Source organism: Nicotiana attenuata, unplaced genomic scaffold, assembly GCF_001879085.1.
Source record: "Nicotiana attenuata strain UT unplaced genomic scaffold, NIATTr2, whole genome shotgun sequence".
NCBI lineage: Eukaryota > Viridiplantae > Streptophyta > Magnoliopsida > Solanales > Solanaceae > Nicotiana > Nicotiana attenuata.
Window position 1 is genome coordinate 13,647 of NW_017674532.1, and position 68,396 is coordinate 82,042.

The 68,396-nt window shown below is 37.9% G+C and overlaps 2 protein-coding genes across 4 annotated transcripts; one reads left to right on the plus strand and one right to left on the minus strand.

Moving 5' to 3' along the window:
- Positions 1-10,869: 10,869 nt before the first annotated feature.
- LOC109218836 (solute carrier family 35 member F2-like) lies at positions 10,870-19,045 on the plus strand. The gene is made up of 11 exons (XM_019383232.1): positions 10,870-11,154; positions 12,156-12,250; positions 13,558-13,615; positions 14,188-14,382; positions 14,663-14,739; positions 15,409-15,491; positions 15,599-15,650; positions 16,603-16,671; positions 16,950-17,036; positions 17,156-17,217; positions 18,664-19,045. The coding sequence occupies exons 1-11, from the start codon at positions 11,037-11,039 to the stop codon at positions 18,869-18,871; spliced, it is 1,104 nt and encodes a 367-aa protein (XP_019238777.1). The 5' UTR covers positions 10,870-11,036; the 3' UTR covers positions 18,872-19,045.
- Positions 19,046-20,490: 1,445 nt separating this feature from the next.
- Positions 20,491-40,726, minus strand: LOC109218835 (uncharacterized protein At3g49140). 3 transcript variants are annotated; one of them, XM_019383231.1, is made up of 12 exons: positions 40,507-40,726; positions 39,393-39,516; positions 38,465-38,690; positions 38,230-38,332; positions 38,072-38,136; positions 35,968-36,087; positions 35,773-35,871; positions 24,421-24,577; positions 23,597-23,706; positions 21,464-21,613; positions 20,883-20,978; positions 20,491-20,788 (listed from the first exon to the last, which is right to left on the minus strand). In XM_019383231.1, the coding sequence occupies exons 1-12, from the start codon at positions 40,541-40,543 to the stop codon at positions 20,678-20,680; spliced, it is 1,398 nt and encodes a 465-aa protein (XP_019238776.1). In that variant the 5' UTR covers positions 40,544-40,726; the 3' UTR covers positions 20,491-20,677. The 3 variants fall into 3 exon arrangements, with proteins under 3 accessions (XP_019238776.1, XP_019238774.1, XP_019238775.1); XM_019383229.1 differs by having other exon boundaries at positions 38,465-38,696; positions 40,507-40,725; XM_019383230.1 differs by lacking the exon at positions 40,507-40,726 and adding an exon at positions 40,173-40,355 and having other exon boundaries at positions 38,465-38,696.
- Positions 40,727-68,396: the final 27,670 nt, after the last annotated feature.

Genomic DNA, 68,396 nt, shown 5'->3' on the forward strand with positions numbered 1-68,396 from the left:
TATATATATATATATATATATATATATATATATATATATATATATATATATATATATATATATATATATATATATATAGGACATATCTCTTATACGGGTAATTTGAAGTTCCTATTACTAATTTAATTTGAAATCTTATTATAATGTCCCGTTACTAATATAATTTGATAATGTATTATATTGTTTAAATTTATTTAGAAAAAAAAAGGAGTTTATATCTATCTATATCTTCTATATATTCTTATAAAGGCACGAATATAATATTGATAGACCAAAATAGTCATAAAATATTAAATAGAAAAACTCATAAGGAAAGGACATAATAACCCATTTTTTGGACTACAATACCTTATATGTTAATTTTATAATATTTAAGATTTTAAAATTAGTAAAATTTTGTCTATTACATTCTTATTAAAAATATGTAGGAAGGTTTAATAAACTTAATTTCATAAGGATCCTCCGTATTGGCAACACATTCCACTTCATAATATCTAATACCAAGAAAAGATAAAAGTAATGTTAAATTGATTGCATAAAACGTTGAAATTGAGAAGAAGAAAAATCCCCACATTATATACTTTTTATTATATTTGAACTATTTTCCTAATCAAATGATATTTTTTCTTATCAATGTTCGTGTAATATTGGAAAATATACCAATTATTAAATAACAACTGAGAAAATATTTAAGAAAGAGAAAGAAAAATGATTCGTAAGAGTCAATAGCAATAATGATTCTGCAAATATAAAGATCTAAAAGTGGAATGTTAAATCGATCTTTTTACTTTTTGAAAATAAAATTTATGGTGGATAAAATTATAATTAAGATTAAATATTCAAAAGAAGAGATGAACTAATTAAGAATCTAATTAACATAAAATAAATTATTCCTTATGTTAAGACCAAATAATTAAATCTTTCAATTAATTATTTAACAAGAGAATCCAGTTCAATTATTTTTAAATTCATCATATGAGTAAAATTATTTTTCAAGTTAAATAAAATCTTAGGGTACATAAATTTATTCCATAAAAAGAGCGTTAGAGATTAAAAAACTAGATCACAAAGTAAAAAAGGTTAGTATAGTATTAAGAATCAAATGGTCATACAAGTGTATGGGGAAGCACGATCAAAGCTAAATCTTGAACAAGAACAAGCTTTTTCAAGACTATATTATAAAGAATCGACTCTGGTATAGGGGGATTATGTTGTAGATGCCTCCGGCAAAATCGAAATTATTTTTCTATGTCGTGCATTACTTGCAAATATTATATCAACAGGCATGATATTGTTAGCAATAATAACAAGTGGTGTACCAACAAGGATTTTATTATGAGGTCACTCACTTTAGACTTGATATACCTCTTCTCACAACTGAAATAACGATCACAAATATAACAAAGCAGAGCAATGGTGCTAAATTTAAAGGAAAGCATAATTAATAATATGGGATGAAGCGCTGATGGCTAAGTATCAAATGATCGAAACAATGCCGGAGTTCTAGAGATATATTAAATATCAATGAACCGTTTGGTGAAAACTAATGGTTTGGATGGTGATTTTTGTCAAGTACTACCAGTAGTCCCAAGACGAAAGGAGAGACTGTACTACCTTGCCAAAATTATACTTATGGTATCAAATGAAAAAGATTCAACTGCCAAGAAATATAAATTAGAAACGAATCCAAAATTCAGTGACTTCTTGCTTCGTGGCGGAAACAAAGAAGAGCATCCAATTAAAGATGAATTAGTTCTTCTAGAACACTTAGTTATCAACCCTAATGGTAATAGTAGTATATATAATAAAGGAAATATTTCCATCATTAGATTGAAATGCAATTTGTGCAAATTGCATGATAGAAATTAAAAAGCTATTTTAGCTAGAAAAAAATGAATATGTTGGTCAACTAAATAAAAAGGTTGATTGCGAAGTTTTATGGTAAAAAATAAATTTTTTTCAATTTTTGACTCAGCAGAAAATGATACCAACAATTACTACCAAGAAGAATACTTAAATACTTTAATACCAAATGGCCTTCTACCATACAAATTTGTTGTCAAGTTTATTTTTCCTTATTATGTTAGTGTCACCATATGTATAATAGACCAAGTTTAAATTGATTTTGCATTGCATATAGATTGATTTTGAAGAAAAATATGCACGTCATACTACTGGAAAACTTAGATCCGCCGAATAGCTTATGTAATAGCACACAGATGGTATATAAAAGTTTTGACAATAACGCCATACATGCAAAAATTATGATACTGGTCAATATGCTCTAAGTATATTTTTATCCCCGAATTCAACTTTCGTGTTCCTAAACTAAAGAATATACTTTAAATTTGTGTGTAAATAATTATAATAAATAAAGCACAAAGGCAAACATCCTAAATATTGGACTATATTTACCGCAATATATTTTCTTGCACGAACAACTATATGTTGCACTTTCAAGAGGGATATCAATATCGACAACAAGAGTTCTGGCTATGGTAGAGCAACCAAAGCATTAGAAGGAAACATACACTAAATAACATCGTCTACAAAGAAATGTTCAGTAATTACCATCACATTAAATACTTTTAAACTATAATACATACTTATCTAACTAACATGACTAAATTGATCATTTATGTAAGTTCTGATGATGTCCTTTCATTTTGAATTCAGATATTATGCTAATGTAATAATATTTTTTGACATTTTAATAATTTATGTTTAAACCATCACGTGTCATTATTAACGTGCAACGCACGTTCATAGATACTAGTTATATTAAAAGTGGGAAACCTTAAACTAGAAAGTTGAATTACATAAATACCCTTCTAAATAACTTAAATATCCTACTTTTTTTTTTAAATCCAGCCCCAACGCCTCATACTCCAACAGTTACAACCTTTCCATAACTTTTCATTCTTCTGTAAATATGAAAAGCCACCACATTGAGTCACAATGGTTGGCAAAATTTGTAGACTCACCAAACATATGCGAAGGATTAGTTTTCCGCATAATAACACAATAATGTAAAATTTGCAGATTCTCAATTTCAATCAATAAGGCTATTTATGCAACTGTGCCTGAGAAAGAAAACAAAAGGAGCATTACATATAAGGAGAGCAACACGTTATTCATGATCATTGTCACGACCCCAGTTCACCCTCCATGAACATGTCGTGATGGCACCTAGTTCCTACGACTAGGTAAGCCTAACAGTGCGGAAATAACAATTTAACTTGCGGAATCATTAATTAAACTGAACATATGGAAAAATATCAACTGAAAATAAGGCCACCCGGCCTATACAACTCTAAAGATATGCGGAAGTCTACAACTCAATCCCAAAACCCGGAAACTCACGGGAAACACAGGCTTATAGAATAACCATAAGTACTCTAGTCTCCAGAATGTCTACATCAAAGTATGATAGGAATAAAAGCACTACGACTAGAATAAGGAAGAAGACTCTTCGGTCTGCGAACGCTGCAGATATACCTCGAAGTCTTGGTGTATCTCCTCGCCTCAAGGATAGTGCACCTGAGTAGAGGTACCTGGATGATCTGCACATGAAAAAAACATGCGCAGGAAGGGCATGAGTACACCACAGCGGTACTCAGTAAGTGCCAAGCCTAACCTCGGTTGGATAGTGACGAGGAAGGTCAGGGCTCTACTGAGATAAACATAATATATGATAAAATAAGGAAAACAATATAGATAAAGTCTACAGCGAGAATCTAAACAGGATAAATAAGGAAACAACAATAGGAAGCAGAAACGAAACGATATAAGGAATACTGCTCACAACAGGAAGTAATAGCCGGGGATCTCTTGGTATCCCGAGGATCTCTTAGTATCCTCATCATATGCACTAGGGATCTCCTGGTATCCCGAGGATCTCTTGGTATCCTCATCATTTACACGAGGGATCTCTTGGTATCCTCGAATCTTACATTTACATGTGCCGGGGATCTCATGGTATTCCGCACGTCAATCCAGAACATAACAAGTACAGGGGGGATCTCCCGGGATGCCGTCCCGTAGTCCTAATTTAAAACACACAATAACAGCCCAAACATCAGGATAAATGCTAAACTCAGAACAAGTAATAGAAATCCTAGTCTAACATATTCCACGTAGCACAAACAAGACAGTTTAAGCACTTAAGCAAGTAGGTCAACTAAACATGCTCAACTAAACTAGCATAGGATAAACTTACAATTCAAATAAGCAGGTAAGCAAGAAGACTCAATTTAAATACTTCAAGTAAAAACGGATTTTCAACAATTAGCTCAAGTACGCGCTCGTCACCTCATGTACGAGGCTTTCAGATATCAAATATCGTGTCCTAAGGGGAAGAGGTCCCCCACACAAGGTTAGACAAGCCACTTACCTCGAACCGGCTCAATATCAACTAGAAACCGCGCTCTTGCCACGAGTATCCGACTCCAAATGGCCCAAATCTATTCAATTCAATTACACATTGTAAATAACATCGCAAACAACTGGTTTTGCTATTTAATTCAAAGTTACAACGTAAAATTAGGTGAAATGACCGAAATGCCCTTCAGGCCAACGCCTCGGAATCGAATAATTTTCACATTTTCAGAATCCTCGTACTCTCACGAGTCTAACCATATAAAAATCTCCCAAATCAGAGTTCAAATGCTCACTCAAAACCCAATAGTTTGTTCTAAGAAGTTTTCCCCCATTTTGATTCCAAATTCGAAATTAGATGATGGATTAAGCTATATATTGATGGAATACAACAAAAAGCGATTAAGGAAACGTTACCCAATGATCTTCTCTTCAATACCCACTCAAAATCGCCCTCTCCCGAGCTCTCAATTGATTTTTTCCAACTTTAGAAACTCAACCCTCGAAATTCCCTTTTCTCAACAGGTGTTTCCGCTTTTGCGGACAAGGGATCGCATCTGCGGTCCCGTTTCTGCGGACCAATATACCGCTTCTGCGGTTTTCATTAAAGGGGACAGGGCCGCATCTGCGATGGCTCGGCCGCTTCTGCGGCTCCGCTTCTGCGATGCCTAAGCCGCTTCTGCGGCTCCGCTTTTGCGAAAATGGCACCGCTTCTGCGGCTTCTGAGGGAAAAGGGGACAAGCCACTTCTGCGGCCACATAGCCGCTTCTGCGGCACCGCATCTGCGGTTCCCAAGCCGCAGATGCGAAAATACCAGAAGAGGGACATTCAGCTGCAGCATTACTTCAAAATTCCTCCGTTAACCACCCGAAATCATCCCGAGGCCCCCGGGACCCCAACCAAAAGTACCAATAGCACCTAATACCTCATTCAAACTTGTACCAATCCTTAGAATACCTCAAACAACGTCGGAAACTCGAATTAATCAATGATTTGAGCCTAAGAACTTCAAATCCCATAAAAATACATTTTCGATCAAAAACCTAACCAAAACACGTCCGAATGACCTGAAATGTTTACACACACATCCCAAATGACACAACGGAACTACTGCAACTTCCGAAATTCCAATCCGACCCCCGGGTCAAAAACTCATTATCGAACCGGAAACTTCAAAAATTCAACCTTCGGCATTTCAAGCCTAAATGAGCTACGGACTTCCAAAATACATTCCGAACACGCTCCCAACCCTGAAATCACCTAACGGAGCTAACGAAACCATCGGATTTTCGTTCCGACGTCGTCTTCACACTGTTCCGACTACGGACCACTTTTCAACACTTAAGCTCTCATTTAGGGACTAAGTGTCCCAAAACTCTCCGAAACTTAACACCGAACGTCCCGGCAAACCAAAATAACCGAAATGAACTTAGGGAAAGTAGTTAATAGGGGATCGGGGCGTAAATTCTTAAGACGACCGGCCGGGTTGTCACAATCATCCACCTCTGTCATTGTTATCTTCTATGGTTGGTAAGTAAACTTGCAAAGAGCATTATGATGCTAACACTCACATAGTAAATTCTATTTGAGTAAATGCAAGTAATATTTTGCTTCAAAATAGGTACCGGAGTTTCACTCATCGTATTTTTATTTGCTAATAAGTTTCTTTTCATGGCAGTAATTAATCTCAAAGAAATTGACATCGGAACGAATTTTTGGCTGTGACAAATTGCCTCCAAAGATGTTAATTGCACGGTCTTGGGTTGAGCAATAAATCAAAGAAAAAGCGACGACAAAATCCGACCGGATTTAATTTTCTACTTCGCTTATTCTTAATTATTTATCTATATTTTACCCTATGTAACTTTTCTATGAAGAGCTCTGTTCTCCAAATCACCAAAGTACCATACTTGTGGAAATTACTTCTCCAGGTAATACAATAAGAAACCTTACAGGAAATCAAGAAGTACTGTATGGGCCAAATAAAAATAAAATATTTTGAAATCAGGATCATAATAATAGGTTTTTATATTCATGAAAAATTAGGAAAAATCAACCATGACATTCATGAGATATAAAAGTTTGATTTCTTCTTCTACAACTCATGAATAGCAAATATTTGATGCTATACAATTTTGAAAGAAGACAAAGTTAATCTCTAAAGTAATGAACCAAGAGAGACATCAATACATGATTAATTTTATTTTCTTTCTCTGGGCGCTGTATTAATATTTTTCCGATGTCGAGATTCTAGCCCCGCTATATGCATTTCTACCAACGATTAAAGGTTGTATTACTATATGATTTTCAGTACATGATGTTAGACATTATACGTATGTTTAAAAGCTATACTTATAATTGTTTCTTACCAAAATGAAGATGAGTTAGATTACACTTTTGATTGCATGCATGAATTCATAAAGACAATAATTTTCAAGTTTGCAGGATGTGAATTAGAGACTTACCTTAATACTTGAAATATATTTTAAGATCTTGAAATAAAATAAATCTAATTTATTTAAGCATTACTCTAGGTTATATATATATATATATATATATATATATATATATATATATATATATATATATATATATATATATATATATATGAAATGAGGTTAAGCTATATTGGATGCAAATAATTTAAAACCACATTGAAGTAGCTTCTAATATTGAAGTAAAAAATGTTGTATTACATGTCTCAGCATTTAAAAGGGTCTTGAGTACAAAACAACCGAAACAGACGTAAAGAACGAACGCCAAGAATATCGTCTATAAATAAATATTAGGTGAGATAGATTTAATACATGATTGTACCTCATAAAATAAATTTAAAAAATTCACATGTATCTAATTAAACTTTTATTGTTCATGTTCGTAGATTCAGGGGTTTACTATAAATTCACTCAAAATTTTGTTGTTCTAATGTTAATGTTATTTTACAGAAACGTGTATTATATGACTCGGTATACACGTGCAACGCACGTGACGATATATATATATATATATATATATATATATATATATATATATATATATTGTCACGACCCAAATCGATGGGCCGCAACGGGTACCCCGAGTCCTACCCGTCGAACACTCTTAAGCATGCGTCTAAGATATAAACATGAATAACATACGTGGGGGAAAAACATGTCCAAAAGACATATATACATATACATGCGGAATACAATGGGGCGAGCCAGCAAGGCTGCTATAGACAACTATATACCCAAAACTGGAAGCCGACAAGGCCACATACTATCCAACTATACATAACTGTCTACAGATCTCTACTAGAATATACAACTGTACAAGGATGGGACTGGGCCCCGTCATACCCATATGTGTACACAAGCATGCCGTACCAAGATCAAAAGCAGCTCCGGAGCAAATGGAGCACGCCAACTCTCGCTAATCAAGGATCCTAAGAAGGGGGACCGTCAGCCTGTCTACCTGCACCTGCGAGCATGAAACGCAGGCCCCGGGAAATAGAGCGTCAGTACGAATATTGTACTTAGTATGGAAGGCATGAAAATCAGTACATAAAAGACATAGATGAAACATGGAATAAGAATTCCGCCCGTAAGTCTAAATAACTTTGTAAAGCCCGAAACATTTATAATGTCATGCACGTGCGTATAAATGTCGTGACATGCATAGGTATAGGCGTACATAACATCATCAAGCCTCTAAGGGCATCCCATCATATCATCTCGGCCACTGTGGGCAACATCATCAACATATACCAGCTGATCAGGTGGTGGTGCGTATATAATGCCTTAACCTTTTTTTTCATATCCCATATACATATAATATACGCGTATATAACGCCATCTGGTCATGGGTCAATGTACATGTATAAATGAATGAAATGCATAAGAAATACGTTAATAAGATTTCTCAGAACGTTATAAGATCAATATACCTTTTGGATAAACTTTATCAACTACATTTTTTTTCTGACCCATGAATAGAAGATATAATTATATGTCACATGGGAAATCAAGAACATAGACACCCCTAGTACCTCTATGAATAGAGTCATTTATGAAAGTTGTGTGTTTGCTCGTTTCGTTTATATCATTTGGATCATGCCAGAAAGAAAGAAGGGATAACCTTAATATACCTGAGTCGATTCTCTTGATAGTCCCTCTAACACACGTTAATTGCGACAAAACACGTGACGGCGAGATCAAATAGAGAACAATTCGTATAATATTCTTGAAAAAGATTACACAGTACTCCCTTAGAATCGCAAACCCCACGTTGCTATAATATTAAGTAGTCTTCGTATGAAATGCTCGAACCAATAACGTTGCTTATTGCAAAATCATCTTTGATGAAACTCTTTCTTAAGAGATGTAACGTTGCTATGCAAAGAAATCTCTTTCCTTAGCAATTGATTTTGAACTAGAAATGTTACCTTTATCCTTTAGGTGGGCCCTACTTAGGATGACTAACCTTTCCTAAAGGCTTCTAATTTGGCCACCTAATTGTGATGAATCTTATTCATTACTTGGGGCTGCCACGTTGGGTTCCTTGGTCTTATCCAAGGTTGTTAATTAATTATCCATTAATTTTAATTAATTTGTTAATTTCTCCATTAACCAATAATCAATATAATTAAGAATTATCTTAAATTACTTAAAATACTACTCACTTTTAACATACCTTATACACCTTGCTATCATGGTCATGTAGTACCTTGTATGACACTAGTCCATAAATATCGGATATTATGGCTCGGACCGTATTTTATCCCAAATCAACAACTTTCAACGAAACTCGTTTTCTTTGATTCGTTTATCCTTTAACCTTCACAGCACTTACTTATCGCTTGTTATAAATAGCATAAATGCTTATAATCTTCAAGATAACTTCATCCCCGAGTCTACGTCGATTAACTGAAGACGAAACTTTAACATACGAAAACGCGAAATGTAACAATATATGAGAGACAGATATCATGTTAATTATTACTTTTACTACGTAATAAATAATAGCCAAGCAAATCACAAAATAGTTTCTACATTCATGATTTATGTATTTATAAAATTCTTCATTGAAGTCATTGTATGCAGTATGCACTGCATGGCAAAGTAAAATCACTCTAAAAAGAACTCATTCATCCTAATCTCGTTCTGGATAATCTTATTGATACATATCTGTCAGATGAATAACTATACATATATACAAATATAATAAAAAGGGACGTTTTATGTACCTATGCGATAAACAAGAATTTTCTTTTCACACATCAGCCTTGACATGTTGTCTAACTTAAAGTTGCATGTCTCTCTTTGAGGTTTTTTTCATTTTTAGCAAGCACGAAAAAATCTTTGGTGAATTTTTGTTTAAGGGTGATAGTGTGAAAGCACCAGATCTGTTAGGGTTTTTGGAAGCATATTTGGGTTTCTGCGGGCTTTTTATTTTTTCCTATTCATATAGACTAACTTTGAACGTACTTTCTTTGATTTTTTCAGAATATAAAAGGTGATTTGGTGCAGTTAATACAAGGAGATACATAGTTTGTTTATATAAGGAAGGATTCAATAATAAATTTTAGTTGATTTAAAAGTCCTATAAATTAGAATAACTTAAATGACTAATTTTTTCAATATAAACTCTATTTTTAAAGGGATAAAAAATGCGAACGACATTTAGCGAAGGTCCTTCCTACTTTTAATATAAATATAAATAGGTGCAGTAATAGTATGAGATGTTGTGCGTGATTTAGCAGGTTAATTTGTAGCTGCAACTTCTTTCGTTTTTTGAGGTTATGTCAACGCTAACATTGCTGAAATTATGAGTTTATGTTTTTGCACTCGCCTGGTTGGTTCAACATTTTGATGGCTCAGGTTTAGTTGAATGTGATGCCTAGGAAATGGAGATTTTAAAGAGTTTGAAGTGCTTTTAGAGGATTGTCGTTTATTATTAAAAAGAAATCTTAATATTTTTCTGGTTTTTGTTAAGAGGCAAACAAATCTAATTGCTTATTGCTTAATAAAATAGCTAAAGAATTATGCTAACCCTTCAATCTTCATATTGGGGGTATGCTACTAAACGCTAGTTTTATTGTAAGTTTGTTGATGCTTCGCCGTCTAATAAATTTTTTTGTTTGAGTTAAACATGTAACTTAGGGTGCATTTGCTATTTTCTCAATCCATTGTTTATTCATTAAAAACCTTTAAAGTCGTCGCATTCCATCCGTTTACGTCTGACTTTGCCCCTGGACCCACCTGATGATTACAAAGGTCGAGTAATCTCTTATCTCTCCAGCTAGAAAATAATAAAATATTTAAAAGGAACTATAAAAAATAAATAATAATAATAATAATAATTTGTTAGTCAAATTCTCACGGCGAGTAGTGACAACAAAAGGGCGACAGTGACAAGGAATTTTATAACTCTTTAGCGGCCGTTGATTTTTCTGAAGATTCGGCTTAAAGCTATATTCTAATACTTTCTATCATCATAATAATTATCACATCTATATATATAAGTTATATATCAAAGAAAAAACATAGTACGCAGTTTTTCTGCATTCTCTGAGATGCCTCTGTGAAAAATTTTCAAACTCATTTATTGGGCTTGGATTTTCACACTATAAACTGTAGTGGGCGATTGCCAATATTTATTTATAGATAAAGGTATAGAATATGGTGAACGTGAAGGGAATTTGGACGAAGAAAACATTACTGAGTCTTTTGCTTGGCCAATTTCTGTCCCTTCTCATTACCGCCACTGGGTTTTCATCCTCCGAACTCGCTAGAAAAGGTATTTTTGTTTGATTTTTGTAATTTTAGATTCGATTGTGATCGTAGCTGAAGCTCTGAGTAGCTTGACTGTTTGTTTGATTACTATAACTACCAATGGGTCTCTTTTGGTTTCTACATTATGCAACTAAAATTGTAAATATAATATTTATATAGATAGATAAATAGATATATAAAGTAGCAATTGGAATGAGTGTACCAATCTTTCTAACTGCAAGCAAAATAATGAGTCTATTTTTTCGTTTTTGATCAATCGTCGTCATATCTGAAGCTTTGAGTGGCTTGGCTGTTTGTTTTACTGAATAATATGTATAAATATTCCATTGACTGGCTTCTCTCTACAATTTGTATGACTACTGTTTTATACTAGAGCTTTTAGTTTTTAGCTCTGATTAGCTTCTATATTGTTCTGTGTATTAATTTCTAATTGTCCTAACTAAAGGCTAGTCTCTTCGTGCTAATTTGTTTTATTTTTCCTTAAAACACCTTTATTCTAGTCTAAATGACGAGTATGTAGATGCTACTGTTCACTGTTGCTTGATTTTTCTTTATTCTTTTCCTCCTTTTTTTTGGGAAAAGAAAGGGTAAAGTAGTGAATAAAGCATGCCAGATTAACCTATTATTTTTATAGTACTAATATTTGCCCTACTGAATGAACAGGTTTGACTTGACATAATTTATAGTAATTATCATGTCTTCAAATTGAGATTATGTGCTGTGTAAAGTTTGGAGAAACGTGTTGGTTCCTCTAAATGAATAGAAGAGGAGCCGGTACTAGCATTTTGTGTTCTTGAGATGGCTAACTTACTCTGTGAATCTAGTGCTCTTTGAGTTAGTATTAATGGATGGTAAAATTTAAGGGGAGGCAGCAAGAATTTTTCCTGGGGCACCCATGTATTCCATCCATGGCCTCTCCATCCAAAACACAAAATGTAATCTAAGTTAGTGTCCTTTATCCCTGTCTATTTCTTTGACAAGTAAATTTTTTTTTCCTTGCTATAGGAATCAATGCACCAACGTCGCAGTCATTTCTAAATTACGTGCTGTTGGCATTAGTTTATGGAGGCTTTATGATTTACAGGCGAAAGCCGCTCAAGGTTTACTTTCACTCTTTGAGTGCTTCTAGAAGCTTTGATTTTTTTTCATGTTCACCATAAGATATTCTATTGTGTTTGTTGCAATTTAATTGATTGACAAACATTTGAAGAATGAGCATACTTTTGACAAGTGTATGAAAACGAGCATTTTGCGGCAAAAAGTTAGTTATTGGTGTTTTGAGGCATGTTGAAGATCCTAGTCTCTGGAAAAAATATAGTATATCAAAATGTCTCAAGATCTAAGCAATTCCTGCAAGATTTATTAGGCCTAATTTTATTGTTCTCCATTCAACATTTTCTTTGCTATTATCCTCCCATCTTCTCCCACTTAGTACAATTACTATTTTCACGTCTCAAATAAGCAGTTATAGAATTGTATTTAGGACATATAGAGTAAACACGCTTTTGGGTGTAAAGCTTAAGAGCCTTGGCAAATCTTTAATTTGAGTACCCAAGCTAGCTTGAACTCGTTTTGTAGCACATTACTTGAACCCATCTACTTGTCTTTCATCAAGTTCTGACGTGTTGCTATTTTTTGTAGAATCCGAAGGTCCCACTTAAACCCTTAAGGTGACAGGTGGAGTAGCTCAAGACTTTTTATAAACCTTTTCAAAAAACTCTTTAAGTCCAAAAGTTTCGATGGACAAAAGAAATGGATCTATTGATGGACAAATGAGCTCAATCTGGAGAATCAAATCTGAGTGTATTTTTTCCCTTTTTTTTTATTTCTTCTGGTATAAAATGGATTTAGTAGAGGATGCTGAAATCCTGTTACAATTCATAGAATCTTTCGTATAGATAGTCAGGCTTTTCTTTGTTTGATCTTTTTTTGGGCTGTAACCACATCACTTTCTTAGTGCTGTCTTTGACATCAATAGTTCTTACCATTTCAAAAAAAATCTTTTTTCGAGAATGGTAACATATACTAATCAGCAGAAAAAGCTGTGCTGGTAGCCAAATTTACAAAACATTACCAGTGAGTTTAATCTGTCCTTTTCTACTTACAAGGATACCATTTCAAAAAATTCTTAAGACCAGAAGTTGGCTCTCATATCATATGATAGGGTAGCATTTAACTTGAAGCCTTGATATGATGTGTAGAATAGCCAAAGACGTGTAAAACTCCTTTTCATGCCCTTATCCGATATTGGATATTTATAGCTCAACAGCTTTTCTAAGAATTGTGTTCTTGTTTCTGTGTTTTTAAATGATCTTATTTGTTGATGCTTGTTTAATTAAGCAAGCTGTTGCAATTAAGATTGAATGCTTGGCTTACCTTCTTTTGTTTCTGTTTTCTTTTTGACCAGGCAAAATGGTATTATTACGTCCTCCTTGGAATAGTTGATGTGGAGGCCAATTTTCTTGGTAATTGCCTCATTAAACTTCTCTTGTGGAAGGAAGCCAAATAAACTGTTTGCCCTCATCTTTTTCATGTCTCTTTCACATACCCCACCTTGTATCTTTGAAACATGAATATGTTTTACTTGATGTTAACAGCCCCTTTCCTATATCACTGATCAAACCTTGATGACTTGCTCTTTTTAAACAAATATTGCATGCAATGTTGCTTTTATTTGGAAAGTTGTATTCCGTGCATGTCAGTTGAACCATGTGGTTAAACATCATGATTCATGATATTGCTAGCACAATGGAACACAGAGAACTAGTACTACAGGTTCTTTCTCAACGTTCTAGTTTTTGTATCTGGATAGTTTCTTGCCAGATTGGCCACAATGTCATATATGTTATGAAGATTTTATAAGCAATGCATCAATCTTTCAAAATATGCAGTTTCCTCTGCTACTTCTACAGACCATAATTGCCGCTTCTGGATAGAGATTCTGAGGATTGGCAATGCATGTTTACCTGGAACGCAAACTCCACATTTCGTCATTAAACAAACTCTCAGTTCATTTTCTGTTGCCTTTGCTTTGCAGTTGTGAAGGCTTACCAGTACACATCCCTGACAAGCGTGATGTTGCTGGATTGCTGGACAATTCCATGTGTTCTGCTTTTTACATGGTTTTTCTTGAAGACAAAATACATACCCAGAAAATTAGTCGCTGTTGCCATCTGTATTGCTGGTCTTGTCCTGGTCATCTTTTCAGATGTACATGCCGCAGATCGATCAAGTAATATTGTTACAACCAGTTGTCATCCTGCTTGTTCTGTTTGATGTTAATTATTAGTATGGTTTCACTGCATGCTCTTTCCTATTGCTTATGTTGCTCCCTATATATGATTGTGTATCATCTGGTAATTTTTGGAAAAGGGGGTGAACGTATAAGTCCTTGTGTCCAGCTGCTTCTCATATTAGTGATTTTGCAGTTTGTCGTTTGCTGACTCTATTTAACTTAAAATTCAGCGTATCTATTATCTGAAGAATAATACTTGAATTTCTCATTTTTGTAGGTGGTAGCAATCCTCTCAAAGGGGATATACTAGTGGTTGCTGGAGCCACGCTGTATGCTGTGACTAATGTCAGTGAGGTAAGCAATTGATAGCTGTGAAAATTCACTAGCTTTTCGATCCAGAAATGATATCTATGTGTAGTTAGAAAAGCTCTTTCTTCCCTGCGAGACATAGCAAGGTTGTTCCAATTGAACAGTATTTGCTTGTATTCCCTTTGGCCGATCCAATCAGCAGTTCAGCACTGTGCAAAAGACTACTTTAAAATTATTTGACTTGATGTCTGCAATTATCAATTTAATTATTTGACATCGGTCCATACGCATGTTTCTTTTATCCTCAGGCAGAAACTATAAAGTTCAGTAGTCCATTAAACCTTTCTTCCCAGGTTGTCTGAGGATATTGGGTTGTTCTGCATTGAGTACATTAATGTAATTCCATAAATTAGCTCTAAGTGACAATTTGCTGGTAAATACTTGTAAGAAAAGATCTTTTAGTGTTTGCTCCATAAACAAATTTGACTAGTCGGCAACCTATACACTGTATTGAACTTTCCTTATGCAATTTACGTTGTGGTAAAGGATAAAAGTCATTCCAGTTAACTGTAAAGGCAAGACTGGGAGTTTTATTTTTGATTCCTTGTACAGTGCAGTGCCCTTTTGACTATGAACTGTTTCTCTCTTGGTCTTGTTTCTCAAGCCGCTTTCCTGTTTTGCATTGTTAATGCTTTTATTTCATGTTCTATGCAGGAGTTTTTTGTTAAAAGTGCTGATAGGGTTGAACTCATGGCATTTCTGGGCCTGTTTGGTGCCGTTGTTAGTGCTTGCCAAATGTATCCTAATGTTCAGTCTTTTTAAGATTTTACTGGGGGTTAACCTTCTTTCTTGATAAATGCGTACTCGTTAACTGCTGTACATGACTTCTTTAACCATGCTACAGAAGCATACTTGAGCGCAATGAGTTGAAGTCCATTCATTGGTCAGCTGGAGCAGTAAGTCTCTTATGCTTTGATCTATTTCCTCACCAATGAACATGGATATAGATAGTGAAGAAAGAATTTAATGCTGCCTTTGGAATAGCAAATTTGGGTAGTATCCTTTCTTTAATTTCTAAGCAAGTTCACTTATGTTGGATATGGCTCATGTGAACACTTTGATTTGTTCTTTCCAAATGTATCAATGGAACCCAAACATGAAGCTGTAATTATAAAAGGTGAAATTAGCAACACACAGTCTGCATATTTCGAAGAAGATTAAGGTCCACGTTTTCCTGATGTCCTATACACTCATCTACCGCCCCAATAATGAAAAGGAAAACAAGCTGAAAAAGGCATGAATCTTATGCGATGGAGGCGGCATTATATAAAACATCATCCAGTTTTCAGATTGTCTCCTTCCAAAAACATTGTTGACACCTTTCTATGTTCAGCCACTTTACCTTGCAAACTGTACATGCTTACGAAAAGGTCAGTTTTGCGCATCTTAATTCAAATTCTAAAACTGGAAAAGAAAGTATAGAGGGCTCTTGTTTTGGGAAAGGGGGATAAAGGTGGTGGGCAATGGTGGGAGGGGTCAGGTTAGGGGCACGCTAAGTCGCTGGATGGGTTAGCAAGAGGTGCAATATATAAAATGTTGAAGGTTAAAATTTGGTCAAGATACTGCTTTAGTAAAAAAGAAACAAACACAATGCTGTTAACTGAAACATTGTAGATATATGAGAAATCTGAGTTTTTTTTCTTTTATCTCAAAGAGCCTAATTTGCCTTTCCAAAAGTAAGTCTTATAATGTGAGTATTGATGAGGTCCTTTAAGAGCGGAACTGGCTCGCCATTCCTTCTCATTTTTTGAGTTTACATACTCTGTTTCATTATCCGTCTTATGGTAGTCTTTTTTGTTTATTCTCACATCAAGCTGCCTAAACATTTATTACCATGGGCAATTTCAGACACTTCCCTTTGTTGGATTTGCATTGGCGATGTTTCTATTCTACTCGTTTGTTCCCGTTTTGCTGAAGGTATTGCCCCTCTCCCTATATCTCTATCTTTTTATCTGTTCACACACACATGTATGTATGTCTATGCATATATGTACAAAAAGATGATCAATCAGGCAATCATGTTTGGATCCAAAGCTAGTAGTGGTGCAATCTACAATATGCTGACCTGTTAAAGAAAAGTGATGTCTTCCTAATTCTAGCTATGATCAGTCTGGTTCTTGAAAATTAATTTCTGTTGCGGATCATCAGGTTTGAAGTTAGTTCTATCATTCTGATATGCCACCTTTTGCGTGCAGATGAGTGGTGCCACAATGCTAAATCTAGCGTTGCTTACCTCTGATATGTGGGCTGTTGTAATTCGTATCTTTGCATATCATGAGAAGGTTTGCAGAACAATCAGATTACTTAACATTTTAAGGATTAAAATCTATTTAAACGTATAACTGCTACTTTTACTGCGATACACTAGTGCTATTCTGAAATCAGTATCATTTTTCTTCAGGTTGACTGGATGTATTATGTAGCTTTTGCTGCTGTTGCTGTGGGACTCCTTGTTTATTCTGGGTAAGTAACAAATTTGGTTCCTGAATGGAGTTTCTTATATTTATTGTTGTCCATGTTTTCATAGAACTAAGACGGTCATCTAATTGCTGGTTTATTGCTTCACTGCTTCAATTGTTATAGTTTTGGTATCTTAAATGATATCATAGCGGCTTCTTAAACATGTGTTGTCACTGAGGGGTTGGCGTTCAGGATCTTGCTCAAAAGAGCAACAGGTTATAAATGTGCGCAATTGACTTGATTGTTTTTTATGAAGTTAAATTTTGTTAATTATGATCGGGAAAACCCCGTATGCAAGTTGATACTAAAAAGTTTAGAGAATCTTGCAGCTAAACATATTTTTTACAAGTACCAACTAGTCATCAATGCTGACCTGGACTGCATTATTCTTATCTTCAGCCCAAAGGAGGATAATCTGTTCTGGTAGCTCAATCATCACACTGAGATATGATATCACTCCAAAAGTGTAAAAGGAACGGAGCATTCTACTATCTGTACAAAAGGATTCTCTACCCCTTCAAACGTTTTCATATTTCTCTGTTCCCAAACAACTCACGTAAGAGTCAGTGGGGCTATGTCCCAAGTTCTTCTTTGTTTCCTCCTCTTGAATTTCCATCTTAGCAGCATGTTTGACACTTCCTGTCATAACCTGATTAGCACCATAATCTCTGTGTCATAAGGCAACAAAGTAGTAGGTGAAACTCTCTGCTTTCTATTCTTAATATCTTGTTGCAGAAGATTTCACTGTAGACATACAATCTCTCTGCCCTTCACATCTCCATGTATCCTTTCCCATAAATGAAATCTGCTGCTTATATAAGAGTTCAAGTAAATCGTTAAGCTCCCCGATCTCCCAATTTTTGAAATTTCTCCAATAGCTCGGGTCCCATAAAATTATTCCCCTCCAATTCTGGGCCATTGTTGCTCTTTGCTGGTTGGAAAAATTGCCGGGAATGCTTCACCAAGGGGGATTCCCCTTTTGCTTCCACAAGCTAATTTTGGTGCCATCACCTGCTCTAGTTGTAACATTTTTGTAGAACTCCTCCCGTGATACACCTAAAGTTACTCATATGACCCTGATATATTTTTTGTCCTCCAGCCCGCAACCTGAACTCTGTACTTATCCGTGAACTTGTCCAGCTTGCCTGTTCCTCACTTAATAATAACTTTGTTCAGGATGGTTTCTGTTGATTATCAATTGAGTTTAAGCTATCAGAATGCAAAAGATTAAACAGTTTGTTTATTGTCCATTGATGAGACGCATCTAACGGTTAAGGTGCTGGGGTGCAGTGCTTGAAATGATAATTTAGTGTTCATCTATGTCGAAAGCAAATCGCTAGTTTTATAAATTGTTGGTCAATCTCAATAGTTAAATGCTCACTTGGAAAAATTAGCCAAATGCTTTTATAGAGATAGCAGAACATATTTACATATTTGACTCTATTTCAGAGGTGATAAGGTGAATCAGAATCGAGCTGATGTTGCTGATGAAGACACTACACAAAGCAAGCGTTTTGACGAAGAAGCTGGCCTAGATCATCCTGCACAGAAAGATGCCAGTGAGAACTTCAAAACTGAAGATAGTATGCAAAATTTTGCATCTACAAGCATTACAGAGGTTAATAAAGAAACAGAATGGAAGAAATCTTCATTGTAGTTTTGGGACTTCTTTTTTTTTTTTTTTACTGCTCCCTCCACCCCCTCTATGCACACCTCAACCTCCCAGAAAAGGGCTTCTCAACTTCATAGTGTAGGAAAATCATATCCATTGCTTAACAGTTTTACTTAGTCATTTTTCTTACTCAATGAAAATTTTCGTTCTTGACTTTTCCCTTTCGTTTTAACACAGCTTCTCCATATCTGGAAATAAAAAAAATTGCAAGTGGAATTATTCTACTAAAAGAGCAAACGTGACAATCTAGTAAAGTTAAAAGTTCGGATGCTTGCAATTGTAGGCAATAAAACTATATTGAATTGTGTCCCATACAATTTTTTGGCAAATCCTAATTCAAGATGTATTTGACAAATCAAATAGCGGGTTGATAAAAATCAGGTGTATTAAGTTAGAAAACAGGCATCTAATTTCCTTACACAAGATGAATTCGTTCAAGGTCCGTGCAAATATTACGTTATAATAAAGTTTAAAATTCATGTTATGTGGCGTGTTAAGTTACATTCAAAATCAAGAAGATTATATCGTGTCAAATCATATAGCACGTCAAGTCAAAGTAAGATGACTCAATCTTCTTTTTATTGGAATGCTAATTGTTTACAACAAGCCAATAGTAGGAGGTTTGGGAGGGGAAGGATAAATGAACATTTTCTTTGTGTTCCTGAGCGATGTTTTGATATCCTAAATGTGCATTTAACTTGCAGGGTAGAGATTGAGTCAATACAAAGCCTAGGAAATATTAAGTTACAGCTTGAGATGTTTATATTGATTCTTGACAATGATTTGAGGGAAATTTATGGGATAAAATATACCAAATCTTGTTCTGAAGCTTATTTTCACTACAAGTAGAGTTCAAATTTTATTTTTATTTTTATTTTTGGTCATAGTGGATAAAGTGAAGTATTTTAATGCACTAATTACTTTTAGAAACTCAATCATCCTCACCAACCGAGAAAAAACCTATTGATTCCTACATAGAGGAATTAGGAACCAAAATTATTTATAAATATTTAATTTACATTAAACATAATAGAAAAAATTAAATATTTTCGCGGATTACTTTTTACTATTATTATTATTGTTATTGTTTAAATTGAATGTAATTAGTAATCATTGTTTGTAATTAGATAGAGTGCATAGTTATTTGTTACACGGATCTTTTGCTGGTATCGAATGAGATGTGTATGCTTTGTTCGGACTCTACAAAGAAAACGTTAAGTGTCTATTATCAATTCTCTCGACAAAACAACTAGATAAATTGAAGTCTCAAATACCTTTTTTTTTTTTTTTGTGAAAAACCGAACAATGCATGTTTGAAAGCTCATGCATAATTAACCGAACATATCAAGCCTTTGTCCATAATAGAGTTGGAAACTATGACATGCAAATAATTACTCTTACTACTAAACCACTTAAATCAAGCTTTTATCTATAACTAAGTTATCCACATATCATTAGTACGGGGCTACTAAGCCCAAATATAAATAACGTTATCTATCGGAACAACACCCTTCCAGTCTATTGTTAATTTTAATTTTAAGAGATGTGTTTTGGGGGCATCCAAACGATAAGTGCCCTTACTATTTTTGCCAAATACGTTTGAGTTATAAAGTGGAAACTGGCATATTCACCTTCATGTCTTATCAAAGAGAGCTTCATTACAATTGTTGTTGTTGTAAGTAACCCATTTACAGGAAAACATTAGAGAAAACAAAACTAGAGAGAAACTGAGAACGACTTCTGCATACCAGAATTTATTGAAATATAGATAATACGACAGTAAGATTAAATTTAAAGTGAGTCCAAATCTCCAGCTCTTTCAGGAGTCCTAAATTTTTTGCGGCGGGACCTGGGAAACAGAAGCTGCCGGATCTGTTTCTCAGCAGCAACCTCTGATGTTGCCTGCAGTAATATTTAAGAGGCCATAGTAAAAATCAAAATCATGTTTGTTTTAACATTTTCACTTTTAAAGCCAAAAGCATTTTCTATTGCTTACCCTAACTTTGAAGGGGAAACGATGAGTTCGCACTTCTGTTCCCGAGAGAACTCTGACATCCATGCCAAGACTGTCAACTCCAATCAATTTTGCTCTCTGCAAAAAGGTGGAATTATATTAGGGATTTGCAAATATTGATATGTAAAAAATATGAAAAAATGTTCCAGATGGGCTATGTTAGCAAATTCGCCTCTTCCCGCTGAAGTAGGAAATGTTGGAGTTATCTATGATTTTTACCTATTAGTTTAATTTCACATGATGTAAAAAGAGAGGCATTAGTAGATATAACAACATAATCAATCAGATATTTCTCTCAAATGAAACAAAAAATTTAAAAAGAGGCGGGGAGAAAGGACATGAAAGTAACTGCCAAAGCTTACACCAGAAATACCAGATTTCAACTTCTACATGAAATAAATTATTTTACTCCACACCCGTTGAACGAATAAAAATTTGATAGTCCAAACTAGTTTTCGAAAAGAACCATCATTCAAAACGGCACAAACAGCACTAGATCAACCTAATTCGTTTGGAAAGTTTATGCATATGAAAATTAAGCATCAGCGTCAACTGACCAGTACCTCAACATGGAGTCCTTTCTTTCTGCAAAGCGCTTTAAGTGCAAATTTGCACTTTATCCCTTGCTGCCTAAACCACTCTACAATTGCTGGTGTTGAGTGTACAAGAATGTCAGGCTCAGCATCCTGGAAGTCATGCAAATTTACTGCTAACTGCACCAAAGAAGAAGGATGAGCATTGAACATGATATTGTAGCTTACCGAGGTGCTTAAATACTTTAAAGAACATACTCTTCTCATTTCTGCCCACATAGTATGCTTCTACCATCTTTCAGTTCTTTCAAGATGGGAAATCCTAAAAATAGACAACCCGTGCATGCTCCACTCTATAAACAAGATTCGCACGTGACAAAAGAGAACGGCTTAGTACCTACTTATGCCCCTTCAATTTGTCAAGATTTCCCCCTTAAGACACCTAAACTACACGTGTGACTCATTAAACACCAACTACTCAGTGTATGATCACTTTAAAATGGGTTGTGCATAACACACACCTAATACGTGAGTGACACGTTTCATAAACTAAAAGGAGAGAAAAATAAAACATTTAAAAGAACATAACTAAATCTGGGGATCTGATTTTAGTTGGCTAGAGTTCAATTAGAAGTGACCCCTTACTCCTCAGCCAAACTTTCGGCCTTTTTCCACCCTCATTCATTTTTCTCCTTTGAGATCCCTGTTCCTCCGACTCCTTGCAAACACCTTTCTTCACAGCTTTGGCTCTGTAATAAACCAAGACATGTGAAGTAGAAGACCGGAATCTGAACTTGTGTTTCTTGTGGGTTCTTTTTTCTGTAATAAAACAAAGTTATGAAGAAATGCCTTGTTGGAAGGACCCTCCTCTTTGAACAAACAAACATGGTTTTCCATTGAACTTCCTGTCACCCTTCAACTCATGCCCAAAGAAAAACTCTGGAAATGTGGCGGTGAAATGAGATCTGTCCGACTTTTAACATCTCTCACGCCTCAAATTTTTGGCTTAGGATACCCAAGCCACGTAGCTATTTAAGGGTCTCAGACTCACTTTTTACATTTTGGAGTGTGTCAAAAGTGACTCACAAAGTTAAGTTGTGTAAGAGAATTTTTTTTGCAAGTAGAGAAAGAAAAGTGTGTACCAGCCTAAAGAGAAATAAGCATAGCACAAGGAGGTCAAAATACTAAGCTGATTATTTGCAGATATATGAATCACCTTTTTGCTAACACTAACTGACATAGAGCCCGTTTGGCTTAGCTGATTTAGAGTAGCTGATAGGTGCTGAAAAGCACTTTTAAGTGCTCAAGCTGATTTAAAAAATAAGCAGTTACGTGTTTGAATAAAAGTGCTGAAATTAATAATAAGCAGCTGAAGAACTGGGTATACGAAGAGTTTTGTTTTAAAAAGAAGTATTTTAGGGATAGAATAGTAAATATTTTGGTCAAACCTAAAGTGCTTATAAGCTGAAATTTGATAAGTTGGGGGAGACCAACTTATGGCTTTTGGCTTATTTTTGGCTTATAAGCACTTTTAATTTTACCAAACGCATAGATAAGCCAAAAAGTGGTTATAAGCCAGTTTCACCAGCTTATAAGCTAAGCCAAACACCCTCATAGACAATTTGTAGTTTCTACACTGCTGAATTCAACCTAAAGTTTAAACTGCTATTCCAAGTCTGACCTATACCCCAAGCAGCAATCCTACATATGAGTTTCAAAATATCTGTTTTGTCTTCTACAAGATAAACAAAATTTGCATGCATAAACAAGGAACAAGAATACAGTGCCAATGCAGCTTTATCTTGATTGAATTATATTTCTCCGATCTCCATTGTTCACAAGCATTAAATACAACAACATACCCAGTATATTCCCATAAGTAGGGTCTTAGTATGTACGCAGTTCTTACCCCTACCTTGTGAAGGTAGAGAGGCTGTTTCCGAAAGACCCTCGACTCAATACAACCAAATCACACCAATTACAAGCATTAAAGTTTTGTAAATTTTTTGCTTTTGCTGTTAGTTTTGCCTCAAGTACAAACTAATCTTGCCATCTCAAGCTTCAAAAGGTACTTAGTACTTATAAATATATACCTATACATGTGATAGCGCTATTTCATTTCAAAATTGTTACAAACATGAAATGAGTTTGAAGTATACATGCCTGAGCACCATATACAGAAAATAGCTCGATCTTGATGATTTCCAATCTGTAAATAGTCGATAAACTGCAGCTCTTGTCATAGCTTGAACCGAAGCTCAAAGTTTCTCCATCTGGAAGTTAAATGATTGAATTAATACAGATAATCAAAATAAAACAATGAAAACCTTCTACTCGAAAAGACAAAAACTACTGTGGCGAGAGCTCTTTCACTGTCATACACTGATCTGAGATATAGAGTAAGAGATCATTTCTAAACTATAACGAAACCGTCCCTAAACAGAACATCCACTCAACAAATGGTGCAAACAGATAAAATTTTCAGCAGGAGAAATAAAAAATGGAAGTGATAAAAGTAACCATTCAGTTGCAGTTATTAAAGACTATTGATGAAAACCCACCCTGACTTCCTCAGCAGGAAACATATCGTTGTAAACCAAAGAAGATATAAAATAAAATAAAACGTGACACTCGGGATAAGAAAAATGTTGCTTTTAGCTCACAATCGGGAAAAGGGTAAATGCAAATTTCAGCGTCTATTGACCTGAAGAATAGCCTCCTAGTGTCTCAACTTCCTATAAGATGGTTTATATCAGAAGTGATCACTCGGCAATGCCAAACACCATTTATCAGTCTGAAAATATATACATACATAATGCTTACGAGCAATCATCCCTTAAATTAAGGTATCAACAGAAGAAACTCTTTTTACTTATCAAGACAACATATTATCACACCAAAACTATGTAGAAGAACATTTTCTAGCCTTGAATTTGAAAATTTCCTGCATCCTCTTGGTGTGAAACGAATAAATAGTTTAACTTTACCTTTCCAATCTGAGGTGTAGCCGTCACCAACTTCATCATCACTAAAGAGCCTTCGAACATAAAATTCTTCTTCCAGAAAGGCAGGCTTGAGGTGTCCCCAAATTGAAATGCCGTTTGATGGATGATCCATCATCTTAGCATGTTCCATGTCAACAGCCTAAGAAATACACGAATTAGTTTACATTTTGAGCAGAATCAAATTGGACAATGTCTATTCAGAAAAATAAAATTTAGCAGCGGAATAAGATGCAACTGTAGCGTATCATTTGAGCATGTTCCATATTAACACCTGATAATGCACAATTCGCTAAAGAACCTTAAGTTTAATGTACCATTTTATGATCCAAGTTGGACAAAGGATTATTTCTGAAAAATCATACTTGACACAGCATCTCATGTATTGATGGGAAAGGTCATCATCCAAAGAGAGAGACAATAATAAGATAATTTACAGGAAGTTAGTAAAAGTTTGTAATATCTCACATTTAAAATAAGGGTTGTTAAGTAATTGGCCAAAAAAGAAATACAGCTAAGTGGGCCGAGACCCACCAGGAAATAGGTTACGAGTGTTAATCAAAAGAAGGGATAAAAAACTTTGCATGCAACTAAACAAAATAAAGAGGGATTTTAGGGAGGAGTTCTAAAGTTCCTCCATTAGTAACGTTGGGCAGCAACTAATTAGAAGCAAGGTAGAATCTTTCATCATTTGTATTTTAGAAGAAAACACAGAGACTTGGATGCACTCATATCAGCAAGGAACCTTGGAGTGCAACAAATTAAAAGCCACGCAGTATTACCTGAGAACTCTAAACACTCTGAGTAGTGCGGGTACCGTTCAAACTCTTTATTTCAGTCATGTGGACAATTCTTTATTTATTTTTTCTGGAAATTAAGCAATTTATATAGATTCTGAATAGCTTATTTAAATACCACAAAGAGATATTTACTGGTGTATATTTGAGTGATGGATTAATTGTAGGAACTACCTTGATAAAGATAAGGTGCAATTAATTACTTAAGCAAGTTTTAGAATTTTCAAAAGCAATTTGGAACACTATATTTTCTGCAGTAACTTGCCTTACTCTAGAATATACATATGACTTAAAGGAATGCAATTAAGGCATAGAACTATTTTCATGTGACCTGGACAAATCCAACTTGACAAATTGATAATCAAACATGAAACTCCGAGAGTTGGATATTATAAATTTTTTTTTTGATAAAGTAAGTGATTTCAATAGATGGCATCAAGAAGATGCAAGATGTACATGATTTGGCATTTGAGCTTAAAAAAAATATTCTGGCTGCTATACATAATTGGCTAAGCCAGAGCTAAGGAACTAATGAAATCCAAAAGTTGATCAATATTGTTGATAGGGTACAGTCTAGACCAACAAAACAAATTGGCAATACATAGAGCCTTTAAAGAACCTATAGGAGTTGAGTTTCCATCAAAACATCTCTTGTTTCTCTCTGTCCAAATGCAACATAAAATGCATCCTTGACTGTGTAAGGGGTGACCCATTTGAGACCAAAAAGGCAAAAAAAAACATGTACCATATTCTGAAGCCACCTCAGAGTGTAGGAGCAAGTGACAGGTACTTTCAGCTTTCTTTTGACACATGTAGCATCTATTAGGTAACTGGAAGTACCTTTAGTTATCTTGTGTGAGGCATGCCTCATATAATGCTGTCCAAAGTGTAACATATTTCCTCTGGTGGCAAACCTCTGGTGGCAGCTTGGTTCTCCAAATAAATTTCCAGGGCCAATTGTCTATCATGGGATTACTAGAACACATCTATTGATATCCCACCTTGACTGTGTAGATGCCTCCACCATGATTCCCCCATTCAAGTCTATCCACAGCTTGGGGGCTAACAATGCTTTGTTGTAGTCTTGCATAGAGGTCTAGCAGCTCGTTTATTTCCTAATCATGCATGTCCCTTCTGAACTTCAAGTCCCAATTAACCCCTTCCCTATATGTAGCAATAACAGCATTAGGATCTTGGGCTATGGTGAACAAGTTAGGGAATTCAACTTGAAGGGAAGAGTTTCCAAGCCAATTATACTTCCAGAATCTGATGTATGTACCATTCCCAACTTCAAAGTGGATGTTCTGAGCAAAAGTACTCCATAATTTGCTGATGCCTTTCCATAATCCCATACCGTATGGAGCACTTGAGACTTTTAAACACCAGTGATTCAGCTCTCCATGCTTGGCTTTGATGACAACTTTCCAGAACCCAGCATCCTCCATATTGTATCTCCACAGCCAATTCATCATCATGCTTTTATTGTGTGCTGCTATATCTTTAATTCCCAATCCCCTTTGAGTTTTTGGTTGGGCAACCTTTTTCCACTTGATCAAGTGGAATTTATGTCGTTCATTATTGCCCTCCCATAGAAAGTTTCTTCTTAACTTATCAAGTTGCTTCAAAACCTTTGCTGGGATTGGAAATAAAGCCATGTAGCAAGTTGGTATGCTATCCAATACACTGTTGGTAAAGTGTTAATTTGCCCCCAAATGAAAGATATTGCATTTGCCATGATGCAAGTTTCTTCTCAAACTTTTCTATGATCCCATTCCAAATTTCAGTGGATCTAAATTTTGCTCCCAAAGGTAAACCAAGATAAGTAGACGGAAAGGAACCAATTTTACATCACATAATACCAGCCAGCTCATCCAGATTTGGGACTTCATTAACGGGATAAATGGTACTCTTCGACATGTTCATGTGCAAACCTGAAATAGCTTCAAAAATGAATAAAGTTAGGTTTAGCTGGATCACTTGAGACCTCTCAGCTCCACAAAAAATCAGTGTATCATCTGCATAAAGCAGATGAGATACAGCAGTTTGAGTCCCAACATTCCTCCCAATTTTAGAAGCTTCTATCCACTGTAACTGACTGGCTTTCTGCAGCATTTTACTAAGCCCTTCCATGGCCAAGATGAAGAGGAACGGTGAGATAGGGTCACCCTGTCGGATACCTCTTTATGGAGAAAAGAAACCCACTGGACCCCTGTTCACTAAGATAGAATACTTAACAGTAGTGATGCTGAACTTGATCCATCTTTCCCCAAAGCCCATGTGCCTCAGAATTGTGAGCAAGTATGACCAACTCACTTTGTCAAAAGCTTTCTCAATGTCCAGTTTAAATAACAACCCTGGCTCTCCACTCTTAAGTCTCCAATCTAGTGCCTCATTTGCAATGAGAGCAGCATCTGTGATTTGTCTCCCTTTTACAAAAGCATTCTGACTCCCTGATACCAACTTTCCACTGACTGCTTTAAGCCTTTCAGCCAAAAGTTTAGAAGCAATTTTATAAACACTGCTTATAAGACTGATTGGTCTATAATCCTTGAGCTCGGTTGCGCCTTTCTTCTTAGGAATCAGAGCAATAAAAGAGGCATTAATAGATTTAACCATGTGGCAGTTGTGGTGAAAGTGATTCATTGCATCAATAACCTCCTTTTTTGATAATCTCCCAAGCATGTTGAAAGAATGCCATAGTAAAACCATCAGGTCCTGGAGCCTTATCTGGAGCACATTTTTTAATGGTTGAAAGAATCTCCTGTTCCTCAAACTCCCTTTCCAACCAGTTCCTCTCAGCTTCTGAAATCCTAGCTAGATTGTCAAATCTAGCTGACGGCCTCCAAGATTCATTCTCTGTGTACAACTGGTGGTAGAAGTTCAGGATTTCACTTTTGATTTCCTCTTTATCTTCGGTGATGACTTCCCCCATCTGAAGCCTATCCATGCAGTTGTTTCTTCTATGAGCATTAGCCATCTTTTGGAAGTACTTTGTATTTCTATCTCTATCCTTAAGCCATAAGCATCTTGATTTTTGTCTCCATGAAACCTCCTCAATCTTTGCTAACCGCTGAATTTGTGATTGCAGGTTGATCATTTGAGCCTTCTCAGCTTGTGTTTGAACTCTGCCTTCAGATGATTGTTCCAGTATAGTTAGTTCATTAAGTGCCTTACTTTTTTGAGTTTCTAGTTTTCCAAATACCTCCCTATTCCAGCATGAGATGTCTTTCGTCTTTCTTCAGATTCCTCAGTTTTTTAGTCAAGATGAAGTCTGGACTGCCCACTACTTGATAACTGGACCACCATTCTTTAACTGAGTCCATGAATCGCTCTGCCAGCAACCACATATTCTCAAATTTAAAATAAGATGAATTGGAGTCCCAATCCCCACATTCAAGCATTAGTGGCTTATGATCAGACTCTACTCTGGGTAAAGCCACCTGCTTTATTGCCTTGAAGCTGTCATTCCAGTTCCACTCAGATGAAATTTAGACCCTTTCAACTCTAGAAGCCTGAAGTTGTTCTTTATCTCTAGACCATGTATATTGAGCTCCCTGTATGGGTAAGTCTAACAGTTCCAATTCCAATATAATATCAGAGAAAGATTTCATTGCTCTAGACCTACTAAGACAGTTGAATTTTTCATGCTCATATCTGCATACATTAAAGTCCCCCCTATCACCCAATGCTCATCCCAAATACCCCTTATTGCTGCCAATTCATGCCAAAGATCCTTTCTTGCTGCATTTGAATGTCGCCCATATACCCAAGTATAACACCACCTGAATTGTTCTTGGAGACTTTCTAGAATGACAAAAACCGAGTATATACCTAGCTGAATGTTAATGCTTTTCCACAACCTCCTGTCCCACCAAATGATGACCCCACCTCTTGTGCCATTTGCTTGCAAATCTGCCCGGCTAGCCCATCTATTTCCCCATAAAGAACCTACTAATTGTTGTGACCACTCTTCAATTTTTTTGTTTCCTGCAAACATACTATATCTGCCTTCCACTTCATTAATAAAGATTTGATGATCCCCTCTTCTTACTCTCATTCAACCCCCTAACATTCCAATAAGGATTTTTACTTTCATCCCGAATGAGCTTTGTGAATCTTGCCCCTTACCCTACCCTCCCCTTTCCCTTGGCTTAATTTTGAGACCAATTTTTTCAATTATGTCACCCCTTTCTTCTTTTTTGTCTTCGAACAACCCCCTTCTGAGTCCCTTTGCTGTAATTGAGATTGTCTCCTCTGGTCCATTCTTAGAATCATATTCAATAATTCGTGTTCAAAACCAGTTGCATTAGCCCCAAATGCTTTGCATGCCTTCACCATAACCAACTTTATCCATTTCGAAGTGGATATAACAGAAGGAGTATGAAAAATTTGTTGATTAGAAGAGTTATCACCGTACCAAGGAAGAGAGAGAGTATCACTGCGAGATTGAGAAGAGTAATCAGATTCTGAGCCAAACAGTGGTGCTGATTCCCTGATTTGTGGAGAAATAGAAGGAAGTTCTATATCCTGGGGCAATTCTCCTTCATCTTCAGCATCGCAGAGGCTTGGGCAAATACTCCCTTCTGAATCAGACATCATACGCTTAGTTTCCAGAGCATGGAGTTCTTTGTGTTTGAAGGCCCAGCTTCATTAATAATGCATGCCCCCCTTTGTCTGGTTTCTTAATAATAAATTTGTAGGCCCAACATCCTTAATAATAATGGCCCCTTTGGCTGGATTAATAAACCTAATATAGGGCCCACCTCCTTGGCATATGGCAATTTTGAATTAAAGGCTAAAGGCACGTGTTGTGCTTGCGGCCTATCTACTGATTTGTCAGCTGCAAACCTCAAAACCCTAATCCCTTCTTCTTCCATGAAACCCTTGCTGCTGCAATCCACCCCATCTCCGGCGACCCATAATTTAGTGTGAGCATCTGAAATTATAGAAATTTCGTAGCTTAGTTCTCCCACTTTCAATTCTAGTTTACTAGGAATATCTTCAATTGATTTGTTAACACAAATCCTAGCCCAGTGCAGGTGAGTCCTTTTCTTGGTGTCTTCGTCGGTGTCAACGAAGCCGCCACACAATTCACCAATGACTCTGAAAGAGCTTTCCGACCAAGCATGGAGAGGAATTCCAAAAGCTTTTATCCATCTATGTTCGGAGTTTGGTTCCACCATTGCCAATCCTGTGACCGCCGACCACCACTCCAGTGAAAACCTTCTTCCATTCCAGTACCAATCACCTGCCTTGACTCTAACTGCTTCTTGGCGAGAAGGCATCTCAAAGAGGAAGAGACTGTGCGCAATAGGCATAACCTTCAAGCCTGCTGTCACTTTCCGTCTGTTAGTAAACCATTTTTGAACAACTTCCTGGTTTGGAGACATGTTGAATGGGTCATTAAATCTCCCAACTAGACATTTAGCAAGAAAATGAGAGCTATTTGCTTCAGCCTCTGCACTAATTTTGATTTTATTCTGATCTGCTACTGCACCATTCGTCTCCATTGAAGGCCAGAGCTCAGGACTAGCAGCTTCAAAATAAGATCTTGACTGACTTTGATAATTCCAGTTCGACGCCGGTCTTTCTGGTCTCCATAGAAATCTCAAGATTTTGTCTGCAATGTCGCACCAACCTCCGTTTTCGATGATTTCTGAGATAATCACCGATGATTTCCTGTCACCCAACCATGCCTCAATACGAACAAATCTGCCATAACTGTTGAAATTCTGGTATAAATTCTGGTATACTATGTAAATATAAGCCTCTATTTTCCTTCCCCATCTCCTGCACAAGTTCCCCTCTCTCCGTGAAGCATCTTTCAAAGCAGCGCATACCCATATCAGTGTTCAAAAAAGCGACCGCTTCCTCGCTTTAAGCGAGAAGCGAAGCGGAGCGCCGGGTGTGTCGCTACCTGTACTAAAAGCGACTCAGGTACAGAAAAGCGGTCGCTTCTACCAAAAAAGCGAGAAGCGGGAAAAGCGGAAGAAGCGGAAGAAGTGATCGCTTCTTGAAATAAACAGCCCAAACGAGTCTTTTTCAATTAAAAGACCCAAATCGAGTGAGTCTTCTGTTTTATTCATTCTTCAGCAGCAACCTAGGGTTTTAAACCAGCCCTTTCTTCCTCAAAAAAACCAACGATTTCTTCCTCACATGAAGCAACGATTTGTTCAAGCAAACTAGGGTTCTTCTTCTTCTTCTTCTTCAACATTAAACAAGTCAACAACAGCTTTCAAGTTTCAACAGGTATGTTTTTATTTTCATTCTTCTTCTTCTTCTTTTTCTTTTTATTTTTCTTTCTAAACGTCCAAAAGCGCCGAAGTGCTGGCGAATTTTTTCCAGAAAATTTCTGCCCAGATTCTGCCCAATTTCTGCCAAATTATATATTTTTTATTCTTAGTTCTTATTGCCTTTCTTACAATTACATGTGTTGTCTATGCCATATTTATTTTAATTTTTTTTAAAAATTCCGCTTCACTTCAAAAAAGCGGGCGCTTCGCTTCTCGCTTCTCGTTTTTTGTGAAATGGGGGTTGTCGCTTTTCCTCGCTTCACGCTATTTTTAACACTGACCCATATTTCGATTTTGATCTTGCCGATGAACCTCCTGCTGCGTTCATAGAGTAAAAACCATCTAACCCGATCTTCAATGATGTCGATTAGTTCAAAAGACTTGTCTCCTGCTGAAAAATAAGCCCTCCCCTCCATCATGGAGGATGGGGACTCCCCGGAAAAGGACCAAGAACTAATCAGAAAAGTTGTTGTTTGAAAGTTGCTCATTCCCCAAGAGAGAGAAAAAAGATGGCTTTCAATAGCATTTTTTCCCAGCTAGCTCTTTTTGGGTTGATATTATAAATTAATTACGAATTAGCCTAAACAAGAAATTTAATTCGAGATCGATATGATGTGAGTATAGATTGATTGAAGGAGTCGCACGGATTGCTCGAGGAGATGTGTTGGTATTTCAGCACGAGTACTATGAGTAGTAACCTTACCGCAATTTGTGTTTCTAGAACTTGCATGATTTGCACATCATTTTAATATGAACATGTACCGACCGTTTTGAATTTGCATGCGGGACAAGTCTTTTACTTGATATGATACCGCTATACTTATTTGAGATGATTATAGTTATTTTGAATGTTCTCATTGTTACTGGTCATGTTTGACCGTTACTTGAGATAAGATTTACTGTTATTGAAATAAAATTACATGATTTGATAAGAACTGAAATGCCCAATATTGTTTTAAAATATTCTCCTACGAGTATTTACTCATTATAGAGACAAGTATAAACGGGAGGAGACTTTGAAGGATCTCGTAGCTACGGTGGGTTCATTAAACCTGGAACACCTTGTAATTACCGATTGTCGTTATAGCCCTCGCTAGTGGGAAGGTAGAACTAGTACACTGTTACTGATTTCCCTCGAGTAGGGACTACCGTTATATTTGGTTTCTTGCGAAGAGGTCCATAGTTATACCGATTACATGATCCGTTCATTGAAACCTCTCAAACATGAATATTTGCTATTATACAGTATTTACCAAGCTTATTACCGAATTGTTAATTGATTTATATTACTTGAAACACATGATGAGACTGATTATTGTTTATTGTTTCTGAAAGGGCATTCTTATGATATTTTCTGTTTAATAAACTAGCATGTTTTCTGACTTGTCCCCCATTAAAAACGATTGTGGTTAAGTGTTATTGTTCATTGAGCTAGCGACTCACTCCTCGCTATTTTTTTCCAGAGACAGCAGTTGACGCAGGAGAGGATTTCGTTAATTAGAGCGCACAAGTTGGTAGTTCTTGGTGAGCCCCGTATTTGTTCGCGTGGGCAAGGAGTTTAATTAATTGTTATGGTTTGAACTCTTAAAGTCACTCCATAGTCATTTTTTTAAGTGTCATGAATATTCTTTCATTATTATAGACTTGTGATAAGCATTGCACTTTCTTATCGAATTTGGAGATGGATTTAGTATTTCTGGCTGTTAGTGGGTGGATTAATAATGGTTGAGAGTTGTTTTAGTTAATTGATAGAGTTATTGCTGATTGGATTGACATTAGGATATTCGGTTGTTGATCTTTGAGACAAGGTAAATTTTTGGATAGTCCCAAAACAGAGGAAACTTTGTTCGATTTTCTGTAAAATATCAATGAGGCTTACTTGGGAGCACTCGCTCCTAAGCGCCGGTCATGATCCTAAATTGGGACATGACAAAGTTGTACCTAGAACCGTGGGGCAGTATGTTGTATGCTAGAAGAATTTTATTATTTTTTCCGTTGCATTTTACTTGGTTGGCACCTTTTTTTTAACAACTGAGGTGCTCAGGCCATCTTGAGCGCACCTCAACTAATCCCACGATACTACTACCTCTCACTAGTAACAGGTTGTCAGGTACCAGGTAACTTTGTCCACTAAGGCTTGGACATAGGGGAAAAAATCACCTACTGTTTTTTTCTCCACTAAGATTTGAACCTGAGACCTCATAGGTGTCACACTTCATTGACCACTAGGTCATACCCTTTCGTGCTACTTGGTTGGCACTTCTGCACCTCAATGTCTTATTATTTGCTAATTTTCACCCTAACTATAACGCAGATAGCAAATTACCCAATACCCCTACTCTCTTTCCATTTATAACGTGTAGTATAGGAAAACACAAATTTCTTATGACCTAATTTCTTTCTTCCGGTTTTCTCTTTTTTTCCTTTTGATCCTTTTTTTTCTCTTCCTTCATTCCCTCTTTTCTTTTGCTCGGGTATGAATGGTGGTATTCAAAAAATAAGTGTGTAATCGATGAACTAGTGATGAAACAAGAATAAGAGAAACGTGTTAGACACAGGTGTACAGTACAACAACAACAACAACATACCCAATGTGTTCCCACAAGTGGAAAACCACAAGTGTATAGTATCTAAGATTAAGGCCTCATTTGTTTTTTTTAAGATTAAGACGTCTGAATCTGAATACACATCTGAATATCAAGATGTGTATTAAGATTAAGGCATCTGAATCTGGATATCAAGATGTGTATTAAGATCTAAATACTGAATGATTAAGACTGTTTGGTTTTAACATCTGAATGTATAAATTTTATCTTTATTTGAAAATTAATAAACATAAAATTCAAAGGAAATACTAATTAATCTAATATTCTATCAATAAAATATATAGTTTTTTTAAAATATGATAGTTGTTGGTGGTGACGGCTAACGGGTGACTGCCGATTAGAGGCGGTGGTTGGTGGTAGTTTTGGTTGATGGTGGTGGTTCAACATAGTAGCTAGTGGTGACGATTATGATTGAGGGTGGTGGTGGTGGGTGGTGATAATTAATAATGGCGGGTGGTGATGGTAGTTGTGATTGAGGAAGGTGGTGGTGGTAGGTTATGATGATAGGCAGTGTCGGTTGCGGTTGTTGATGGTGCTGAGATGGTTAGTTGTGGTAGTTGAGGTGGATGAGTATTGATTGTGGCTGAGAATGGTGGTGGTGGGAGTGGTGGGGATGGTGGGTGGTGATAGTCGATAATGGTGGCGGCTATGATTGAGGATGATGGTGGTGGTGGTGGTTGAGTATGGTGGTGGCGCCATGGTGGTAGTTGATAATGGTAGGCGGTGGCGGCAGTTAATAATGAATATGGATGATAGGATCTTAATGAAATTAAGTCTCTGTTATAGATCTTAATCATACAGACCTATTAAGACCCATTAAGTGGTTGTGAAGTAAAAAAAACAAACACGCTTTATGATTAAGATCTGAACAATTAAGATTCAAACTTTAAAAACAAATGCACTTAATGTCTGAGATTTGAATGATTAAGATTCAGAACTCCATTAAGTGCAAACAAATGAGGCCTAAGTTAACCCAGGTATAAGGAGCATAGTCTAACTACTTTTTAAAATATTGAAGAGTCTTTTGGACAGCCATTAGACCATCCCAACACACCAAGATTGAGACTGACATCGATCCTCTATGGCTCCATGACTCAAAAGCTATGGGGGCTGCTGATCACGCTCTGGTCTAACGGCCATGTTTCATCCACCAGATTTGGTTTTCAAGCCTATAGAACAGATTCTGTCCAAGTAAAGTCGTCAAGACCTCTAGTCTATTCCCATAGCCAAGAGACCTACACTCAACTTACAAGATTAAGGCCCCAAGAAACCGCCAAGCCTCTTTGCAACAAGGATAGTTAATTTTCCTCTTGTGAAGATTATCTTAATATTCCTATTCGTCAAATAGGTATTCAGAGCTTTACTTGTGAAGCTTATCTTAATATTTCTATTCGTCATATAGCTATTGAGAGCTTTACTTTGAGATAAGTCCAGAAAAATGAATGAGATCTTGTCTTATTATACTTGAATAAAGCGAACTCAATTAGCTTGGATTGAAATGTAATTATTAAATGAAATAAGCTGTTCTAGTGATGTCGTCTACATTTTTCTTATGTATATGCTCGTTGAATTATTTCTTGCAACAGTTCGTTTAAGAAGAAAAAAACTAGGAGCAGAGTTGCTAAAAGAAATGATAACCACCTTAGTCAAGCATTTTGCAAAATAAACTGGGTGCAACTTGCTAGAACTATCTGGCATCGCCCAATCAACTTGATAGTCGGAAATCTCAGAATTTTCGACCTGGCCAAAAAAAAACAAGGATACATGTAAGCATAAGAATAAACTAAGACTAGTTGCCTGACTTATATAGTGAAGTTGCAGCAGTTGCTTACTCACCTCTAAGTAATTGTCCAAGAAATAAGTATCATCAATAGAATCACCTATGAAGTTGCTGTAGTCAGACGATTCTGCCCTCCTTTTCTCATATTGGGAGAAATCCATTCCAATCAATGCATTCTGAAGTAATCCAGTCAAACAGAGGTAGTAGAAATTTCAGCACCGAGAAACCCATTCCAATCAATGCATTCTGAAGTAATCCAGTCAAATAGAGACAGTAGAAATTTCAGCACTGACCTACCGGCTTACGACTCAGATATTTCACGACTAATCTACTGTCTAACAACTCAAATTCCAACATAACTACATTCTTATAAACAAACAGTTATCAACCTCAAGACAAGTCTATGTCAATGTCAAAAACAAGACACTAGCCAGTCCATATAAAGCCAGAGGAAGAACTTTCATCAAAAGATTTAACAGGAGGAAATAAAATTTAAAGGGAAATAAACATATTGAAGTCATTGACCGTGACAGTGTGAGCTTGCATTCTTACGCCAGCCCCTTATCGGGATAAAAGAGACGAATTTTGGTAGGTTGACGGCTACCGTAAAAATATCCAATTGGATCACATCGCCACAGAAAGTACAAGTACGAAGAGGATAAAAATGCAGGATCACTTGCGATGGTTTGGTCATGCTTTATATGGACTTCCAACTGCACCACTTTGCAGTTTGACACTATAATGATTAAAGGTGTTAAAATTTTGTGATACCCCAACTGTTTTAGCGGCATGTTGTATATGTTAGACCTTTACATGTTACGTGTACTCATGTGCGCATAAAATAAAATTTCAGGTATAACAGTATTTGTGTATTCTATTGGATATTACATGATGTTTTACTTTGATCAAGTGAGAAATGATGTTTATGATGTTTGGAACCTGTTAAAGATGATTCATATTCGTTTCGAGTTGGTCGGACGAGGTTTGAACAGAAAGAGAACACTTAAATATCACTGGTGCAACATATGTTATATCATGACTGTTTCTTTTAAATGACTTGTCAAACCGGTAAGTTACAGATTATGTTTCCTTTATTTATGAAATACAGATCCAGTTGTGGAGATTAACACCGTGCCTAGACAGAGTGATTTATATTGACACACTTATGTCTTTGGTGAACCCTGAAATTTGTTCAGTGTGGACAGTATTATATTTTTATGGTATCATGAGACTTATGTGTGTGACACTCTAGAGATGCTCCAATAGTTACACTTGAGGTATGAACTCAGTTACGTAAAGAGTCTAGTTATACTTTAGTATGTTAAGATCCTTGCATTAGATCTGCACAAACACGCGGTGTTATGTTGACAATTTCTTTATGATATGACATGGGATGTATGAAGGCTGTTTGTGAGTTTGAGACTGCCTAGAGGATGGTTCAGGTGTCCAAAATCAAGGACGAATCAGGGGAAACTCTGACAAAATTTCTGTAGAGTACAGGTAGGATGCTAGAGGGTCAACTTCCTGTGTCTCGGTCATGATCCGAGTTTGGCCGTAATAGAAGGGAACGAGATAGTCCAAAATTACATTGAGAAAACTTGTCTAGAAAATTCTATAATGACTTAAAAAGAACTGAACACAATAAAAACAAAAGATCCATATAATGATATCAACTATGTCAGACTAGGGCTTAATCATGTTTGTACACCTACAATAGCTTCGGTCTTTGCCAAGAGTCCTTTTAAGTTTTTTTTAGAGGTTTGTATGCCATTAGAGAACCCCTACTTTTTCTATTGAGACAAATTAGGCATACTGGAATGGACATGAAGGATTCAAATAGCTGACCTCAACTAGTTTAGGATTGATACATAGTTATTGTATTGTTCTTATTATTGTTATTGCGGCCATTCTAACATTCAATTCAGAAGACTCCGCGTGAAAAGAATTTAGATGAAGCCATGAAGGTTTCTAGAGGCATCTATAGTTAACGTCTCATACATCTACTTGGGACGAGCTGCAAAAGCAGGTTGGATATTGAGATGACAGCATGATTGAACCTTTAACCCAAGCATTAATAAAGTCTGACGAGAACACAAAGCTCAACCATGATCTTCAAAATAACCACAAAAGACAAGTATCCAAATATGTAGAAATATGTACCACGGGATTACTTGCATCACGATCTCGCAAGATATTCTTGTCATCATAAATTTCAAAGAATATGTCTGAACACATTTAAGGCAAACCATCAACTATGGATAAGGGAAAAGGATCAAATTACAACATTGTGAGGAACACTACAAAAGAAACAGCCAAACCTCCATATTCATCAATCACGTACTGAAATTCTGCCCATGACTCTTGTTCGTGAGGTTCACAATGAACCATGCCAGGGAATATCAACAAAGCATTGCTATTAGCCTGCAATTAAAAAAGAAAACAGACGCACAATCTGAGCCATCCAAATGATATATGCTAGTACTTCTGCCATGAAAACTTTCTCCGCTTCATGTAGAACGCATATAAGATCTAATTTATACAGCATAAGGAAACCTCAACAGTTGTCCTTGCTGTTTCAGCAGCTGTGAGTTCAGTATCACGAACTCTTCTGTGGTCTCGCATTCCTTCAAGAGGGTGATAGCCCTGATTCCCAACATAGTTAGAGGAATCAGGAAATGAATCTGGGTAATCTGCTGCAACTGGAAGTCTTGAAAGGCTACTCTCACGTCCGACAGGCAGCCAATGCAATTGTGTAGCTCCGAGGAAAGGATTCTCAGGCCTGAAACTACATAGGAGCACATATATCAGTTGAAATTTTAAGGACACAAAATTTAATCAGAAAAAGCCAAACTTTGGTAGAACAAGAATAGCAAAAGTAAACAAATTGCATGACAAGTCCAATAATCACTCAGCTAGAGTCTCCAAAATGATACACCGGGAACCTAATCTCTTTCAAGGAGTACATAACTAAACTACCTTGTAGCTGAAAAGTCTCTCGTACATAACTAATATGTTGTCCGACTCTGACCAAACTATTCCTTCTCAACCTATTTAGCCTTGATGGTTTGTAGAATCAAATAATACCAAATTTAATGAAGAGAGAAAAGATTCTAAGTTCATTCCCACTGTTCATTCTAGTGTCGTTAAAGGCAAGCTAGGGGAGCTGTTAAGCCCTGAAACTCGGTGTAATTAAGATGAGTGCTTTGCCTCGCTTAATGTCGACACTTTAGTATAGGTACCCAGACCTCTATCTTGAAGATAGCAGCACTACATAAACCATAGCTGACAAACCACTATTTCTACGGTTAACTTAAGAAGACATTATAGATTTAGTATGTTAGTGATTCTGAAAAGAAAATTAGGATATTGAGGATTGGATTGGAACAAATTAGAAATATTAATCAAGTCAAGCACCCTTCTGTTCATGGGCTACAGATTCTCAAGCTTTTTCTTAATCAGGAGAGATTCTCAAGTTATATACCTTATACCTGAATGGTCAGAGAATCCCTGAACCTCATGTGATGGTTTGATCAAACTGCTTGTAACTCCAACTGATGCTGAGCAACCAACTCCATCAGCATGACATTTGAAGCAATGCGAAGGACCTACAAAAGCCGCCAATATCTTTAGAGAAAAAGCTAAACTAAGGACCACGTAAAAGTTAAAACACACACAAAAAATAATTGATAATACCTAATAAAGACACATCTTCTCATTAAGATGATGAGAAAAGAGTAAGTAGGCTTTCATCTAAATTTTATTTCGAAAATCAAACCAAAATTCCGATCAAATATGTCTAGAAGCAAAATCAGGGGCTTACGAGGTATTTGGTATTCAGTCACCCATAACACTTTAAACAACAACTAACAGTGACTGCCCTTCTCTTTCTGGGTTTCAAGCAGTAAAAAACAATAAATGATATACAAAATTATTTATTTGCAGATAAATGCAACAGGAATTAGAAAAACATTTTACGTTCTCACATATTCTTCTAAACTCTCTTGATTTAAAAGTAAAACTTATCATTTAGTGGAATCAAAATTATAACCACTCAAACTCTAGGCACAGAAAATACAACCAGAAAACCTGCCACTGAAGCAACCAGAGTGCAGTAAAAGCTCAAGGTAAACAAAAATACTCATTAAACAGAAACAGTAGGTTGTCCCACACTGATTGATGTGTGACCAAAGGAAAATAAAAGTAAAATCCACATTTTGATACCATAATAAATGCCAGTAATGCAATATACTTAAAGACATACAGCCACCATTACAATAGAATTTATTGCCAACATCCATCCCTTTCCACAGACATCAAACAATAACACATCCATATCAATACATATACTGCAGCAGCATATCAGAGACAAAATAAACCAAAAAATCAAATTTATTGCTAATGGCTGCTAATTTTTAAAAATTCAAGAAATATGATAGTGCATATCTATTAAAACTTTGAAGTGTAGAAACAGAAATAATTGTCTCTTTTAACAGACACCCAAAAAAATAGAAAGAGAAGATGTTCTAAAAAAGACTTTTTGGGTCTCTTTTGGATCAAAAGGTACAGTAAGAAGAGAAACACGACTATGGACTTACCGATGGAGATTGATGAAGAAGGCGTTGAGATGAACATGAAGAAAGAGACAGTCAAAGAAGAAAAGTAAAGAAAGTGTGTAATTAATTAGAAATGCAGTAGAGACGCAAAAACGTTAATAGGATCGAAGATTTTTGGTCGCTCTGACCCCAAACTAGAGCGAGTCTCAGTGGAAGTCTGATGAGTGGGTCAGCTGACTTGGACACGGGTGTCGTTTTCCACAGGTTGATTCGGAGGCTGGTCATGTGCGGCTAATATGTACGCGTGACTTGTGTGTGCTTTCTTGTTTTGACGGCTCACTTGCTTAGAACGTGATTTGGATAGTGTTTGGATATATATTTGGTTTTTGAAGGTGTATAAAAAATAACTTTTCCAAAAGTAATGTTGTATTTGAATATGTATTTTATTTGAAAAAATATTAAAGCTTAATGTATGGAAGAAAATTATTCAACCAAAAGTTGTCATAAACTATTTTTTATAACTTGAATTTCTTTTTTAAAAAAAATTTGCAAAACTAATCATATTGCATAAACAAATAGTTGTTAAGAAATGAGAGCAATATAGAACAATATAGTAACAGAGACAGCATGTATAGGATGAGAATGTAGAAGCTATCTTATTCAAGTGTGTTTCTTTTGTATCCTTCATAAGATAAAGTATACCCTATTTATAGGATATGGGATACATGAAAGGTTACAAGAATACACCTAAAGGTTACAAATATTAAGTGATGAATTAACTAAATACATAAACTCAAATGGTTCATGGAATAGGGATGTATGGAGTATTCAATGGACATCCACTTTAATATATTCATAACACTCCCCCTTGGATGTCCATCGAAAAGGTAATGTGCCTCATTAAAACCTTACTAGGAAAAACTCAGTGGGAAAACGCCTAGTGAAGGAAAAAGAGTACACACATCTTGTAATACGTATTGAGTGTTGCCTCATTAAAAACCTTACCAGTAAAACTCAATTGGGACAAAACCTTGGTTAAGAAAAAAAGAGTACAGCGCATATTATACTCCCCCTGATGAAAACTTTATTTGATATCTCGAAGACGATGCATTCCAATCTTATGCCTCAGCTTCTCAAATATTGATGTTGGCAATGCCTTAGTAAATAAATCTGCCAGATTATCACTTGAACGGATCTGTTGAACATCTATCTCACAATTTTGTTGAAGATCATACGTGAAAAAGAACTTTGGTGATATATATTTGTTCTGTATAATTTGATATATCCTCCTTTTAGTTGAGTTATGCAAGCAGCATTATCTTCATACAATATTGTTGGAATCTTCGTCTTTAAAGAAAGATCACACAGTTATTGAATGTGTTTAGTCACCAATCTCAACCATACACATTCTCGACTAGCTTCATGAATAGCTATTATCTCTGCATGATTGGAAGATGTAGCAGCTAAAGTTTGTTTTGTTGAACGCCATAAAATAGCGGTACCTCCACAAGTAAATAGATAGCCTTTTTGAGATCGGGCTTTATGTGGACCAGACAAATAACCTGCTTCTGCATAACTTCATTTGTGAATCGGATTCATAAGAATAAAACAATCATATGTCAATAGTCCCTCGGAGGTATCTGAGAATATGTTTAGCACTATTCCAGTGTCTTGGTGTTGGAAAGGAACTAAATCTTGCTAATAAACTTACTGCAAAAGTTATATCTGGTTGAGTATTTTTGCAAGATACATTAGTGCTCCAACTGCACTAAGATATGGAGTTTCATCACCAAGAAGATCTCCATCATTTTCATGAGGTTAAAACGGATTTTTATATTTATGTCAAGTGATCTCACAACCATCGGGGTACTCAATGGATATGCTTTATCCATATAAAAATGCTTTAGGATCTTTTCGGTATAAGTTGATTGATGGACAAAAATTCTATCTTTCATATGCTCAATTTGTAGACCAAGACAAAATTTTATCTTTCGAAGATCTTTCATTTCAAACTCTTTCTTCAAACTGATTACTGCCTTTGGAAGCTCCTCGGGAGTTCCAACGATATTTAGATCATCAACATACACATCGATTATAACAAATTCAGATCTAGACCTTTTTATAAAGACACAAGGACTAACTGGATCATTCTTATACCCTTCTTTCATCAAGTACTCACTCAAGTGATTATACCACATTTACCCTGATTGTTTCATATAAGGATTTTTGAAGCTTTATTGAACAAGTTTCCTGTGAACCTTTATAAGCTTCAGGCACTTCAAACCTTTCAGGAATTTTCATATAATATTTGTTGTCTAATGTGCCATACAAATAGGTTGTGACAACATCCATCAGACGCATATCAAGTTTTTCATGGGCTGCCATATTTATAAGATACCTGAAGGTGATTGCATCCACATGTAACGACCCGGCCAGTCGTTTCATGAGTTATAACATTGTTTTCATCGTTTCTGCTTTCTTCTGAGTTCTTCAGCTGTGTTTTATTGTATCATGTTGCTTGATTTGGGTCCGGAGTGGTTTTGGAGTGGAATGAGGCACTTAGCCTCCTATTTAGAAGCTTAAGTTGGAAAAAGTCAATCGGATGTTGACTTATATTTAGACGGTCTCGGAATGGAATTCCGAGAGTTGGAGTAGCTTTGTAGGGTCATTTGCGACCTGTGTGCAAAATATGAGAATATTCGGACGAGGTTTGATTGGTTTCGGAGTCATTTGTGGAAATTATGAGTTTGGAGTTCTTATCTTGAAGCCGAGATTTGATTCGATGTTTGGTGTTATTTTGAGTGATTCGTAGATTCGACTAAGTTTGAATGATGTTATAGGATGTGTTGGTATATTTGGTTGAGGTCCCGAGGGCCTCGGATGTGTTTCGGATAGTTATCGGAGGAGATTAGCTGTTGAAACAGGTGCTAGGTTGCTGAGGGGAGTTGCTAGAGTTTCAGGGGGGTTCTCTGAAGTTGAGAACGCGACCGCGCTAGAAATTTGCGGTCAGCGGTATGTTTTCGCGGGAGCGGCAGAATTCCGCGCTCAGCAGAGGATGTTGGCACGGACAGCGATGAAGGATGCGGGGGCGGCGGTAATTCCGCGGTCAGCGCTGAAGGACGCGGCGGCGGTGGATTTTTTGGTGGTCAGCGAATTTGGGATCCGGGAGTGCACTATAAATACGAGATTCAGGGTTTTATTTTCATATTTTGACCTAGAGAGCTCGGGCTTTGGCGATTTTTCGAAGGTTTTTCAAGGAATTCATCGGGGTAAGTGATTCTAACTCGGTTTATGCTATTATACATGAATATATCATGAAATCCATCATTTGATTAGAGATGTGGGATGAAAATTGGGGAAAATTTGTAGAACTTTATAAAATAAATTTTTGAGATTTGAAAGCCGATTCGAAGTCGGAATTGAGTAAAACTAGTATGGTTAGTCTCGTAATCGAGTGGGTTGTCGGATTTTGCGACTTTGGTCGAATTTCGAGACATGGGCCCGGGGCTCATCTTTTGAGTTGACTTTTGACTTTTGGCCTTAAGCTTAGTAATTTCTTATGGGATTGATTCCTTTAGCTCGTGTTGATTGTATCGAATTGTTTATGGCTAGACTCGGAGCGTCCGGAGGTCAACTTGAGGGGCAAAGGCATCGCGGAGTAGGATTTTGGCTTGGTTAAGGTAAGTAACTCTTCCAAACTTGGTTCTAAGGGTTCGAAACCCCGAACTATGTGCTATATGATTGTATTGAGGTGACGCACATGCCAAGTGACAGGCGAGTGGGCGTGCACCGTGAGAATTGTGGCCTGGTTCATTCCATGGCACCGCTAGTGACTCTTTCTTGATGATACCATTATTTCTATCATGTAACTAATTAAATGTGCTGTAAATCATGCTACCTATCCTGTTAAGGCTTCACGCCGATACTGATAAGGCCCGAGTGGTCATTTCTTGTTGTTGTATCACTAGATTATTGATGTTATGTACTCAGTCTTACCCATGCATATCATATCATGTCTCAATCTCAATCGTTATTTTTTGATGCATCATATCATTGTTTTGGGCTAGCTTTCATGGCATTGTGAGCCCGTGAGTGAGATTGGAGAGTGATGACTGAGAGAGGCCGAGAGCCTGAATGATGAGTGACAGTTATGGGTCGGGCTGCACGCCACGGCAGATTATTGATTATGCCTTCGTTGGCTGGTTATAGCGCTTGGGACGTAGGATCCCCTCCGGAGTCTGCATACCCACAGTGGGTGCAGATGATATTATTGAGGGATGGATTTCCCTGGACATGGATTTGTCCGAAGTATGGATATATGGAGATGGATTTCTCCACAAGGATGGATTTTCATTTTTCCTCGGTACCGGGTGACTTATAGTCAGTGATAAGTATGTTCCAGGATGGATTTCTCTAGGCCGAATGGTCATATGCGGTACCGAGTGGTTGAGTGTGTATATATATGTACCTGGAGATGGATTTCTCCTCAGGGTTGGATTACCCTTGTTTCCTCGGTACTGGATGACTTGCAGTTAGCGTTGTATATGTTCCGGGATGGATTTCCCTGGGCCGGATGGCCATATGCAGTACCGAGTGGTTGAGCACTTGAGAGTGGGAGCACATGGTGCATTTCATACATTTTATGCATTGGCATGTGGAGTTAGCCAAGCTTTATATTTTATATTGTTCAGATCTGTATATATTTCACCGTTGAGTTGTATTCTTGAAAGATTAGCATGCCTACTTTACTGCACAACTTATTTCTATTTTCTGTTGAGGCTACGTTCGTCACTACCTATTAGTCCAAAGGTTGGACTTGTTACTTACTGAGTTGGTGTACTCACGTTACCCGTTGCACCTTGTGTGCAGATCCAGGTGCTTTCGGTCCCGGTAGTAGTCGCTGATCGAGGTTGCAGACTTGGAAGGTTATTAAGGTATCTGCATGGCGTTCGCAGATTCTTGATCCTCCTTCTTTATTCCAGTTGTATTTCAGTTGTTCCTTAGTAAACATTGTAGTAGACTATGTTATTTATCTAGACGCTCATGTACCCCATGACACCCTGGTTTTGGGCTGGTTGTTTCGTATTATGGATTATGCCTTATGCTTTTAAACAGTTTACTCAATTGATAAATGCGTTTTTCCGCAGATGTTCTAAATTCTAGTATTGTGGTTTGGATTACGTTGAGTTGAGGCTTACCTAGTCCCATGATAGGCGCCATCACGACGGGATGAGTTTGGGTCGTGACAAGATGGTATCAGAGCCTAGGTTACATAGGTCTCACGAGCCATGAGCGGGTTTAGTAGAGTCTTGCGGATCAGTACGAAGACGTCTGTACTTATCTTCGAGAGGCTGCAAGACCTTTAGGAAAAACTTTACATTCTTGAATTCTTTTCATGCGAATCGGTTGATTCTGGAACTAAACTTCTGTTATTCTATTCTCTCACAAATGGTGAGGACACGTACTACCAGTCAAGGCGGACAACCACCAGTACCACCAGTTGGGGTCGCGAGGGGCCGAGGTCGCGGCAGAGGCCGTGGAAGAGGTAGAGGTGCAACTCACACTACAGCTAGGGCAGCACCAGCAAATCCACCACCCGCCCCAGTTCAGGATCAGGTTCCAGGTGTAGATGCCCAAGCGGGACCAGCTCAGGCACCAGCTGTGCCTATGGTTATTCCAAGTCTTCAGGAGACCTTAGCTCAGATTCTAACCCTGTGCACCAGTCTTGCTCAGGCGGTCGCTGTTTCCACTACAGTAGCTACTTCCCAGACCGGGAGAGGAACTCAAACTCCCGCCGCCCGCACACCCGAGTAGGTTGTTCTGGGACTTCAAACACCGGGGGCACCACCAGCCTAGCCGGTTGCACCTACTCAAGACTATGCGGTACCAGTCATGCCCGATGATGAGCAGCGTAGGTTGGAGAGGTTCAGGAGACTTCAGCCTCCGACCTTTAGTGGTAGAGAGGGCAAGGATGCCCAAGGTTTCTTGGACAAGTGTTAGAGGATTCTTCGTACAGCGGGTATTCTGGAGACCAGTGGGGTTCACTACCTTTCAGTTCTCGGGAGCTTCCTTTACTTGGTGGGAGGCTTATGATAGGCGTAGGCATGTTGGTGCAGCGCCCCTTGCCTGGCATCAGTTCTCCATTCTCTTCCTAGAGAAGTATGTACCGTGGTCCCGCAGAGAAGAGCTGCGTAGACAGTTCGAGCAGCTCCGTTAGGAGGGTATGACTATGATGCAGTATAAGATGAGCTTCTCCGAGTTGGCCCGTCATGCTATCTGGCTAGTTCCCACGGAAAGGGAGAGGATTAGGAGGTTCGTTGATGGCCTCACGCATCAGTTACAAATTTTTCTGACCAGAGAGAGAGCATCTAGCGCTTCTTTTGAGGAGGTGGTTGACATTGCCAGAAAGATAGAGTTAGTTTGTCGCCAATAGCAGGTTGAGAGGGAGGCCAAGAGGCCTCAGGGATCTGGTAGTTTTGGTGATGTTCCTTCTGGAGGGCAGTTCCAGCACGACAGAGGCCGTCCACTCATACATGCTCAGTCAGCTCGTTCAGGTCACCGTGGTGGATCATCTGGCCAGGGTCCCCATAGTTCACATCAGGGCCACTTATCTCTCAGTGCCCTTCCAGCTCAGAGTTCGACTCATGCACCATCAGTTCAGGGCTCATCTATGCCTGGTTCTTCTAGTGGTCATCCCGGTGTTCGGGGCTCCCTTCAGTCCCCGTTGCTAGTGGCCGGTAGAGGTTGCTTTGAGTGTGGAGACTTGGGTCATATCAAGAGGTTCTGTCCCCGCCTTTCGGGAGGTTCATCCCAGCAGAGGAGTCAGCCTTCATCTTCAGCACCTTTTACTTCCCCACCCGCCTAGTCAGCTCGAGGTGGAGGTCAGTCATCTAGGGGTCGCCCTAGAGGGGGAGGTCGATCAGGTGGCGGTCAGGCCCATTTCTATGCACTCCCTGCTGGACCCGATGCTATTGCTTCAGATGTTGTGATCACAGGTATTATCTCAGTTTGCCACATGGATGCCTCTGTATTATTTGATCCTGGTTCCACTTTTTCATATGTTTCATCATATTTTGCCCATTATCTGGATACACCCCGCGAGTCTCTTGTTTCATCTGTTCGTGTATCCACTCCTGTGGGCGATACTATTATAGTGGATCGCGTGTATCGATCTTGTGTGGTAACTATTGAGGGTTTGGAGACCCGAGTAGACCTCTTGTTGCTTAGTATGGTGGATTTTGATGTGATATTGGGTATGGATTGGTTGTCTCCGTGTTATGCTATTTTGGACTGTCACGCTAAAACAGTGATGCTAGCTATGCCGGGGGTACCACGGATTGAGTGGCGAGGTTCGATGGATTATGTTCCCAGCAGGGTGATTTCATTCTTGAAGGCCCAACGGATGGTTGGAAAGGGATGCCTTTCTTATTTGACCTTTGTGAGGGATGTCAGTGCAGAGACTCCTAGTATTGATTCAGTTCCGGTGGTGAGAGATTTTCCGGACGTATTTCCTGCAGAACTGTCGGGCATGCCACCGGATAGGGATATTGACTTCGGTATTGATTTGGTGCCGGGCACACAGCCCATTTCTATTCCACTGTATCGTATGGCACCGGCAGAGTTAAAGGAATTGAAAGAGCAGTTTCAGGAGCTCCTTAATAAGGTGTTTATTCGGCCTAGTGTGTCGCCTTGGGGTACGCCTGTTCTATTTGCGAAGAAGAAGGATGACACTATGAGGATATGCATTGACTACAGACAACTGAATAAAGTTACAATCAAGAACAAGTACCATTTGCCTTGTATTGATGATTTATTTGACCAGCTTCAGGGAGCGAGAGTGTTCTCCAAGATTGATCTCCGGTCAGGGTATCACCAGTTGAAGATTAGGGACTCGGACATTCTTAAGACAGCTTTCAGGACCCGATACGGTCATTATGAGTTCCTTGTTATGTCTTTTGGGCTGACCAATGCCCCAGCAGCGTTCATCTGATGAACAACGTGTTTCGGCCTTATCTCGACTCGTTTGTTATTGTATTCATTGATGATATTCTGGTGTACTCTCATAGCTAGGAGGAGCACACTGAGCATTTGAGAGTTGTATTGCAGCGGTTGAGGGAGGAGAAGCTTTATGCTAAGTTCTCCAAGTGTGAATTTTGGCTCAGTTCAGTGGCGTTCTTGGGACACGTGGTGTCCAGTGAGGGTATTCAGCTTGATCCGAAAAAGGTAGAGCGGTCCAGAGTTGGCCTAGACGGTCCTCAGCCATAGAGATTCGTAGCTTTCTTGGTTTGGCTAGCTATTATCGTCGGTTCGTTCAGGGATTTTCATCTATTGCATCACCCTTGACCAAGTTGACCCAAAAGGGTGCTCCTTTAAAGTGGTCGGATGTGTGTGAGGCGAGCTTTCAGAAGCTCAAGACCGCCTTGACCGCAGCTCCAGTGTTAGTTCTGCCGTCAGCTTCAGGTTCTTATGCGGTATATTGTGATGCTTCTCGGGTTAGTATCGGATGTGTGTTGATGTAGGAGGGTAGAGTGATTGCTTATGCTTCTCGTCAGTTGAAGCCCCATGAGAAGAACTACCCTGTTCATGATTTGGAGTTGGCTGCCATTGTCCATGCGTTGAAGATTTGGAGGCATTATCTCTATGGTGTGTCTTGTGAGGTGTTTACTGATCATCGTAGCCTCCAGCACTTGTTTAAACAGAAGGATCTCAATTTGAGGCAGCGGAGATGGTTAGAGCTTCTAAAGGACTATGATATCACTATTTTGTACCATCCGGGGAAGGCCAATGTAGTGGCCGATGCCTGAGTAGGAAGGCAGTGAGTATGGGCAGTCTTGCATTCATTCCTGTTGGGGAGAGACCTCTTGTAGTTGATGTTCAGGCTTTGGCCAATCTGTTGGTGAGGTTGGATGAGCCCAGTCAGATCCTAGCTTGCGTGGTTTCTCGGTCTTCATTGTTTGATCGCATTAGAGAACGCCAGTATGATGATCCTCATTTGTTAGTCCTCAAAGACAAGGTTTTGCATGATGATGCCAGAGATGTGACTTTTGGTGATGCCGGGGTATTGTGGATGCAGGGCCGGATATGTGTGCCCAATATGGATGGACTTCGGGAGTTAATTCTAGAGGAGGCCCACAGTTCGTGGTATTCCATCCATCCGGGTGCCACAAAGATGTATCAGGATTTGAGGCAGCACTATTGGTGGAGGAGAATGAAGAAGCATATAGTGGGGTTTGTAGCTCGGTGGCTCAATTGTCAGCAGGTGAAATATGAGCATTAGAGATCGGGTAGCTTGCTTCAGCAGATAGATATTCCAGAGTGGAAGTGGGAGCGAATCACCATGGACTTCGTGGTTGGACTCCCACGGACTTTGAGGAAGTTCGATGCTATTTGGGTGATTGTGGATCGGCTGACCAAGTCCGCGCACTTCATTCCTGTATATACCACTTATTCTTTAGAGTGGTTGGCTGAGATATATATCCGAGAGATTGTTCGCCTGTATGGTGTTCCAGTGTCTATCATTTCAGATAGAAGTACTCAGTTTACATCGCAGTTTTGGTGGGCCATGCAGCGAGAGTTGGGTACTTAAGTGGAGTTGAGCACAACTTTTCACCCTCAGACGGACGGGCAGTCCGAGCGCACTATTCATATTTTGGAGGACATGTTACGTGCTTGTGTCATTGATTTTGGAGGTTCATGGGACCAGTTTTTACCACTCGCGGGGTTTGCTTACAACAACAGTTATCAGTCGAGTATTCAGATGGCTCCATATGAGGCTTTGTACGGGAGACAGTGTAGATCTCCAGCGGGATGGTTTGAGCCGAGCGAGGCTAGACTTTTGTGTACAGACTTAGTGCATGATGCTTTGGACAAAGTGAAAGTGATTCAGGAGCGGCTTCGTACAGCGCAGTCAAGATAAAAGAGTTATGCCGACAGAAAGGTTCGTGATGTGTCTTATATAGTTGGGGAGAAGGTTCTATTGAAGGTCTCACCGATGAAGGGTGTTATGAGATTTGGTAAGAGGGTCAAGTTGAGCCCTCGGTTCATTGGGCCTTTTGAGGTACTTCGCAGAATAGGGGAGGTGCTTATGAGCTTGCTTTGCCGCCTAGCTTGTCGGGGGTGCATCCGGTATTTCATGTTTCTATGCTCCAGAAGTATATCGGCAATCCGTCTCATGCTTTGGATTTCAGCACGGTTCAGTTAGGCGATGATTTGACTTATGATGTGGGCGGCAGGTCCGTAAGTTGAGATCAAATGATATAGCTTCAGCGAAAGTGCAGTGAGAGGTCGGCCCGTAGAGGAAGCTACTTGGGAGACCGAGCAGGAGATGCGGATCAGATATCCACACCTATTTGAGGCTTCAGGTACGTTTCTAGACTCGTTCGAGGATGAACGTTTGTTTAAGAGGGGGAGGATGTAACGACCCAGCCGGTCGTTTCATGAGTTACAACTTTGTTTTCCCCGTTTCTGCTTTCTTTTGTGTTCTTCAGCTGTGTTTTATTGTATCATGTTGCTTGATTTGGGTCCGGAGTGGTTTTGGAGTGGAATGAGGCACTTAGCCTACTATTTAGAAGCTTAAGTTGGGAAAAGTCAACCAGATGTTGACTTATGTGTAGACGGTGGAATGGAGTTTTGAGAGTTGGAGTAGCTTTGTAGGGTCATTTGCGGCCTGTGTGCAAAATTTGAGAATATTCGGACGAGGTTTGATTGGTTTCAGAGTCATTTGTGGAAATTCTAAATTTGGAGTTCTTAGGCATGAATCCGAGATTTGATTCGATGTTTGGTGTTATTTTGAGTGATCCGTAGATTCGACTAAGTTTAAATGATGTTATAGGATGTTTTGGTATGTTTGGTCGAGGCCCCGAGGGCCTCGAATGTTTTTCGGATAGTTATTGGAGGGGAGTTGCTAGACTTTCAGAGGGGTTCTCTGAAGTTGAGAACGCGGACCGCGCCAGAAATTCGCGGTCAGCGGTGTGTTCTTGCGGGAGCGGCAGAACTCCACGCTCAGCGGAGGAGGCTGGCACGGACAGCGGTGAACGACGCGGGGGCAGATTTAATTCCGCGGTCAGCGGTGAAGGATGCAACGGCGGTGGTTTTTTGGCGGTCAAGGAATTTGGGATCTGAGAGTGCACTATAAATACGAGATTCAGGATTTTATTTTCATATTTTGACCTAGAGACCTAGGGCTTTGGCGATTTTCGAAGGTTTTTCAAGGAATTCATCGGGGTAAGTGATTTTAACTCGGTTTATGCTAAAATACATGAATATATCATGGAATCCATCATTTGATTAGAGATTTAGGATGAAAATTTGAGAAAATTTGTGGAACATCATAAAATGAACTTTTGAGATTTGAAAGCCGATTCGAAGTCGGAATTGAGTGAAACTAGATGGTTAGTCTCGTAATCGAGTGGGTTGCGGGATTTTGCAACTTTGGTCGGATTTTGAGACGTGGGCCCGAGGCCCATCTTTTGAGTTGACTTTTGACTTTTGGCCTTATGCTTAGTAATTTCTTATGGGATTTATTCCTTTAGCTCGTGTTGATTGTATCAAATTATTTATGGCTAGATTCGGAGCGTCTGGAGGTCGATTTGAGGGGCAAAGGCATCGCGGAGTAGGATTTTGGCTTGGTTAAGGTAAGTTACGCTTCCAAACTTGGTTCTGAGGGTTCGAACCCCGAACTATGTGCTATATAATTGTATTGAGGTGACGCACATGCCAAGTGACAGGAGTGTGGGCGTGCACCATAAGAATTGTGGCCTAGTTCATTCCATGGCACCGCTAGTGACTCTTTCTAGATGATACCATTGTTTCTATCATGTGACTAATTAAATGTGCTGCAAATCATGCTAGCTATCCTGTTAAGGCTTCACACCGATATTGATAAGGCCCGAGTGGTCATATCTTATTGTCGTATGACTAGATTATTGATGTTATGTACTCTGTCTTACCCATGCATATCATATCATGTCTCTATCTCAGTCGTTATTATTTGACGTATCATATCATTGTTACGGGCTAGCTTTCATGGCATTGTGAGCTCGTGAGTGAGACTGGAGAGTGATGACCGAGAGAGGTCGAGAGCCTGAATGATGAGTGATAGTTATGGGTTGGGCTGCACGCCGCAGCGGATTATTGATTATGCCTTCATTGGCTGGTTATAGCGCTTGGGACGTAGGAGCCCCTCCGGAGTCTGCACACCCACAGTGGGCGCGGATGATATTATTGAGGGATGGATTTCCCTGGACATGGATTTCTCCGAAGTATTGATATATGGAGATGGATTTTCCTTTTTCCTCGGTACCGGGTGACTTATAGTCAGTGATGAGTATGTTCCGGGATGGATTTCCCTAGGCCGAATGGTCATATGCGGTACCAAGTGGTTGAGTGTGTATATGTATGTACCTGGAGATGGATTTCTCCTCAGGGTTGGATTACCCTTGTTTCCTCGGTACTGGATGACTTGCAGTTAGTGTTGTATATGTTCCGGGATGGATTTCCCTGGGCCGGATGGCCATATGCAGTACCGAGTTGTTGAGCACTTGAGAGTGGGAGCAGATGGTGCATTTCATACATTTTATGCATTGGCATGTGGAGTTAGCCGAGCTTTATATTTTATATTGTTCAGATATGTATATATTTCACTGTTGAGTTGTATTCTTGAAAGATTAGCATGCCTACTTTACTGCATAGCTTATTTCTATTTTCTGTTGAGGCTACGTTCGTCACTACCTATTAGTCCAAAGGTTGGACTTGTTACTTACTGAGTTGGTGTACTCACGTTACCCGCTGCACCTTGTGTGCAGATCCAGGTGCTTTCGGTCCCGGTAGTAGTCGCTGATCGAGGTTGCAGACTTGGAAGGTTGTTGAGGTATCTGCATGGAATTCGCAGATTCTTGATCCTCCTTCTTTATTCCAGTTGTATTTCAGTTGTTCCTCAGAAAACATTGTAGTAGACTATGTTATTTCTCTAGACGCTCATGTACCCCGTGACACCCTGGTTTTGGGCTGGTTGTTTTATATTATGGATTATGCCTTATTCTTTTAAACAGTTTACTCAATTGATAAATGCGTTTTTTCGCAAACGTTCTAAACTCTAGTATTGTGGTTTGGATTACGTTGAGTTGAGGCTGGCCTAGTCCCACGATTGGCGCCATCACGTTGGGATGAGTTTGGTTCATGACACCACCATAGGAGAATATGTCTCCATATAATCGGTGATTGCATCCTGTAATACCCCATAATTTAATCCGAGGACAAATTGGTCATTTAGCTAACAATTAAAAAAAAATGAAATAAAGCAACTTATGAGGCCAAAGCCCATTAGAATAGTAGGGCGTGAGAACTAATAAGGGTTTGGAGAGGAAAAGACTTTCCTGCCAACAAATGGAGTACATAAAAGAAAACATGGAAAAACGTTTACAATTCTAATCGGTAATCAAATTGAGAGCGAGAAGATTTAGCAGCAACTTGGAGTCAAAACCAAATTATTGGCCCGGAGAGACAAGGACACGAGGCTTGAAGAGGAACAAGACGCACCAGTTGTTTTCTTGAATAGAAAGTGCTCTATTTGGCATCAAAGAGTTTTAACAAGAAACTACCAAACTAGCAACGTGAGTATTCTGGAAGAATTTTAGTTTTATATTGTTTAAATCTTCCATTATAATATTGGGATTTAGTTTGGTCTTTAATTATAGGGAGTAGTATTAGATACGGGCTTTTATGATAAAATTGATTAGTTGTTGAATTGGTGATACGAAGGAATTACAGTGAATTAGTTTAATAGGGACATGGCAGCGTAATTGAGGTTATTTCAAGTGGAATAAGGAGGAATTTGACAGAATAATACCCGATTATGTTGGTAGTTCATGAAGTTGATACTTACCCAGTGTTTGTGATAATATAGATTGATCGAAAGAAGTTGTACGGACCGCTCGAAGTTGCGCGCTTGGTATTTCGGCACGAGTATAGTGAGTAGTAATCTTACCGCAATTTGTGTTTTCATAATTGGCATGATTTACACATGATTTTTAATATGAATATGTTACCGATTATATTAAGTTGCATGTGGGACAAGTCTTTTACTCGATATGATACCGAAATAGTTATTGGAGATGATTAGCTTTAAATATTCTTGTTGTCACTAGATATGTTCTACCGTTACTTGAATTTACTGTTATTGAAAGAAATTACATAATTTGATAAGAACCGAAATGCCCTATATTGTTTTAAAATATTTTCCTATGAGTATATACGGATACAAAGACAAGTATAGATGGGAGTAGACTTTGAAGGATCCCGTAGCTAACGGCGGGTTCGTTAGACCTGGTGCACCTTGTATTTACCGATTACAGAGTACAGTTATAGCTCTCGCTAGTGGGAAGGTAAAACTAGCGTACCATTACCGATTTCCCTCGAGTAGGGACTACCGTTATATTTGACTTCTTGCGAAGAAGTCCACAGTTATATCGATTACATGATCCGTTCACTGAAACCTCCCAAATGTGAATATTGATATTAGATAGTGGTTACCGAGCTTATTACCGAACTGTTAATTATATTATACTACAAGAAAAGCATGACGAGACTGAAAATTATTTATTGTTTCTGAAAGGACATTTTTATGTATTTTCTCTTTGAGATACTAGCATGTTTCTGACTTGTCCTCAAATAAAAACGGTTGTGGTTAAGTGTTATTACTCACTGAGCTAGCGACTCATTCCCCGCTAATTTTTTTACAGAGACAGCAGTTGACGCAGGCGAGGACTTCGTTAATTAGAGCGCACAGGTTGATATTTCTCGGTGAACCTCGCACTTGTTCGCGTGGGCAGAGATTTTATTTATTGTTATGGTCTTTTCATTGAATTCTTAGAGTCGCTCCATAGTCATTATTTTAGTGTCATGAGTATTCTTTTGTTATTATAGTCTTATGTTAAGTATCGTTCTCACTTATCAAAGTTGGAGATAAATTAGTATTTCTAGTGGTTAGTTGGTGGTTTAGTTATGATGGAGACTTGTATTGGTTAATTGACAAGTTGTCAGTTGTTTGGTATGATATTAGGATGTTTGGTTGTTGATTTGAGACAGGAAATTTTTGGGATGGTCCAGAAACACGGGAAACTCTGTCCGATTTTCTGTAAAATTACCGATGAGGCTTACTTGGGAATACTTGCTCCTAAGCGCCGGTCACAATCCTAAATTGGGTTGTGACAAAGTTGGTATCAGAGCTTAGGCTTTAAGTCCCGAGTCATGGAGCAATGTTTAGTAGAGTCTTGTTCATGGGTATGTAGGCGCCCATACTTATGATCTTGAGGCTACTGAACATTTAGGAATGTTTTCCCTTCTTTCATTCTTTGATCGTGCGTTGAGTTAACTTGAGATTGACTTTGGAATATTTCTTTCGCAGATGGCTAGGTCACGCACACCCTAATCTGCTGGACGTGGTGCTGGATGTGGTACTACCCGGGGTGGAGGTCAAGTTGGGGTTCATCAAACTAGAAGATAGACTGCTCCTCAACCTCAAGGTGGGAACGTGGGTCAAACCCAAGCTGTTATGCCAGATTAAGTGCAAGAGCAGGGAGTTCAGAACGCTCCACCACCAGTGCCAACTGTTGTACCTACTGTTGCCTTACCTGCAGATGTAGTGGCAAGGTTATTGAATGTGTTAGTGGCATTGGTGCCTACTCAGGGCGGAAGTTCAGCTCCTCAGGCTACTTTACAGACACAAGCACCTGCACAGACTCAACCTTTCGAGAATAAGGAAGTATCCCTACACGAGTTCCTGAAATTGAAATCACCAAAATTTACAGGTTCCGATAATTCAGCAGATCCTCAAAGTTTCTTGGATGGGACACTTAAGGCATTATATGCTCTTGGATGTTCTAGTGAGAGAGCCGTGGAGCTCGCAGCATACACACTAGAGGATATGGCCAACACATGGTATGAAACTGTATTGCTAGGAAGGCCAGCAGGAGCACCACCACTGACATGGGACGAGTTCACTAAGTTGTTCAAGAATCATTTTCTTCCAGACAGTCTGATGCAACAATATGCTAGAGACTTCGAGAGATTGGTTCAGACTCCAGATACTGATGTGTCAACATATAACACTAAGTTTTGTAAACTGGCTATATATGCTCCTCACTTAGTGCCTACCGAAGAATCTCGAATTCAGAGGTTGGTTGATGGATTGGTTGGTCGTCTATACACTGCAGTAGCCCCACAGATGAAGACTTTATCCTACTCTGATGTAGTTGACCTTGCTAGAAAGATTGAAAACAAGGGACGTGAAGAGCGTGCAGCTAGTGAATTACGTAAGAAGGCCAAGACAAGATGGGCTTTCAGTGGCGGTTTTAGTGAAAGTAGAAGAGCAGGAAATCAGGGACAACAACAACAACAGGGTTCTCAGACAGGGACACACATGTCTTCACAGTCCACATGCAGACCACATTATAGACAAGGTAATAGGGCACCATCATCTTCTGGACATCGTAATTCTGGGCAGATACATGCCACCACTCCAGTCTGCCAGACCTGTGGTAGATCACATTTGGGCCAATGTCGTGTTCTAACGGGAGAGTGCTTTCGGTGTGGCCAGTTGGGACATCAGTTGAGGGATTGCCCTCAGCCTCCGAGAAATTTCAACCAGGCTTCTATTCAGTCAGCTGCACCGACTCAGACTACTCGTAATACTTCAGGTGCTACAGGTACAGGAAATATAAAGGTCGAGGTGCTGCAGACCGTGCTACTGTGAATCAAGGACAAGGGAATGCTGGTAGAGGTCAGGCGAGAGTTTTTGCATTTACTAGACAGGATGCTCAGGCCTCGAATGCAGTGGTTGTGTATTCTTTCTGTCTGTTCATTTGATGCACTTGCATTGATTGATCCGATAACTACTCACTCTTATGTGTCCTCGTACTTTGCTTTGAGGTTTAGTAGACAGCCTGAGCTATTGAATGATCCTTTTCTAGTTTCTACTCCTGTTGGAGAGTCTCTGTTAGCTGAATATGTGTATCGTGCTTGTCAGATTCGAGTTGAGGGTAGAGATACTCTAGCTGACCTTATTGTACTTGATATGATTGACTTTGACATGCTGATGGGAATGGATTGGTTATCTTCTTGCTATGCTATAGTCGATTGTCATGCAAAGATAGTAAGGTTTGAGATACCAAATGAACCCAGTTTTATTCTAAGAGGGAGTCAGGTTCCAGAGACTTGCAAAATTGTATCTTTTATGAAAGCTCAACAACTTCTGAAGAAAGGTTGCTTGGGTATCTTAGCTATTGTAAATGATACAAGAAAGGAAACAGTTAGAACAGAAAATGTACCAGTAGTGAAAGAATTTTCTGATGTATTTCCTGAGGATTTACCAGGATTGCTTCCAGTACGAGAAATAGACTTTGGTATTGATTTGCTACCTGACACACAACCCATATCGATACCCCCATATCGAATGGCACCAACAGAGTTGAGGGAGATAAAGCAACAGTTACATGATTTGTTAGATAAGGGTTTTATTAGACCTAGTGTATCACCATGGGGTGCACCAGTACTGTTCGTAAAGAAGAAAGACCGATCCCTAAGAATGTGCATTGACTACAGGCAGTTGAACAAGATAACAATATGCAATAAATATCCTTTGCCCCGTATAGATGACATGTTTGATCAGTTACAAGGAGCTGCCCACTTTTCAAAGATTGACCTCCGTTCTGGTTATCATCAACTTAGAATCAAAGATGAAGATATTTCTAAGACTGCTTTCAGAACTCGATACGGGCACTATGAGTTTCTCGTGACGCCTTTAGGACTGACTAATGCTCCAGCGGCATTCATGGATTTAATGAATAGGGTGTTCAAGCCGTTTCTGGATAGATTTGTAATACTATTTATTGATGATATCCTGATATATTCTCGCAGCCAAGGAGAACACGAGGATCATCTCAGGACTGTGTTGCAGACATTGCGAGAACATCGGCTTTATGCTAAGTTCTCGAAGTGTGAATTCTGGCTAGACTCGGTAGCATTTTTGGGGCATGTTGTATCCAAAGATGGAATTATGGTAGATTCTAAGAAGACTGAAGCTGTGCAGAAATGGCCCAGACCTACTTCTCCTACAAAGATTCGCAGCTTTTTAGGCTTAGCAGGCTATTATAGGCGTTTTGTGCAGGATTTCTCCAGAATAGCAGCGCCGCTGACCAAGCTAACGCAGAAAAATGCAAAGTTTTAGTGGACGGAGGAGTGTGAGCAAAGCTTTCAGAAGCTCAACGTGTCTGACAACTGCACCAATATTAGCCTTACCATCAGGTTCTGGAGGATTTACAGTATTCTGTGATGCCTCGAGGGTGAGATTAGGATGTGTTCTCATGCAAAATGGTCGTGTTATAGCTTATGCTTCGAGACAATTGAAAAAGCACGAGCAAAACTATCCTACACATGATTTCGAGATGGCTGCAGTGGTATTTGCTCTAAAAATTTGGAGACATTATCTATACGGCGAAACTTGTGAGATTTATACTGACCATAAAAGTTTGAAGTATATCTTTCAGTAGAGAGATCTGAATCTTCGGCAGTGTCGTTTGATGGAACTACTCAAAGACTATGATTGTTCTATTTTGTATCATCCTGGAAAAGCCAATGTGGTGGCTGATGCATTGAGCAGAAAATCTATGGGGAGTTTGGCACATATAGCCCCTGCAAAGAGACCTTTGGCCAAAGATATTCAGCGACTAGAAGATACAGGTATCAAATTTAGTGTCGGAAATTCAGAGGCATTGTTGGCTTGTGCTCAGGCTAAGTCTTCATTAGTTGAGCGCATTAAGGCCACCCAATATGAGGATGAACGATTATGTAAATACAGAGATGAGGTCATAGCTGGTAACAGCAAGGATATGATTGTTGAAAGTGATGGTGTTCTTCGAATGGGTGACAGGCTATGTGTAGCAGACGTAGATGGGTTGAGACATGCTATTCTTGAAGAAGCCCACAACTCTAAATACACTATAAATCCTGGATCCACAAAAATGTACCATGACCTGAAGCAATTTTATTGGTGGGAAGGTATGAAGAAAGATGTTGCTAACTTTGTTTCTAGTTGTTTGACTTGTCAGCAGGTCAAGGCTGAGCATCAGCGACCCGCAGGACTACTACAACAAATTGAGATTCTAGAGTGGAAATGGGAAAGAATTACTATGGATTTTGTATCCGGTCTACCACGAACTCTTAGAGGTTATGACTCTGTATGGGTGATTGTAGATCGACTGACGAAATCAGCAGACTTTTTGCCAGTAAAGACTACATATGGTGGAGTCAGGTATGCACAGATATTTATGAACAAAATTGTCCGACTTCACGGAGTTCCAATATCCATCATCTCTGATAGAGGATCACAATTTACGTCACGCTTTTGGAAATCTTTTCAAGAAGCATTGGGTACACGAGTAGATCTTAGTATTGCATTTCATCCACAGACAGACGGGCAGTCTGAACGTACTATACAGATCTTGGAGGATATGTTGAGAGCTTGCATTCTTGAGTTTGGAGGTAGTTGGGATGCTATCTACCTTTAGCTGAATTTGCTTACAACAATAGCTTCCAGTCCAGTATTCAAATGGCACCGTACGAAGCATTGTATGGTAGAAGATGTCATTCTCCTATCGGATGGTTTGAAGCTGGTGAGACTAACTTATTGGGACCCAACCTAGTACAAGAAGCTATGGACAAGGTCCAGTTGATCAGACAAAGATTGCTTGCATCTCAAAGTAGACAAAAGTCTTATGCTGATAAGAGAAGAAGAGATTTAGTGGACACAATTGGGGACAAAATGTTCCTACGAGTCTCCCCTATGAAAGGTGTGATGCGGTTTGGGAAAAGAGGCAAGTTGAGCCCCAGGTTTATAGGACCGTATGAGATACTAGACCGAGTAGGAGCGGTGGCTTATCAGTTGGCACTTCCTCCTGAGTTGTCCTTTATTCACCCAGTGTTTCATGTCTCAATGCTAAGAAAATGTATATTAGACTCATCTCAGGTGATTGAAGCACCGACTATACCACTCGATGAGAAGTTGTCTTACGAGGAGGAGCCTACGGCTATTGTTGATAGACAAATAAGAAAACTACGGTCAAAAGAAATCGTGTTCGTGAAAGTCATATGGAGAAATCAAACAGTTGAAGAAGCTACTTGGGAAATAGAAGACACTATGCGAGTCAAGTACCCCCATTTGTTTCAGTCTACAAGTACGAACTTGAGTTAAATTCGGGTACCGAATTTCATAAGGTGGGGAGAATGTAATAACCCGTATTTAAAAGAGGGCATAATTGTCCTTTAGCAAGAATTAAAAAAAAATGACAAAAGACAAAAGAGGAAAATAAGATTAATAAACAAATAATTAAATAATAAAATTAGTTGGGTCAAGCCCACAAGAAAGAATGAACGTATTTCAGCACATCAAAGAAAAAGGGATTTGGGTCTTTGGAATTTAGGTCAAAATTAACAACTGAAGATTTAAGAGAGTTAGAAGAGTTGAAGAGAACCGAAAACAGTGGAATTACCCCTGTTTCACGAAGGAGAAAAACGTGCAAAAACTTGACACTGCAGAATTGTAAAGCTAGGAACGGTATCCACACTCGACAACATCTGCGAATTCGAATAACTTTCGATTTCTTCGGGTATCATTTAAACTCTCTTATTTGAGTCTACATGACAGATTCTTAAATTTTCTTATTCAGTTTACTAACTACATATCAGTCTATCTATATATTACAAAGAGGGCAAAACGCACAAGTTTTTAATTTGGTGTAAAATAATGAGTAAATTTTTATAAATAGTTAGAATTAACAGATTATCTACTGGTTGAATTACCCTTCGCCTGGGTAAATATGATTAGATGAAGTTAGACTCAAACATGAACCCCGACGATTGGGTTTTCTAAAATAGCTATGAATTAGCCTAAATAAGGAAATTAACATGAGATCGATATGATGTAATTATAGATTGATTGGAGGAATTTTTACGAGTTGCTTGAGGTGAAGCAGTTGGTATTTCGGCACGAGTACTGTGAGTAGTAATCTTACCTCAAATTGTGTTTTCATAACTTGCATGATTTACACATGATTTTTTAATATGAATATTTACCGATTATTTTGAGTTGCATGTGGGACAAGTCTTTTAGTCGATATGATACCGAAATAGTTATTTGAGATGAATACCGTGGTTTTAAATATTTTCGTTGTCACTAAATCTGTTTTACCGTTACTTGGATTTACTGTTATCGAAATGAAACTTCATGATTTTATAAGAACTGAAATGCCCTATATTATTTTAAAATATTTTCCTATGAGTATATACGGATACAGAGACAAGTATAAATGGGAGTAGACTTTGAAGGATCCCGTAGCTAACGGCGGGTTCGTTAGACCTGGTGCACCTTGTATTTACCGATTACAGAGTACAGTTATAGCCCTCGCTAGTGGGAAGGTAGAACTAGCATACCGTTACTGATTTTCCTCGAGTAGGGACTACCGTTAAATTTGACTTCTTGCGAAGAAGTCCACAGTTATACCGATTACATGATCCGTTCATTGAAACCTCCCAAATATGAATATTGATGTTATACAGTGGTTACCGATCTTATTACTGAATTGTTAAATGTATTATACTACAAGAAAAACATGATGAGACTAAAATTATTTATTGTTTCTGAAAGGGCATTTTTATGTTATTTCTTCTTTGAAATACTAGCATGTTTCTGACTTGTCCCCAAATAAAAACGGTTGTGGTTAAGTGTTATTACTCACTGAGCTAGCGACTCATTCCCCGCTAATTTTTTTTTCAGAGACAGCAGTTGACGCAGGCGAGGGTTTCGTTAATTAGAGCACACAGGTTGAGAATTCTTGGTGAGCCTCGCACTTGTTCGCGTGGGCGGAGATTTTTATCCATTGTTATGGTCGTTTCATTAAACTCTTAGAGTCGCTCCATAGTCAATAATTTAGTTCATGAGTATTCTTTTGTTAGTATAGTCTTATGTTGGGTATCGTCCTTTATTATGAGAGTTGGAGGTAAATTAGTATTTCTGGTTGTTAGTGTGTTGATTAGTAATGGTGGAGATTTATTTTTGGCTTATTGGTAAGTTGTCAATTGCCGGTTGAATTGCTATTAGGTTGTTTGGTTGCTGATTTGAAACAGGAAATTTTTGGGATGGTCCAAAAACAGGGGAAACTCTGCCCAATTTTCTGTAAAATTACCGATGAGGCTTACTTGGGAGCACTTGCTCCTAAGCGCCGGTCACGATCCTAAATTGGGTCGTGACAAACACCCCGCACTGCATCGGTAGTACCATAACAATTCTTCAATTCTCGATTTATAACAAGCGGTTCACGTCGCATAAGATTGAATAGGAAGGAACTAAAGGCATAAGCCTCCAGGGATCAAATCGCACGATGAGGAATCAAGAAGGGAAGTACTCCTAGCAGTCCTGCAGCCTCCCGAAGATAAGTACAGACGTCTCCGTACCGATCCGCGAGACTCTACTAGACTTGCTCATGACTCGTGACTCGTGAGACCCTAGGAACCTAGTGCTCTCATACCATGTTGTCACGACCCAAAATCCACTAAGGGTCGTGATGGCGCCGGACACCACTGTCAGGCAAGCCAACAAAAATACTTAATTAAATTCTCGTTTTAATACTCTTGAGATCTATGATTTTACTCCAAATTTACCTAATAAAATATGATCACTTCAATTCAAATTAAATGATAAGCAATTAATACAAAATACTTCGTAACCATCCCAGAACCCGGTGTCACAAGTGCATGAGCAATTTTCTAGAAATTTGAATATAGTACAACAGCTGTCCGGAACACAAAGGGGACAGAAAATAAATACAATTTTTGAGAGAGACTATACTAGCAGCCGGTCGCCTCGAGGAAATACCGCTCGCTTAATCTCCGGGTCGCCCGCTGCTACGCCCAATAGGCCAGTAGAAATACTTTTTATATGGTAGACTATGGTTAAAGAATAAAATTGGCAGTCCTTAATTATATTTTACAATAGTACTTACGAAAAGAATTAGCACACAATTTTAGCAGCTTTGGAGCAACTCAAAGTATTATGTCGCATAACTCTCCCAAAAAGTAATGATTATTTCTTCGGAAAAGAAAGAGTATGTGGGAGAGTGTCTGCATAAAGTTGTTGTACTCAACTTCTTGTTTGATTTGGAATGAAATCTAACAATCAAGTGTGATTTGGTTTTTCCACTATTGCTATCTCAAGAATATGTATCAATTTACTATTTAGTGGTTTTTCCACTATTGCTATCTCAAGAATATGTATCAATTTACTATTTAGTAATGTTGTGAATGAAGAGTAGTTTTAGATTTTTCTAGTGTGTCTCAAGATAGGTTCTTTCCGTCCTACTTTCAATTCTCTACAACTCAAACCTTAGTTGTAGCAAAAGTAGTCTGTACCTTATCTTTCTCTTTTACTTAATGTTTTCTCCCTTAATTCCATGCAGTAAACCTATCAATGCTTCTGCAGTCAATCATTTATAATTTTTGTTTCATGCAATTGCCTACATTATCGTTATATGATTGATGGACCAGGCATATTGTACTCTTTATAGGGGCAAAGCAAGGCTTAGAAAATTATCCATTGAAGCAATATACATCATATATTTTTTTGAAGGGGTTACATGTTTGCATTCTTTCACGAAAGAGCACTCATGTACTGAGGAATCATCTATTATTTTTTTTCTTTCTCTCAATCACTAAATCCACCACTAATTCTTAAAAGAACAAAAGTTTTCTTTATTAATCTTCATTCAGAATTCCAAAAACATAGAAAGTTAGCTTTTATAATATTCCTTCTAAGCTTTTTTTCTTTCCTCTTTGACTTCAAAAAGGGTACAACTATTAGTAAGTACTGAGACGGAAAAGATAACTTTGGCTAACTTAGTACACTAATTCAGCCTTACATATTTATCAAAATCACAATTTTAAGTCGTCCCCTAATTTTAAGAACTCAGTAAATTGAAATTTAGCATGCTTGAAAACCTGCAGTATTTATAAGTAATGTTTGCCTCTAAACAGATGGTACCACCACTCCAAGATCAAGATGCTAGGAAGATAGTTAAGATGACTCAAGCAAAGAAATGGCATGCAAGATGCAACAAAGTTCATATAACGACTTGAGCTTACTTAAGACTATTCACAGCTCTTCTTTTTATATTTTTGGAATCACTTTTATCTTTAAGCATGCGAATTTTAGGAATAAGCTGAAACTAATCGAAAAAAAATAAAAGAATGGGTAATGGAGTCTTTTAAAACTCTACTCCTTTTTTTTCAAATTTGTTGCTTCTCAACAAACAGAATATATAGTTAGAATCCACAAATCATACGTGTTAACTCCATTCTTGAAGTCCCCACACCACATTTTTCTAGCCTCAGATGCAATATTGTAGTATCTAAAGTTTACTTCCTTCTCCTTGTATAGGATCAAGTAATATTCTGTTACAGCAATAGCTAAGCACCATTATAAGTCAATAAGCGAGGAACTCACAAACCCCGCGCATTATAATTCAGAATTGTCAAGGTCTGATAGGTAATTATGCGTTGCTCCATAGATAAAATCATAAATCAAGAATCAGGGCTCTTGACACCATTAAAATAAAATACAACCATTTTTCAAAAAGTCCATGTTATTTTATGACTCAAATCACCATTCTCCACTAAAAGAAAAACTATATATTCACTCCACAAAAGGCGTGATAAGAAAGCAAGAGTTTAAAGTTGCAACTCTAATGTCAAGGGCATAAGTAGTCAGTCATACTCTCAATATATACTATTATATGTCAAGTAAAGGGGAAAAAAGAAGATTAGTCAAGTATTTCAAGACTTAGAGGTGGTTTCTTTTTGCGAAGACTGTCGACCTTCTGGAATCAATGGCAAGTAAGGTAGTTTTCAATTCAACTTCAGTGATAGATTTACTTTCTGATTGGTCATTCTTAAATTGTCTCTTTTCCGAAGCATCCGAAGCTCTTTATCCATCTAAAATTTATAGGAATCGAGAGGCGATGTAAAATAGTTAGGTTTATAGGCCTTATTTAATTCGTGTTGAAGCTATAGAAAGCTGTCGTAAATCGAACATCTATCCGCTTTTCCTTTTTCAACCAAATGAATTTCCAATTGGATCATTGATGCAGTGAGCTATGAGCTATTTATATGCCTAAATCAATTAATTTCAGAGTACATATCTATTTAGAAATTTTAATAAGCATGAATGTTTTGCTGTATCTCTCAAGTATATAGTCTAATCTGCAGGGGTAATTGATCTGTCATATTCTCTTGACCAAATTGACGTCCAGATTTACAAGGTTAGAGAGGCACCTTTTAGTAGGAGAGATATTCTTGAAAAAGCCGAGAAGTGCTTAGCTGCGAGGAGCACGTGTTGGAGGAGTACAACAGGTTAGACATTATGATGTTTGTTTTAACCGCTTATGTGTATTTTGCACCATACTTAATTTCCTAATATGCTCTATTTTAGATAGGAACTTTATCACCGTGGAACAGGTACACATCATAATCTAAAGCGAGCTTTAGAAAGCTAAAATTCTTGCCAACAATACCTTTGCTGCTTCTATAGCTCCCATCATAAATAAAAAAGAAATTAATTTTTTTAATGTAGTTTTTTCGAGGTACGTTTCTTTGAGTTTGCTTACTACATTACGTGTTTGCCCTCTTACTATGAAGGAACACTTGAAATTAAGGGTGTACTCATGGTTGGTTTCTGATCAAAATAGGTTTGCTTGACAAAACACCTCCGTTGTTGAATAACTTCTTAATGTGTCAATCAGAACATTGTTTACTTCAATATAATGATTAAATAACTAAGTACTTTTTTTTTTGCTAAACTTTTTTAATGAAGACAATGACGTGTCGGGCTCCTCCTTCAAAATACAGAGGATTTTCCATCTTAAATATCTCCTCTAAGTTGCAACCTACCTAGATGTTGTCATTCTCGGTGGAGATCATCAAATAAGAAATATGTAAGATTAGACTTAGTCACTCCAATCTAATATCATGATTGCACAGTTCAGAATGTTTATTTATATGCGCGCACTTGGTTAAAAGGGACGCTTCAAAGTCTTTTTGCTACTCTAAGGCCAACATCGGTTTATACTCTTTATTTCTTTCTTTTTTCCTTCAACCACTCAACATACTATCAGTTAAACCCGTTGAGTTTGTTGTGCTTTCGTATATATACAAGACACTATTAGATTATTGTGTATCATCACTGCTAGAAATCCGGCAAAAAACGACCACAAAAAGCGACCAAAGTTGGTCGCTTATAAGCCCAAAAGCGACCAAAAAGCGAACAAAGAGGCCTGGTAGCTATATTGATGGTCCCTTTATTTTAGGGACCAAAGTTGGTCGCTAATTAGCGACCAACTTTGGTCTCTAATTAGCGACCAACTTTGGTCTCTAAGCTAAAAGGACCAAATATTCCGGATAAAGACTATAGCGACCAACTTTGGTCACTTTATTATTTTAATAATATAACTTTGGCGACCAAAGTTGGTCTCTAAATGTAAAATACGTTATTTATTTATTTATTATTAATCATAAAAAGCGACCAACTTTGGTCTTTAATTCAAATATTATATTTTAAAATCTGGAAAATAGAGACCAAGGNCAAATATTTTATTTTAAAATCTGAAAAATATAGACCAAGGTTGGTCGCTTTTTTATTAATTTTTTTAAAAATAAGCGACCAACTTTGGTCGCTAATTTCAAGAATTTAATTTATTTTTTTTTAAAATAAGCGACCAAAGTTGGTCGCTGTATTTCCAGAAATTATTTTTTTAATGGAATAGCGACCAAGGTTGGTCGCTTTTTGAGAATTCTGGGTAAAAAGCGACCAATTTGGTCGCTATTGCCCAGAAAATTATTTTTTTTAATAGAAAAGCGACCAAAAAGAGACCAAAGTTGGTCGCTTTTCTGGGTATTATTTTGGCAGAAACTGCCTGTTTTGGCAGCTACACCACCTGGCAGTCATATCAAATCCCTATTACAATCAACAACAACAACAATACCAACAACAACACAACAACAACACAACAACAACAACAACAACAACACAAAAACAACATTAAAACCAACAAAGATTTAAAGTTCAATAGAACTACCACATTAAGCGAACGAAACTAAGTTAACTCTTATTACAAGCCCATTCGAAAACCGATTCTATTTGTCTAGTTCAAAGTGTATAAAAGTCAATGAGTGTTGTCTAATAAAGTCATCAACCCCTTCTACAAAATCCTCCCGCAATCCTAAATTTCAATTCATATCCACAAAAGTCCAATTCATATCCACAAAAGTTCAATTCATATCCTAAAGGCTCAATTCATATCCTAAAAGTTCAATTCATACACAAAAATTTCAATTCATATCCTAAAGGTTCAATTCATATCCTAAAAGTTCAATTCATATACAAAAATTTCAATTCATATCCTAAAGGTTCAAATCATATCCTAAAGGTTCAACTTATACCCACAAAAGTTCAATTCATATCCTAAAATTTCAATTTATAAACTAAAATTCCAATACATAAACTAAAAGTCCAATCATATCCTAAAGGTTCAATTCATATCCTAAAGGTTCAACTCATATCCACAAAAGTTCAATTCATATCCTAAAACTTCAATTTATAAACTAAAATTCCAATACATAAACTAAAAGTCCAATTCATATCCTAAAGGTTCAATTCATATCCTAAAGGTTCAACTCATATCCACAAAAGTTCAATTCATATCCTAAAACTTCAATTTATAAACTAAAATTCCAATACATAAACTAAAAGTCCAATGCATATCCTAATGGCTCAATTCATATCCTAAAAGTATAATTCATACACAAAAATTTTAATTCATATCCTAAAGTTCAAC

Coding starts and splice junctions, on each gene's coding strand:
- LOC109218836 (XM_019383232.1), top strand. CDS start 11,037: ATGGTGAACGTGAAGGGAATTTGGACGAAGAAAACATTACTGAGTCTT. Junction 11,155..12,155: donor CTCCGAACTCGCTAGAAAAG/GTATTTTTGTTT, acceptor TCCTTGCTATAG/GAATCAATGCACCAACGTCG. Junction 14,383..14,662: donor ACATGCCGCAGATCGATCAA/GTAATATTGTTA, acceptor TCATTTTTGTAG/GTGGTAGCAATCCTCTCAAA.
- LOC109218835 (XM_019383229.1), bottom strand. CDS start 40,543: ATGTTCATCTCAACGCCTTCTTCATCAATCTCCATCG. Junction 39,517..40,506: donor TTCTTCATCAATCTCCATCG/GTAAGTCCATAG, acceptor CGGCTTTTGTAG/GTCCTTCGCATTGCTTCAAA. Junction 23,707..24,420: donor CTACACCTCAGATTGGAAAG/GTAAAGTTAAAC, acceptor TTTAACTTCCAG/ATGGAGAAACTTTGAGCTTC.